The sequence below is a fragment of the Procambarus clarkii genome, chromosome 66, assembly GCF_040958095.1.
Source record: "Procambarus clarkii isolate CNS0578487 chromosome 66, FALCON_Pclarkii_2.0, whole genome shotgun sequence".
Taxonomy (NCBI): Eukaryota; Metazoa; Arthropoda; class Malacostraca; order Decapoda; family Cambaridae; genus Procambarus; species Procambarus clarkii.
Genome location: NC_091215.1, coordinates 24,186,923 through 24,244,606, shown reverse-complemented (window position 1 = coordinate 24,244,606; position 57,684 = coordinate 24,186,923). Strand labels below are relative to the sequence as shown.

The 57,684-nt window shown below is 40.6% G+C and overlaps 3 protein-coding genes and 1 long non-coding RNA gene across 8 annotated transcripts; 3 read left to right on the top strand and 1 right to left on the bottom strand.

Annotated features, from left to right (window-relative positions):
• Positions 1-4,014: 4,014 nt before the first annotated feature.
• LOC123769279 (uncharacterized) lies at positions 4,015-12,935 on the top strand. 2 transcript variants are annotated; one of them, XM_069309864.1, is made up of 12 exons: positions 4,015-4,140; positions 4,524-4,736; positions 5,669-5,770; positions 6,182-6,319; positions 6,726-6,877; positions 7,412-7,523; positions 7,674-7,837; positions 9,063-9,197; positions 9,643-9,745; positions 10,263-10,434; positions 11,881-12,603; positions 12,796-12,935. In XM_069309864.1, the coding sequence occupies exons 2-11, from the start codon at positions 4,538-4,540 to the stop codon at positions 12,050-12,052; spliced, it is 1,449 nt and encodes a 482-aa protein (XP_069165965.1). In that variant the 5' UTR covers positions 4,015-4,140; positions 4,524-4,537; the 3' UTR covers positions 12,053-12,603; positions 12,796-12,935. The 2 variants fall into 2 exon arrangements, with proteins under 2 accessions (XP_069165965.1, XP_069165966.1); XM_069309865.1 differs by lacking the exon at positions 6,182-6,319.
• Positions 12,936-14,882: 1,947 nt separating this feature from the next.
• On the top strand, positions 14,883-19,911 carry LOC138355144 (uncharacterized). The gene is made up of 3 exons (XR_011223862.1): positions 14,883-15,168; positions 18,238-18,306; positions 18,453-19,911. It is a non-coding gene; the product is annotated as an uncharacterized lncRNA (long non-coding RNA).
• A 450-nt stretch (positions 19,912-20,361) lies between these two features.
• Positions 20,362-29,587, top strand: LOC123769280 (uncharacterized). The gene is made up of 5 exons (XM_045760375.2): positions 20,362-21,268; positions 23,919-25,101; positions 25,666-25,853; positions 27,177-27,355; positions 29,271-29,587. The coding sequence occupies exons 2-5, from the start codon at positions 24,131-24,133 to the stop codon at positions 29,439-29,441; spliced, it is 1,509 nt and encodes a 502-aa protein (XP_045616331.2). The 5' UTR covers positions 20,362-21,268; positions 23,919-24,130; the 3' UTR covers positions 29,442-29,587.
• A 10,129-nt stretch (positions 29,588-39,716) lies between these two features.
• NANS (N-acetylneuraminic acid synthase) lies at positions 39,717-56,529 on the bottom strand. 4 transcript variants are annotated; one of them, XM_045760379.2, is made up of 7 exons: positions 56,469-56,529; positions 48,491-48,630; positions 47,710-47,925; positions 45,778-45,901; positions 44,983-45,218; positions 43,348-43,518; positions 39,717-41,308 (listed from the first exon to the last, which is right to left on the bottom strand). In XM_045760379.2, exons 2-7 carry the CDS (start codon positions 48,617-48,619, stop codon positions 41,123-41,125), a joined length of 1,062 nt encoding a protein of 353 aa, XP_045616335.1. In that variant the 5' UTR covers positions 48,620-48,630; positions 56,469-56,529; the 3' UTR covers positions 39,717-41,122. The 4 variants fall into 4 exon arrangements, with proteins under 4 accessions (XP_045616335.1, XP_045616336.1, XP_045616334.1 ...); XM_045760380.2 differs by lacking the exon at positions 56,469-56,529 and adding an exon at positions 56,199-56,447; XM_045760378.2 differs by lacking the exon at positions 56,469-56,529 and adding an exon at positions 54,152-54,393.
• Between the last annotated feature and the right edge of the window lie 1,155 nt (positions 56,530-57,684).

Here is a 57,684-nt window from a genome sequence, read left to right as displayed (position 1 = left end):
CCTCGGAGAAGAAAAAGCTGTATACTGTATATATAAATTTAAGTAATTTGAAACTGAAAATAAGTGCAGAGAGTCAGAATTCGGCTCAAAAATCACTTTCAGGAGTCAAATTTCCGACATTTCAGATATTTTAAAAAATTGCGGTGTGGTTTGGTAAAAATATGACCCATCGCTGTTTCAGTAATTAGCACATTTTCGGTAGAAAAATTAGGAATTTCGAACTGCGAATACGTGCAGAGAGCCAGAATTTGGTTCCAAAATATGACTCAGGTATCGAATTTGGGTTGTTTGGGATGTTTTTAAAACTGCAGGGGGGTTTGGGCAAAATGTGACCAACCTCTGCTATCAGTAATTGGCATATTTTCGGTATAAAAAGTCGGAATTTCAAACTGCGAATAGGTGCAGAGAGCCAAAGTTTGGGTCCAAAATATGGCTCAGGTATCGAATTTGGGATGTTTGTGATATTTTGAAAACTGCAGGGGGGTTTGGGCAAAATGTGACCCACCACCGCTCTCCGTAAAACTCATATTTTTGGTATAAAAAGTAGGAATTTCAAAATGCGAATAGGTGCAGAGAGCCAAAATTTGACTCCAAAATATGGCTCAGGTATGCAGGCGATGAGTCACAATAACGTGGCTGAAGTATGTTGACCAGACCACACACTAGAAGTTGAAGGGACGACGACGTTTCGGTCCGTCCTGGACCATTCTCAAGTCGATTGAGAATCGACTTGAGCCAAATCAATATGGCTCAGGTATCGAATTTGGGATGTTTGGGATATTTTGAAAACTGCAGGGGGGTTTGGGCAGAATGTGACCCACCGCCGCTTTCAGTAATTGGCATATTTTTGGTATAAAATGTCGGAATTTCAAAATGTGAATAGGTGCAGAGAACCAAAATATGGGTCAGGTATCGAATTTGGGATGTTAAGGATATTTTGAAAACTGCAGGGGGTTTGGGCAAAATGTGACCCACCGCCGCTTTCAGTAATTGGCAGATTTTTGGTATAAAAAGTCAGAATTTCAAACTGCGAATAGGTGCCGAGAGCCAGAATTTGGGCCTAAAATATGGCTCGGGTATCGAATTTGGGATGTTTGGGATGTTTTGAAAACTGCAGGGGGGTTTGGGCAAAATGTGACCCTCTGCCGCTTTCAGTAATTGGCATATTTTTGGTATAAAAAGTCGGAATTTCAAACTGCGAATAGGTGCAGAGATCCAGAATTTGGGTCCAAAATATGGCTCAGGTATCGAATTTGGGATTTTTGGGACATTTTGAAAACTGCAGGAGGGTTTGGGCAAAATGTGACCCATCGCCGCTTCAAGTAATTGGCATATTTTCGGTATAAAAAGTCGGAATTTCAAACTGCAAATAGGTGCAGAGAGCCAGAATTTGGGTCCAAAATATGACTCAGGTATCGAATTTGGGTTGTTTGGGATGTTTTTAAAACTGCAGGGGGGTTTGGGCAAAATGTGACCCACCTCTGCTATCAGTAATTGGCATATTTTCGGTATAAAAAGTCGTAATTTCAAACTGCGAATAGGTGCAGAGAGCCAAAGTTTGGGTCCAAAATATGGCTCAGGTATCGAGTTTGGGGTTGATGCTCCAAAATATGGCTCAGGAATCGAGTTTGGGATGTTTGGGATATTTTGAAAACTGCAGGGGGGTTTGGGCAAAATGTGACCCACCGCCGTTTTCAGTAATTGGCATATTTTCGGTATAAAAAGTCGAAATTCCAAACTGCGAATACGTACAGAGAGCCAGAATTTGGCTCCAAAATATGGCTCAGGAATCGAGTTTGGGATGTTTGGGATATTTTGAAAACTGCAGGGGGGTTTGGGCAAAATGTGACCCACCACCGCTCTCAGTAATTGGCATATTTTCGGTATAAAAAGCCGTAATTTAAAACTGAAAATAGGTGCAGAGAGTCAGAATTCGGCTCAAAAATCATGCTCAGGAGTCAAATTTCCGACATTTCAGATATTTTGAAAACTGCAGGAGGGTTTGGGCAAAATATGACCCATCGCTGTTTTCAGTAATTGGCATATTTTCGTTATAAAAAGTTGTAATTTGAAACTGAAAATAGGCGCAAAGAGTCAGAATTCGGCTCAAAAATCACGCTCAGGGGTCAAATTTCCGACATTTCAGATAATTTGAAAACTGCAGTGGGGGTTTGGGCAAAATATGACCCATCGCCGTTTTCAGTAATTTGCCTATTTTCGGTATAAAAAGTCGTAATTTGAAACTGAAAATAGGTGCAGTCAGAATTCGGCTCAAAAATCACGCTCAGGAGTCATATTTCTGTCTTCGTGTTCTGAACAACAATTACTTATATTTCTCGTTTAAACATATTCCTTGTTCACCAGAAGAGTATTGAAAATAAATTAGAACCCAGGAACACAAAACTAATGGAGAAATGTTGGGGTCAACAAAATTCTGCCCTCAGGTCCTGGCGTGTTTAAAGCAGTTTCGCTTTCAGAACTTTCACAGTTCAGTATCTGATAAGTGCGTCGTTTTCTCTGAAAGACTTCAACTGCATCCAAATATTACTAACATACTTAACATACTTGGTAACCATGACTTATTAATATTATAATTTTAGGTGAAAAATCTTCACTAATATATGCAAATTATTAAAAATATATATTTATTATGTTTGATATTATTATGCTCGTTTTCTAACTACAAAATTTAATGCAAAAACTTATTTTTTTAACAAAATTAGGTCCACAGCAGTGTGCTGTTGCTCTATCCAATATAAGGGATTGTAGAGCACCTATACAATCAGGACCGATCAGGTCGATCAGTCGATCAAGAGCTAGTTATGAATTCATCTAATATCCCTATCTCACAGGAAGGTTAGTCAAATATAGCGTCAGGAGGAAACACGAGATGCAAGCCTAGTCTACCAGCGTGCAGGAGCAAACTCTGGGTTGACAACAAGGATATTTCAATATTCGTGTGTGCATAAAGAAGTTACAAAGCTCAAGGTACCTAATTGCCAAAAACATTAGTTACAAAACGAGAAACCTAAATCTTTAAATGTGAAAATTGAAGCGGAGAAAACACGATTAAATAAACCAAACTTAGCCTAATCTTTTTCCTAAATTAGCAAATTTGTCCACTAAATTGTTGATTTATAAAACATTTGATATAGGATATAGGTGTAGCGCAAATTTAAGGATGGGGTTGCATACATACAGAAGAGATATACATATATTGAATGTAATTCAGATAATATACTAACCCTTGCATATTTTATCTTAGGTCTGGATTATAAACATCGAGAGATGTACCCAGCTTCAAAGGATGTATTTAATGAGTTTACTTTTGTCCTAGCTGATCAAGACAAAAGTGTAGGTGCTGGCTGGTTAGTAAGCTAGTGTCACGGCCTTAATAACCCCTCAAGCAGTTAATAAGTTTAAGCCCAACACCTAACCAAATTTATCACGTGCCAGAAACTGCGATATTACCCCAAGATGACTCATAAATAAAGGACAAGATAGCACCTAACCCCTCACAGCATCGATTATAGATAATCTATATAATTTCTCAGGCGCAAGTAATTATCCGCAGGCTTCATGATACACTGAGAGTTTGCTTTAGTCTGGAATTATATTCAGGACTAAATTATACATGCTGGATTGTCAGCGAGCTCTCGAGGTGGTCCTGACTCTTTGGCAGTTGTTAGGTCTTCCCTGGGGGCCGGGCCTTACCTAACCCCAGTAGTTGGTTACTCCATTACCTTAAACATTGACCCTACAGAGCAAGCACTCCGTTTTATAACAACTCGTAATTCGTATGGACACATAGTCATCACAACCTGGCTGATCTGATAACTCCATCGTGACGTGAAGCTTCCACTTGAAAGCCTCAGGTGGAGGTTTAGTTTTAAGGGCTTCACTGATTCTATATAGGTAGCGGTAAGGAAATGCGAGCAGTGAGGAAAGGAAGCAAGAAGAGTGTGAGGAGGGTGGGGGGGGGGGAGAGGGAGAGAAAGAGTGTGTGTGTGTGTGTGTGTGTGTCGGCAGGGGGCGGCATGGTAGATAAGGATAAGTCAAGTGTTGTTGAGGTAACCTGGTGTGAGGTGTCACAGTCGTGTGTCAGCACCTGCCCATCAACCCCTCTAACTCCACCTTCAGGTTTGTTAAGTTTATGATCAAATCTATCATTTAATATATTTGCCAGCTGCTGGTGTAGATTAGTTATAATAGGCCCGGTTTCATCTACAACTAACTTTATCTACTAGTTGCTAGTGGTTGTAAACAGTAGAGGGGCATCGTACTACCTACTTATCTACCTGTTGAAGGTTCCTGGGATCAATGTCACAGTGAAATCACAATAACGTGATATATCTCGGCATCTCCAAACGCATAATAAGTTCGGGCAGACTCCAGGTTGTGCAACTTTTAACTCATTGTAATTTATGGGTTTAGGCACGCGTCTGGGGCGAGCCATGATGCTGGTTCGATTCTGCCGTCCTGCTTCAAAGATGTTCCCAGCCATTAACTGTTTCCATTTTCAGAGGGTGACTGAAGGATGACTGTTGGGAAGGCACTGAGACTATCGTCACTGGCTGCCATATTGCCCATTCTGGTGGCTGTGGCAGCCCTGGCAGGGGAGGAGGGCGTGCGGGTGCTTGTGGCAAGCCTGTCAGCAGGAGCAGGGGTGGCAGACGAAGCAGGGCAGGGTGGCAGAGATGGAGACACACAGTACTGCGACCCACTACCAGATCACCGTAAGTAACTCCTCATTCCCTTCGTACTAACGTCGATGCATCTTGGTTATATGAGACTCTGCCTAACTGGTGATGTGTGAAGCTGTCACAGCCCGTCCTGTGTCTTTGGGGCACAGCCCGACCCAGCGGCGGCTGACCCCAAAGACGCATTTTGTGTAGTTAGACGTAGGTTACGTGTTTAGGTTTTGTTGGCGATTATTTGTATTTGTTGTTGTTGATTTAGGGGCGACGACGATCAAGGGATCGGATGCGCCCCGGCTGCCCGATACCGGGAAATAGCAGAGGGATGGGGTCCCTACAGTCTCCTCAGGCCACATACTTTACAGTCTCTTCTTCACATATTGTTTGTTGTTACCACTCAAATGTTCAGTAACGCAATCTACGTTATCTCTGATAGTGTCCCACTACAGGGGGGTCCCAACGTTTTCTATGACAAGCACCCGTCAAAAATGCTTGATTGATGTTCGAACCCTTATAAAAGTGATCTGACGTTTGAAGATGAAGTCAAATTTGTCTCCTGTAGTTATAAGGGAGATAATTTTTGGCGAATTACGACATAGCTTCCCTCTTTGTCGCAATGTCATCTCGTACCTGCGGGTGAGAACACCTGTCCCGGTGCAAGTGACTGTGTTGGATGGATGCTCTCGGACGCAGGTTCGAATCCTCGTCATGGCCCTTGTGGGTTTGTTCATTTGATGCATCACGCAATTGTGATTTGTGTGTGTACAGTGCAGTAATTAGATTACTTCCATTGTAACTTTATCACAAACTTGAGGTAATTAAAACTATGACTAATTCACTACAAACTTAAATTACGTTTGTCTGTAGATTATTGGGCTCAGTTCGTGTACTCATTATGTGTAGTCTTTCAACATTCGCCCACAGGATTGATTTGAGTTCTAATTAAACTGAAATAACTTAATATGTTTCAGCGGATCCTCCGCCCCAGCCCACGGTGGCCAGCCGGTACACTGCCAAGGTGGAGCTCACCAGAGCAGTACTGGGGCAACCTTACACCAGCATGCATCATCTTGGTGAGTCACTCAGCGCCCTCCTACGCCTCCTGCTGCTCTCCCACGCTTCCCGCTGCTCTGTCACCTTTCCTGCTGCTCTCCCACGCTTCCTGTTGCTCTCCAACGCTTCCTATTGCTCTCCCACGCTTCCCTTGTTGTTGTTGTTGTCTTAGATTTAGCTACTCAGAACGAAATGTCCATGTAGCACGGGCTATGGTGAGCCGTGACGCTTCCCTTTGTTCTCCTACTTTTCATACTGCTTTACCACGTCTCGCATTGCTCTCCCACCCTTCATGTGACTCTCCCATGCCTTCCGCTGCTCTCACACTCCATTGACTACACCTCACATACGAATACCTCCCCCCTCAACTCGCACCTCCAACAAACACCACCACACCTCACTTGGTAACACCATCTCCTTGGCGTCGGCAGTGGTGTATATGGAATATGTGTACGACGGGCCGGGCAACAGGATCTCCATAGTGCTACCGGCAAAGCACCTCACCACCAGGTACATCCTCAGATGGGACACCAAGCAGATGGTCGAGGTCCACAAACCCAAAGCTGGAGGCAAGTCGGTCTTTATTTGTTGCCGGAGTGAAAGGATCGAGAGAATGTATGTGGAGGTTTTCTCCTTTATTTTAGTACAGTATCTTCAAAAATCGTATGATTTGCAACTCATTTATTAAACATACGAATCTCGGCTAATCTAGCTATCGTATCGAGGGTGATAGGTTGAGGTGCCTTAAGTGTGAGGACAGGTTGTAAAGAGGAAGACCTCGTTGTGTAGTGTAGAGGTTTAGTGTAATGTAGTGTAGTGTAGTGTAGTGTAGAGGTTTAGTGTAGTGTAGTGTAGAGGTTTGAGACCTGTAGAGGTGTACAGGTTACCGAGTGTATCGTGCTGTCCTGAGTGCGTCGTGTTACTGTCATTTTGCCCTGAGAGTGTCATGTTTTACTAAGTGTGATGTACTCACAGGGACCAACAACGAGTGCATCCTGCGGCCGCTGGAGGAGGCGACTTATCTCTTTCCAGTCCTCATGGGGTCCGGCTTGAACCTCTCCACCGACCACATCATGGACCCAGCGGTGCCCCTGGGTATCCTCTCCTGGCCCGACGCTCACTACAAGGTCAGTACCTCACCTCTCGCCACGCCTCTCCCCCCCCCCCCCTCCCTAACAGTTCCCGTCCTCCCACCCACTTAGCACATAGCTTGCCTCACCTGTCAACCTCTGACATCACCGCTCACAACACACACTCATCATCTTCACCACTACAACACTCCATTCCACTTTTACGGGCTATTCATGCCCGTGCCACCTCTAGGGTGGCTTAATCTTCATCGATTAATCAATCCATTCCACTGATGCTCCCTTCCCCTCTCCCACACGTCCACCCTCATCACACTCTGGGGTTGTTCAACTATGGAACAAGTAACTAGGTAACATAACAGAAATGGGATCACTCAATTATTTCATGAATAGGTAAGACATATTTATGAAGGAGTTTGGGTGGAAATAAATAGGAGTTGGCTAGTATGGGTAAACAGGTCTTCTTCAGTTTCCTTTGTTTTTCTATATCCAAGTTAACGTGTTCTCTTAACACTGCTCCCCCGCGGTACCTGGTGCTGGTGGCGCCACTGTTCGGCCGGCGGGGCTCAACAGGGCACCGATCGCTTCCGGGAGATGGATGCCTTCCGGTGGGACTGGTGCGGCCTGAAGCAGTTCGAGGCCGATGCTGGCACCCCGAATGTCTCCATGGCCACCTACTGGAGCGGTCAGTCTTCAGTAATTAGTACACCAGATTTTGAGGTTCCTTTTTTGGTTGTTCTGTTATAATCTCTGTTGGAAATTCTATACTAGAGAAGGACATTGTGGCTATGTGCACATGCTATTCACTGACCTGTACCTCATTGGCGGGACGCAGCTTCCAACTGGCATGTAGGAGGCTCTGGGGGAGTGGCCGTGCCTCTGGGGTGGGAGGTGGAGGTGCTGCAGGCGCAGGCTGACGGAGGCACCACCTCCACTAAGCAGCTGGTGCACAACATCATGTACTTCAGGTCTGGAGACCTCGACTACTCCACCTTCACCGTGGGTAACAATATTGCCTTCTTCAACCTGTGTGTTTTTTTGGTAGGAATTCTGCAGGTGTTTATAAACCAAACATGCACAGTGTTTTGTTATTTACGGTGTGCTTTTGAGACAAATGTTTCATACAGTGTTTCACTCTACCATACATTACTAAAGTATACAGTTTCACTACATTATCTCGTAGTGTATAGTGTATACCATATATATACTAGCCTGAAAGGAAAGGAAATTACGAGAAAGCACAAATATATAAGCTATATAAGACTATATAGCACATGGAAGGGATAAGAGAACAGGATAGGGGAACGGAGTGAATGAACGTCGATGCTCAACCTTTTGGACCATCGGGGATCGAACGTCGACCTGCAGACGCAAGGCTGTCGCCGTATTGCTCAGTCAAGGGGCTGGACAACACTTGTTTGAGCCACATTCAAAACGTATTAAGTTTACACGATAAGATATAAGACAACTTCAATACTTCGCGGCAGTTATACCTTGCTAACTATATTGTAGTAGTTTAGTGCGTGCATAGTGGCGCTTGTACTAAATTAATGTTGTAAAAATAGTCACATCTAACTCCATGAAATTACTCATTGTATTTAATGTTTTAATTTAGTTTGTTTTATATTTAGGTAATGTGATTAAGTTCTTTGTGCGGTAAGGTCCTCTTTGTTCAACTACGAGTAGCTCATATGGTCTTCTTCAACTCCATTGTGACGGCGTGGTGCCGTGGCCGTGACGGTGTGTTGCCGTGGCTGTGACGGTGTGTTGCCGTGGCTGTGACGGTGTGTTGCCGTGGCTGTGACGGTGTGTTGCCGTGGCTGTGACGGGTGTGGTGCCGTGGCTGTGACGGGTGTGGTGCCGTGGCTGTGACGGGTGTGGTGCCGTGGCTGTGACGGGTGTGGTGCCGTGGCTGTGACGGGTGTGGTGCCGTGGCTGTGACGGGTGTGGTGCCGTGGCTGTGACGGTGTGTTGCCGTGGCTGTGACGGGTGTGGTGCCGTGGCTGTGACGGGTGTGGTGCCGTGGCTGTGACGGTGTGTTGCCGTGGCTGTGACGGGTGTGGTGCCGTGGCTGTGACGGTGTGGTGCCGTGGCTGTGACGGTGTGGTGCCGTGGCTGTGACGGGTGTGGTGCCGTGGCTGTGACGGGTGTGGTGCCGTGGCTGTGACGGGTGTGGTGCCGTGGCTGTGACGGGTGTGGTGCTGTGGCCGTGACGGTGAGACAGATCCCACAAGACGTGTACTGTTCAACACTCATCCCTGAGCCGGGTCACCCCTTCCCAGATTTCTCCGAGGATATCCTTTTTACCTTCAGTTTAGAGATGCATCAGACTACTGTCCATGACTTCTCCTGGGCAGATGTAAGTAGGCTCTTGGGTCTTCCTATTTTCGTAGGTCCTTAGGCCCTAATGCTTACATAGCAAAGGTAGTGATGACCACAGTGAAGCTGGTGTTATTGACCCCTCACACCGTTCATTTGCTTTCGAGATTATTTACCCGTTTTCTTAATAATACTTCTGCCTAAACCATTTTTAGCTTCGTGATTATTTTTAAATGTTTAATGTTCAGTATTGGCAATGTTATTACACTAGACTAACAGTGTTTCCTAATTTATTTATACGATTATATAATATTTTTGTTTTTAATGTGGACTGTTCCACTCCTCTGACCTGCTCTATCCTTCTGGGGCCTGATGCGTCCCTTTGTGGACTGTTCCTCCGTCATGTGAACTGTTCCACTGACCTCCTACACCTGTGAATTCACAACCACTCGCCATGACGGCTGTGGACATGCTCCGGGAGGCAGGCCTGGTATGACTTCCAGAAGCAGCTATACAGAATTGACCACGACGTTGTCACCAGAGCCAAGGAGATCGTTCCCACCACAGAGGTCTTCGACTTCAATGACGGTACTGTCCACTCGGGAATACTGTCATTGTAAATACTATGACCCAGAAGTAACCCAGCACGTTGATTTTAATAACTAATATGTATCATCTCGGGTATTAATATAATGAACGAATAACCAACAACACGACAGGGTTACATTAAAGGTCTTTTAGGTTATGTAGATGTGTGCATTATCATTTTTGTTTTAATCATCATGATTTTTTATAATTCCCCCTTTACGTAAGACGTGTCTCCCTACTCCTGTCTACTCTCTCTGACACCACCCTCCCTCCTTCCCAGTGAAAACAACCTCGCACACTCCCTCCCTCTGACACCATCCTCCCTCTGCCATCCCTCTCCCTCCATCCCATTGCCACTAGTCTCGCACCCTCCCTCCATCCTTGTCACTAACCTCGCACCCTCCCTCCATCCTTGTCACTAACCTCGCACCCTCCCTCCATCCTTGTCACTAACCTCGCACCCTCCCTCCATCCTTGTCACTAACCACCCTCCCTCTTTCTGCCACTAACCTCCCAGGAATTGAGTTCTCGTTCGCGACGGGGAGCATGTCGAGCGGGTGTGTGGTGAGTATCATTAACGACTCCCGCACCGACTGGTCCGACATCACCGGCATCTCGCTCCTCTGGGCTGACAACCCCAATGCCTTCTTCGGCAGTGACATCACCCACTACACCTACTACGGTCCTGGGTAGGTGGTATACACACTGTCGTTATCACACACCAGTGTACTAAAGTATCAAGCAACACTAGCTTGACCGCCTTGGCTGTACCTGGCATCTTAACTGTTCCTTCATCGAGTGCTGCAGCGTCACCCTAATAACAACACCAGCACCCTTCCAGCACTGTCTCACCAGGATATTCCAGAACTCATTTAAGTTAATAATGCTAGACAAACCCTCCTAATCTTTTATAAACTTTAGTGATCCTTTAAATAGTTACAGCAAACTATATTTCTCTTCCTAAATTTCTCAAAATTTATCGTTCACGCGAATGTTAAGGGGAATGCTTGAGGTTGCAACCTGTCCTCTCACCTAATGTTGCATTTTATACCAAATCAACCTGTTAAAAATGCAACGTATTACCCTGGAAGCATGGTAATGTTGACGTTTTCTAGGGATGGGCCTCAATAGGCTCAACGTTTAGAAGTAGAACGAAGAAGTAGAAACGTTTAGTTAGAACGTTTCTGGTTAGGAAAAACAGTTACATTTTTTACGGAGTGGCAAATGGGGAGGGCGGGCCTGTCATCCAGACTGACTTAGCGGACTGCCACACGGGAATCCCCACATGCTCACAATACTAATATGGGTCCGTGCAGGGCAGTGGTCTACGTTCTCAGCTTACAACAGAGGATCCCGGGTTTGAAGCCAGGGCGAGACAGATGATTGGGTATGATACCTATCACCTTCTATCTCTTTTTTCACCTAATGGTAAATAGGTACTTTGAGCTTGGCCGCTGTTGTGGGTTGCTCTTTGGGAAGGGTCATGAGGAGTTGACCTAGTGGGACCTGCACAGCCGTAGGCGGCGTCCTCTCCCAGACTATAGGAAACCTTAAGATAAACTACATTCTAAAACACATGCTTCATGTGAACAAGTTACAGCACCGCTCCTGCGCCAGGTAAGTCCACTACGGGCTCACCATAGCCCGTGTTACTTGGAACTTTGTGTTCCCAGGAGCTGAATCTAAAACAACAACATCGTGTTGTTGCACTGTAAGTATATATTTGCTCTCATACATCTCCACAACAACTCCCGACACGATACAACACCTTCCACTTGATGAACACGACAGATGATGAGTGAGGCGGGATGCTGTTGAGAGAGGCTCCGGAAAACAAAACTCTGTCTTAAGATTACTTCTTAATGTTAAATTGAATATTTGTTCAAAGTCAATAGTGTTTACTCGTGCCAGCAGAGCACGCGACAATCTTTGACTCCCCGGACAAGAGGTATACCTGGCGTTTTGTTTGTAAATTAGTCAGGACATGTTACAGGTGCATGTCCAGGACAGCAGGTGGAGAGGAACGGATTGAGGGGGACGAAGATAATGTGGGAGAATACAGAGAATGGTGGAGGGTAGGGTAAGTTACCCAGGAGACAGTAAGGGTGCAGCACTAACATGTGGTGTTGGCTCAGGGCGACGAGGTATGTGGAGGGGCAGGAGTGGCGCGCCCTACGGACCGACTGGCCTGTAGACGCTACAGGAGGAGACACCACCACCCTCTGGCAGTGGACCTTCGCTAACGTCAGTAACCTTTGTGTTTTGTCGTGTGTCCCGTGGAGTCGTGGACAACCTCGCTCCCGTTAACCTCCCTGCTTTATCTTGTTCTCTGCTATATACACATTTTTACCTTGTCTCGTGTAAATTTCAATTATTAATAAACTTTTAATATTTACACTCGGGTCAGTTTATTATAACGGAAATTATATTTATCGCATGCAAAGTCCCAATAATTATCACATGCAAAGTACCACATAATCATTTGAAATTATATGAACTTTATGAGAGCACATCTAGATTCAAGAGGACAGATTCAACATCTGTAACAGGTCATGGGATATATAAATGTTCTTATAATACACAAATTGTCAGATACACGGTGAAACCAAATGAAATAGGTTCTCAGGGATCCCGTTCGCAGCCCTGATGGTCCTTCAGGGCTGCGAAATGTTCAGATGTTCAGCTCTAGGGACCTTATGCAGCCCTGGGGAGGAGTGTTGGGGCATCATATTCAGCAAGGGGGGTGAAGTAGTGTTTTGTGGTTTTACAGAAGAACGTGACCTACGGTGACAGACATGGGAGACCACCTCCTCGAGGAGCGTCAGGTGCCCATCGGTCTTCGTGTGACGGCCATACATGTAAGTCCTCCTCGTGTCACAGCCGTGTACTCGAGTTCTACCCTCCTAACATCTCACTTTGCATGGAGCTTGCACACTGCTACTACCACCTCCAGTATTCATTAACGTTTACTATTACCAGCATCTACCACCACTATTATTGTCATCATCTACAACTACAACTCACTGTAACAACCACTACTAATTCTGCAGGACATAGAGACAGTAGATGGCGTGATCCCAGCGGGGTCAGCCTTCGTCTACCAACTGTACAACTTCGACCTAGAGTCTGGCGCGCGCTCCGACGACGCTGAGACCGACGGAGGAGACTTCGACACCTATGACTGCTACTCCGCCAACTGGAGGGACCACCTCATGTTCAAGCTTGACGGTAAGGGGTCGACAGAACGCGGGCCGAGAGGTCGACGCTCAAGGGGGAAATGATCGAGTGTAGGTCACTGTTTTTATTTCCAATATATGTTTTAATCTTGGTTCTCAATGTAACATGTTCTAAGCTTATCATTTAGTGGGAAACTTGTTTACTCAGAAATTATTTTGATGTTCAAATGAACATGATTTAATCTTGCGATTTAATTCGTTAAATATTTCAAAAGTTTTATTGCGGATTTTCCTGGATCCCAAGATCCAGGGAAAATGAAGTATGTCAAGTATGTGTGTATGTTGGGGAAGAAAGACCACATGCACACACCCCGTCCTCTTGAGTTGTCACGACACAAAAATGGTATACTAAATTGGCAGAACCTAACCTAAGACCCACGAATGGGAAACGTGACAGCCTATCAATTTTGCGAGCCGCTATGATTTATTGTACATCATATTTTGACGTTAAGGATTTTTACATCAAAATGAGATGTACTATTCGAGAGGACGGGTTGTTAAGAGCACAAGTGTGACTTGAGGTATGACCCGAGGTGTGACCACCTCACCTCCGCCACCAACAGTTTCATCGTGGCCGGAGGTGGTATGGACGCCGCTGCTGACGTCCTCCCTGACTAACGAGCACTGGCAGACGCAGCTAGCTCACTACGGCCGCGTCTCCGTCATCAGGATCACCAGAGTCAAGGTAATCACATCCTCAACAATTTAAATGTGGAGGCTCAAGGTACCTATAAGTCTCGGGAAGTGTATCAAGTCTTCAGAAAGATCTTACTGACCAACCAGCTAGTAGACAAGTCTTCAACATACTTCAGGACTAAAGAATACTGTGAATATACACTGAACAGGACGGGTAGGACAGGGGGAAGGGGACCAATCTGCGTATGCGCTTCTCTCGCTTCACGCCTTGTTCATATTTTTGTCTTTGGAATAGTACAACAAATATTTATGTACAATGGGGGTAAAGTGTCAGCCGTGCCTGGCAAACTCTCGCTCTCCAGCAGACACCTGGATGGTATTACTGAACTAGAATACAAGGGCAGGTTACTTATGCTTCCATTCTACAACCCTAAGTGTATGCTTAAGCATGCCATGTAGTATCCAGGAGAGATAAAGGACAATATAATTGGTTCTCCTGGTTGAACCCATTACGTGAAATAAATGAATAGTTAATTATATTACACATAAGTTGAACAAGATAATAATAGTATACTGTATGACTATAGTTATTAGATATCATTGTAGTATTAAGAAAATACAATTGTTTATTTAATAGTTTATAAATTTGTATTAAATATATTCCTATTTCTTAGATATCTGTAAATGTTATTTAAAACCTTAATATGTAATTGGCAGAGTAGGCAACACATTTGGCTCACAACCGATTGGACTATTAGTTTAGATTCTCGGTCAGGGCGAAACGTTTGGCCAAGCCTCCTTAAATTTCACACCTCTATTCATCTAGCAGTAACTAAATATTCTTGAGTTAGGCAACTGATGTGGGTTGCATCCTGGGAAATGTCAGTTGATAGATTAGATCTAAGTCATCAACTGATCTGTCCCAGGATGCAACTGTTGCCTAGCAAGCTCCCGTCCCCTGAAAAAATGGAAAAACCAAAACACAACACCATTACTGACATGAGGTTCCTTCTCCTCCATTAATCTTCCTGTTCTCATTGCCTGAGTGGTATTGATCTCGCTGGGGCCCTCAGACCATCAGTGAGGCGAGCGGGGAAGTGTGGGTGGAGTTCGTCCTGCTCTACCGCCACCCGAAGATCAGCGAGCTCGACCCTCAGCTCTACACCCACATGACTCCAGGAAGGGAGGCCAAAACCTACATCAGCGCCGCCGTCAACAACGGCAGCATCAACCTCGAGGGACACAAGCCCGACGGTCAGGTCGGTGCAGCCAGCACGTGATAAGGAGTGAGAAATATTGAGACAAATATAGAACTAAATACAAATGAAAAAAGACTATGCGAAACAGCTTCTTAAACTCTGCTCCTCAGACCTTCCTCCTGGTGGCAGTACATTGGTTCACTCGCCCCGGTAATTGAACCGGACTGCACCTCAACTACCACACCATCAACCACCACCATCACGAATCCTGGTCACTCAACTACCACCATCGCGACTCCTGGTCACTCAACCACCACTACATCAGGCCATAGCACTACAACGGCTACTACTTGTAAGTACATCTTAAACAAATAGCTTAAATCAAATCAAATGACAATGAATAATAAAAATTTTAACCGTAGCAGTTTTTTCAGATATAATTATTAACTAGAGAAAAGTGGTTCGCATCTCACAATTTTCCTTTTTTATCGGGTTGATGTACAGTATTAGGCTACGTTATTGCAGGATGTTGACATTCGACAAAGAAGGTTTGCAAGGCTTCTGTTCAAGGGTCAGGGATGAGTTTTCCTTAATATTTTAATAACTGAAATATTAATTTCAGTAACCTGACCAATGACGCTTGGGATATTAAGTTCATTGGCAATGTTAATTACCTTTGTAGTACACAAACACCCGAGGATGATGCCCCATAATTTCGCTAAACATTTTATAAAGTTTTCAAAGCATTCTTTCAGTCACTAGAGCAAGCATATAGTGCAAAAAACAAAGGTAATTAACTATAGTATATAAGATATTCCAGGTACAGCATGTTGGCACCACAACCGACAATGATATAACACAGCTTTGAAAACTCGAAGACCTTTTTTTATATAATAATTCTTTATATAATATTACTAAATACTTAACATTGACGCCAGAGTTTGCTTACATAGCCATACAGTAATAAGACTTGGAGACCCAGGTATATGAATCTGTTTACATACTCATGCTCGAATAGTTGAATTTTACAAACAACTCCCCAGTTCTGAAGGATTTAATACACAGCTAAGAATAGTGTTTAATGATATTACACTCAGGGGTATTAATCATTCCATCATCAACATAGTTAACGATGTATTCGTTTAGTTTACTATATTCACAGTCAGTGGCGGCTTGTGGAAAAATAGAACGGAGGTTCTCCCATCACTGCAACCTTCACTTAACAGCATAATAATATTAAATAAATTAAATAATTACAAGAAAAATAATTAAAGAAAGACATTAATAAACATACCTTATACGTACTGTAGGCCGTAGGAGTCGTCACTGTCAGGTTGGTGGTGTGGGTGGCTGAGGTGGTGAAGCTTGAAAATGCAATCAGTGCGTCAGCTCTGCAATGTAGCAAAATGGTTTATTACTTGTTCATTAGAATCCTTCATGTCTGTTATCATTATATCTTCAATCAATGTCAGTGCTAGAGTAGATAGTTTCTCATTCCCCAAAGGGACTGCACAAAGAAGTTTTGATTTTCCTCAAAGTTGAAAAGCACCTTTCTCCTCAAGGCACCTGTCTGAGCTGCACAGAGAATTTTCAGGGAAAAGCGTCAAGCCATTACGACTATATAAGCACTTGGAAGGGGTCAGGATAAGGATTTGGGATGGAACGGGGGTGAGGAAAGGAATGGTGCCCAACCACTTGGACGGTCGGGGATTGAACGCTGACCTGCATGAAGCGAGACCGTCACTCTACCGTCCAGCACAAGTGGTTGAGCTGCACTGAATGCAGCCCAAAGTTGCCAGATGTAGCGCCTATAAATCCAGGTTGAAAGGGTATTCTCGCACAAGACAACATGACTTACTACTTATAGTCAATATTTCGCATATGAATAAGTATATATGTGGTATATTCCAAGTTATATTTTTTTCAAAGGCACTAACACTTCCTACTAATTTGCTAGACACAAGTTTTAAATTTTAGGATTTGTTTTTAAGTTTTATTAAACAATAGAGATTTTATACAAAATTTGACAATATCCTGAGTTGCTTTACAATTTATATAAATATTTTAGTTTTATTTTAATATTTTTATAAAACTGTAATATAATATAGGTATAGGCTAAGTACTAATTGTAATTAAGAAGCAATAAAATGCTTATCTTAACATACTAAGAAGGTTACGTTAGGTCGTGGTTTTCTATTCAACTTTTCAGGTAAACTCAAATATTCACAATAAATTAGTATATTTCGCATATACAGTACTTATTAATAAGCAAAATATTGACCATAAGCAAGTGCGAGAACGGGTTGACTATCCCTTTATTCTATCGTACAAAATAAAATGTCTATTTTAGTCTCTTTAATAAAAATTATCAATATTCAGTTATAAATATTGAAAATAGCATATAAAGTCTTTTTGTTATGATACATTTGTTATTGGCTTATTATTCTAGTGTGAGGTTGATGAAGTCATACACCTGGCAGCGAGTGTCTGAGGGGGGACTGCAGCTCACAGCTGCTATGGGCGAGGCGTCACAGGCGCAGTTAAACAGTGTATTGATTAATCCATTAAATAAACAGTCCAACCTCCTGTTTAGATATTACTTATAGTAATGATGTGGACCATCGTACATATATTGACGTTATGTACAAATAGAAAGTAGAATTTGTTACTATTGAATTTAGGTAAATTGGAAGATTTTGTACTTATGTTGCTAATAAAACTAAACCTATCTTAGCCTAACAATCCTGGGCCTAATACACGCTTTCTGAGGCCTAATATTGTACATATATGTGCTATAATAGGCCTAGGAATATTTAAGTTTGGCTTATAGCTTAATTTTTTCCGGGTTCTAAAATAATACCAAATTCTACAATTTAATTGTCCATTACGTCAATGTATGTACGATTGTCCATATAGTTACAAAAACACACTAAATAGGAGGATGGGTTTGTCAATTAAATCTGGCTGGGGACACCTTCATGCGGGGTTTTTAGGTTAGTCTATTCTAATTGCACTCGTATGATCTTGAAACAGTACAGATTACTTTGTCTTGGATAAGTGACCTCTAATGCAGCCCACACTACAATAACACTTCTGGCGAGCTCACTCAGAATATCATGTCAAAAATGTAGGATGGTGTTAAATGACTTTTCAGTGTGCCGGGCGTGGAAGATGGTAAGGGAAAAGATGATAAGGTGGAAGATGGTAAGAGGGAAGATGGTAAGGGGGAAGATGGTAAGGGAAAAGATGATAAGGTGGAAGATGGTAAGAGGGAAGATGGTAAGGTGGAAGATGGTAAGGGGGAAAATGGTAAGGTGGAAGATGGTAAGGGGAAAGATGGTAAGGGGGAAGATGGTAAGGGGAAAGATGGTAAGGCAGTGAAGCACACTATTGTGAGTGTTAAATAAAGTGTTACTTGCAGACACTGACCGCGTCTCCACCTCCACAGCCACCATGAACCCGGTTAACACAGGCGACCTGTACACGTCCGGTGAGTACTGTACCGCCTCTAGAAGGATCACTAAAATAATAATCATTTGTGCCCTTGTATGCATTAAATTAATCTCTTAGAGTGCTTATTATATATTGTTGACACTTGGATTTAAGTAATAGATAAGTGTATTGTCATTGACTCAGGTGATCTTGCGGGGATTGGCGTGGGGCTGCTGGTTTCTGGACTGGCGCTGGGTGCTGGCGGGACCTTCCTGGTGGTGGTGAAGAAGGTACACCACACAGTCTTAGGCTGGTGCACCAAGATCTAGCCTCGCCACTTAGCATAACAAGACCACTTTCTAAGACCTTGCAGAAACTCACTAACCTAACCTCTGTATATATGTTAGTTGTGATAAAGCCCGTATCACCGGTAGAAACATCGTCTTTAGTGTAGTTTACTCTCAACCTGACCTTAATTATCACGTTGTCACATGAGGCTGCGTAACCTGGACAAACAACACACTGACGCGGGTGTGGCTGCGTATCCTGGACAAACAGAATGGACGCGTTTTCTTTTGCAGCCTAATGTTAGCGGTGACCGCCAAAGACTGCACATTATACGGGGTTACTGTTCTCAGTTCAGCGACAATCTTGCTGTCAATGTTAAGTTAAATAACGATGCTAATGTCATAGATGTTGACCGGCAAACAGTATTCCTTGTGATCAATAACGGTTCAATATCCAACCTAATATCAATGTTAACGATTATTATTATTTTTTTAAATTATTACTGTATTATTAAGTTAACTATTACGCAAGTGCCTTTACTAAGTTAAATAGTGCTCACTAAAAATTACGTCATTAGCTGAGTGTTACTGTTAACAGTTAATATTCAACCTGAGTATCTTTGTTAATATTGTACTTAACAAAATTCTTCGTTGTACTAGTTGCAATTGACTGACTGGAGCGTAATGGATGCTGGTAAGAGTGGGATGGCTGTGCTCTATATTGATAAGAATGAATATACCATGATCTGCCCAACTGTATATTGATAAGAATGAATATACCATGATCTGCCCAACTGTATATTGATAAGAATGAATATATCATGATCTGCCCAACTGTATATTGATAAGTTTGAATATATCATGATCTGACCAACTGTATATTGATAAGAATGAATATACCATGATCTGCCCAACTGTATATTGACAAGAATGAATATATCATAATCTGACCAACTGTATATTGATAAGAATGAATATATCATGATCTGCCCAACTGTATATTGATAAGATTGAATATATCATGATCTGCCCAACTGTATATTGATAAGATTGAATATATCATGATCTGACCAACTGTATATTGATAAGAATGAATATACATGGTCTGACCAACTGTATATTGATAAGATTGAACATATCATGATCTGCCCAACTGTATATTGATAAGATTGAATATATCATGATCTGACCAACTGCATAATGATAAGAATGAATATATCATGATCTGACCAACTGTCTATTGATAAGAATGAATATATCATCATCTGCCCAACTGTATATTGATAAGATTGAATATAACATGATCTAACCAACTTTATATTGATAAGAATGAATATACTATGTATATTGATGCCTGAATATACCGTCTAAAATCATGCCTAGTTTACTATTATTCCACGGGGTAACTATCAGAAGCGCTACTACGCTTGACATGCATAATTTAGAACTGAACTCCAGCGGCAGGTACCACTAACGGGGTTACTGTTGCAGATCATACTAACGGGGTCAGGGCGACAGTAACCGCGGCACAAGTTCAGACCAATTAGTTATTATTTGATAATTGTAATACAATATTGATATAGGGTTTACTTGCATACTGTATTAGTAACTGTTATCACTATTGTTGAGAGCCAGATGTCTCCCCCTTCAATGTATCTGGAAGGAGACAGGCGTTATAGACTCACAATTCCTCTAATAAATTATCATGTAAATTTAAACATCAGAACTGAAGCTGGTTTAAACTCAAGCATGTTTATCTTCTATAAGGAAGGGGGGGGGGAAGCAGTGTGGTGTGAGATTTTACACTGATGTGAAGAGACATTGTGATGTGAGGAGGATACTGTGATGTGAGGAGGCTCTTGTGATGTGAGGAGACACTGTGATGTGAGGAGACAGTGAGATGTGAGGGGATACTATGATGTGAGGGGAGATACTGTGATGTGAGGGGAGATACTGTGATGTTAGGAGACATTGACGTGAGGGGACACTGACTGGGACTCGCGCCGCACACAACGAGGGGTCGACACCATCAACTCCCTGCCAGTTCGTTCATGACCGCGCGACTGTGAGTGTCTTGCGCCGTTACAACAACAAACACCCAAACACTCTCATATCATTGCCTCATACGTAGCCGAGCTGAGGAAGGATGATATATGTGAGGTGAAAGAAGATGACGAAGGTGTAGACAGTGGCAATGGTGAGAGTGTCCTGACACTGTCATGAACTGGTTACCTAGGCTACAAGCCAATACACTAGTGGCCGAGGTATTCGTCTCTGCTGCGTAACTAAGCGTCCTGTTTCAATGAATTGTAAATCCACATTCTGGAACTAGAAAACGAGAGTAATATAATCTTTAAACGGCAAGTAGAACTGTGCAACGTGAATCAGAAAATACAAATTGTGTAAATGGAATAATCTGAAATTTACTTTAAGGTTTGATTAACTCCAATACGAATAGCCCATGAGGGAGGAGTGACGTCTTGGGGGGATATACATGTGATAGAAGCTATCCTGGACTCTTCCTTCCAGACCAATACTGGAAGCTGGAAAACACTTTGAACTGAGTGAACTGCTGCTCTCCAATATAATTTACAGGTTCCCCTAGGCCAATGTCTGACCTTCCTTAGGATGTAACCTACAACAGTTGACAAACTCCCAAAGGCATCCTGCTGGTGGATCAAACCCGGGACCATACGATTGTAAGCCGACTGTGCTGACCACAAGTGTGACACTGTAAGTCTCTTAATTGTTGTCGCCTTAAGTAAGGATTTTAGATACATTCCTATGACATTTCCTTAAGTAAATATTCACAATTAGAAATATATCGATTTTGAATTGTCACTTAGATTGTGATTATTTATGACAGATTTATCACAAGTTGACTTTTTTGGGGTATTTACATTTCAGAGATTAGCTTTGCACTTTAACTTTAGCTGTTACTTAAAGAATCATTATGAAAACAGAACATTAGAAACTGTATTTATGCCAACCCAATGTGTTCAGATTTGTATTATATCAGCTGAAATGAACTACCACACTTACGTTAGATGCATCTGATTAATAATATCAGGTAAAGCAACAACCGGGTAAAGCAACAACCGGGTAAAGCAACAACCGGGTAAAGCAACAACCGGGTAAAGCAACAACCGGGTAAAGCAACAACCAGGTAAAACAACAACCAGGTAAAACAACAACCGGGTAAAGCAACAACCGGGTAAAACAACAACCGGGTAAAACAACAACCAGGTAAAGCAACAACCAGGTAAAGCAACAACCGGGTAAAACAACAACCGGGTAAAACAACAACCAGGTAAAGCAACAACCAGGTAAAACAACAACCGGGTAAAGCAACAACCAGGTAAAACAACAACTGGGTAAAGCAACAACCAAGTAAAACAACAACCGGGTAAAACAACAACCAGATAAAACAACAACTGGGTAAAGCAACAACCGGGTAAAACAACAACCGGGTAAAACAACAACCAGATAAAACAACAACTGGGTAAAGCAACAACCGGGTAAAGCAACAACCAGGTAAAACAACAACCGGGTAAAACAACAACCAGATAAAACAACAACTGGGTAAAGCAACAACCGGGTAAAGCAACAACCAGGTAAAACAACAACCGGGTAAAGCAACAACCAGGTAAAACAACAACTGGGTAAAACAACAACCGGGTAAAGCAACAACCAAGTAAAACAACAACCGGGTAAAGCAACAACCGGGTAAAACAACAACCAGGTAAAACAACAACCAGGTAAAACAACAACCGGGTAAAGCAACAACCAGGTAAAACAACAACTGGGTAAAGCAACAACCAGGTAAAACAACAACCGGGTAAAACAACAACCAGATAAAACAACAACTGGGTAAAGCAACAACCGGGTAAAACAACAACCGGGTAAAACAACAACCAGATAAAACAACAACTGGGTAAAGCAACAACCGGGTAAAACAACAACTGGGTAAAGCAACAACCGGGTAAAACAACAACCAGGTAAAACAACAACCGGGTAAAACAACAACCAGGTAAAACAACAACCGGGTAAAACAACAACCAGATAAAACAACAACTGGGTAAAGCAACAACCAGGTAAAACAACAACTGGGTAAAGCAACAACCAGGTAAAACAACAACCAAGTAAATCGACTACCAGATAAAACAACAACCACTTAAACCAACAACCAAGTAAAGGTCTGTTGCGTGCAGCAGCGATTTTCTAATCATGCCTGCAGCATGATTTCCTTCTTAAAGTAACGACCAGGAAAGGCAGCCGTATGTATCACTCCTAGAAGATATATGCACACATATGTATCACTCCTAGAACACTGTATTATTATTGGGAAATCCAGACTGTGGTCATACTTGAATAATGTGGCGGGTGTGTTGTCCCGTAATATATGTTCCTCGATTTTCCTTCCCTCTTTGCCTTAGGCTATTTCTCTAATTTATTTGCAGCATGACCTTTCCCTATTCCCGCCCACATTCCAGCAGAATGCCATCTGCTGCTGCCAAGATCTACGTCGTCCTGTTCCAGGAAAAATCGGAATTGTCTGGTTTTGTTGCGAGATCGTTGAAAGGTTAAATGGTCACGGAATATAGCACAGATTTGTATTCCACTTACCATACGTCAAGATTATATCTATTAGTATCTCTCTATTCAAGCACATACATGTACTTACAAATGCACGTGAGTCTAAACTATCAGAGAGAATTGTGGCTAGGCTTGGCCCAAATGCTGAGCGGATTCACCATCAATGAAAGGCTAACCAAACTCAAACTCACCCTAGTGGAAAGACGAATCAGAGGTGATATATGGTAGCAACGTATAGATTATTAAGTAAGAACTCTTGTATATATATAAATAAATACTCAAAAATGAGTGTCACAAAAGCGTCAGTTTTTACTGATGTCTTTCTTTTTGACTCATCTCTAAGCCTTCTCTGGGCTGCCACAGGAACACAAGAGAATTAGGTGATCCACGCCCGATTTATATAAATTTTCAACCCATTGTTGACAATTTATGACAATTTATTTGCTCCCTAATGTATAATATTAGGGAGCAATGAAGCAACTATATTGTTTAAGGATTTTTTTCTGATGAAAAACTCTTCCGGCATCTCAACCAATATTTCACACTTGACTAGAACTGAATTCGTGAGATCGACTGGGGGGGGGGGGGGGAAGAGTGAATAATTACTAATATTTCTTAAATAATTTAACTCAGTCCCACCTCGACCAGCCTATGTCCGTTCTGTACCTCAGACCATTTCCCCTTACAAATCTGGGTAGGCTAGCCATAAGCGTCTGACCTTCAACTTTTGAAGACAAACACGCATTCTCTCTTGTAGTATAGATAATCTTTAATAAAAATTCTTCAGTTTCATGTTGCAGAGAGGCGATATGTACTCAGCGGATTGTCGAGCGTGAATGATGCAAGGGTTATCGAGCTGGGGCGAATGCAGGTTACGGCCCCCGAGAGTGAGCGAGACAGGCCAGCATTTGAACCAGGCTTTGCCAGCACTAACACGCGCCTCCAGCGGCCATCAGCACAGATCACAACACCACCACTATTACCTCGCAGATTTATGAGATGGAAGTGCGACGCACTGCAGCTCCTGCCAAGAGCAACAGTATAGTTGGGGCTATGAAAGAAGGTGCTCGGGTTGAACCTAGCGCCACAAGAGGAGTTCCTGTTGGAGCGAGTCCAAACGGTGTAGTAACGAGTAATGGGGGTATAACTAGCAATGGAGGTATTGCGAGTAACGGAGGAATTATTAATAGCGGAGGGATAAACAATAACGGAGGGGCTATTAATAACGGGGTAATCAATAAGAGTGTTGGTGAACTGTCGAAGCGCCGTTTTGCGAACGACCCTGACATGATGCGAGAGCTCAAGAGGTACCAGAACCTCATGCTTCTCACCCTCTTACCCTCTATCACAAGTGAGGCAGATTATGGCCAGACTCGTCAAAATTCAGTCGCTCACTCCCAGGATGCAGACAATGACCTAGTCCAGCAAGTTCGCGGCCAGCCAGAAGGTGCTGAGGACACTCCGAGTAAAAACATCCGCAAGGAACACTTGCCGCGGCCAGGGCCTACGAACGGGATCGCAGGGGTGACCCAACAGGTACCCTTGAGAAACAATTTCCATCAAGCCAAATCAGCTGGTAGTCATGGGAGCCACGAGGGCAAAACCCCTCCTTGTGGCCCTGCTAGTGCTGGCACCCGATTGCCTCTTACTGTCTTCAATCCCTTAGACACATCTCCGAGACCCAAACATCGACGAAAAAGTAACGAAGAAAGCTCGCCCCGACGAAGGAGTCGACGGAAGAGCTACGACAATGGGAACGATAGGAGAAGGAGCTATGGAGACGATGGTCTGCAAATATGGGAAGAGGACTTGGACCTCTCTGGGGAGTCGAGTGGTGGCAGTGGCATGGCAGGTGGCGGCGCTGGTGGGGACCTGGATCTGCTGACACTTGCAGCGCTGTATCTGGAGAGTCGTCACAAGGTGTTCGGGCAGGAGTGGCATCACCGCCCCGACACCCTCGCCAACACCAGGTCAGCTTCATAGAATTCTTGCTCACAGGTTATTGCTAACGTGTCTTGTCATTATAGTTCAAATACGACTCATAATTCCCTGCAGATTACCAAGTAATATGTCTAGTAGTTATGTATGATTTTGACCATATTTAACCTGGTTAACACAATGTTTAACAAATATGATTCAGACACAGACATCTATGCCCATAAAATAATTATTAATTACTTCCTAGATACGAACAATAGTTAAACACAAAATTGTAGTTCTAGATTTAACCTTTGAAGACATCAACCATACACTAATTTAGGCCTATGGAAGTTATTGGAACCCTTGCAAATGATGGTAGCAGTGTTGGGCTGATTGATGATTGATGAAGATTAAGCCACCTAAGAGGTGGCACGGGCATGAAAAGCCCGTAAGTGGAGGAGTTGTGCTGCTGTTGTTGTTGTTTAATATTCAGCTACTGGGAACAAAACGTTCCAAGTAGCACGGGCTATGGTGAGCCCGTAGTGGACTTACCTGGCACAGGAGCGGGGCTGTAACTAGAGTTGTGCTGCTTAGAGTGTGCCTCATATATCCAGGCCAGCGCCACACCAACTAGGAGGAACAGGGGTAACGCGCCCTCGCCGCCTCACCCCTCTATCGCCCCAGGACCCGCCTGCCTCCGGCCTAGGCGACTCCAGCAAGGAACCCAAGATATTCTCTGCTGTGCTTCCCACCCCAGCTGGTCTTCACCTCTCAGTCAACTACACCCACAACCTCGACCTGGGTGAGTACTTCCGTAGCTTGTCAGAAACACTGACAAAATACTGTACACTATAAATATCAGATGTAAACATTTTAAACTGACGTAGCATTATGCTGTATTGCCGAGTTTGACAATTTGTGATTTCCCTATAAGCTAGCAACCACTGCACGCATTATATCGTGTTCCGGAACATGATGGAGCTAAAGAAGAGGTTTAGGTCATTAAACAGGTTAAGCAAGGCAAGAGATTACAGACATGGGAACTGCATGAGGGTGTGAGCCTATCTGTTTACTTGTGGGCCTCTATCTCTCTAGTGGCCTCGACGGGAACAGAAAGCCGGGGGCTTGTCAAAAGTGGGAGAGAGAATTAGAAGGTAATATGACGACTGAGAGGTAGAATAACAGGTGAGATAGGCTAGCAGGATAACAGCTGAGGTAGGCTACTAGGATAACAGCTGAGGTAGGCTACTAGGATAACAGCTGATGTAGGCTACTAGGATAACAACTGACGTAGGCTACTAGGATAACAGCTGACGTAGGCTACTAGGATAACAGCTGACGTAGGCTACTAGGATAACAGCTGACGTAGGCTACTAGGATAACAACTGACGTAGGCTACTAGGATAACAGCTGACGTAGGCTACTAGGATAACAGCTGACGTAGGCTACTAAGATAACAGCTGAGGTAAGCTACTAGGATAACAGTTGAGGTAGCAGGTAGTATTGCATCATCCGATGAAGTATAACAGCTGAGGTTGCGACTATAGTAGGATAACTTCCTATTTTGGATACAATACTGAGGTTATCTTGAGGTTATCTTGAGATGATTTCGGGGCTTTAGTGTCCCCGCGGCCCGGTCCTCGACCAGGCCTCCACCCCCAGGAAGCAGCCCGTGACAGCTGACTAACACCCAGGTACCTATTTACTGCTAGGTAACAGGGGCATAGGGTGAAAGAAACTCTGCCCATTGTTTCTCGCCGGCGCCTGGGATCGAACCCAGGACCACAGGATCACAAGTCCCGCGTGCTGTCCACTCGGCCGACCGGCTCCCTCCACTCGGCCGACCGGAGGTAGGATAATAGCTGACGTAGGCTAGTAGAATAATAGCTGAGAAAGGATAAAAACTGAGGCAGGAAGGCTTCCCGTTATTGGGCACAGGAAGTTCGTTAGGAATATTGGGTTCCCCTGAACAGCTGCATCAAATGTAAGGAAACGTCTTGTCCTGCTCGGGAATCGAACCCCGGTCCAATCGGTTATGAGTCGACTGCTAATCCTAGGTATTAGTTTAAATGATGGCATGAAACAAACAGGAAAGACAACAACAAAGGCCTTTCACTGCCTGCAGACATGTCAGTGTTCATAGCTGAGCGCGCCCGAGCTCTACGACCGCGCCTGCGCCGTCTGAACTCTATGGATGACCTGCCGGGTATTCCGGGCTCTCCCTCCAGAGACCTGCAGAAGGCCACCTCAGCTCCCGATCTCTCCCAGAGTGGTCATGGCAGGAGAGCAGGTCACTTAGATAAGGTAACTACCATGGGTAACTTTAGTCGCAGATCCAGTATAGACTTCTACTATTACACTATCATTGTGCACTCACTGTTTAATCTGGCACTTCCTTATAGATACGTACAGTTTCTGATACTTATTTATTTTATTAAAATACCTTTAACATTCAGTCGGTGCTGTTCCTCTTTCCTCCCCATGTTAATAATTTTACTGTCAGTATCACATTCCGAAGAGAATGGTTGTACAGGGTTAATAAACCCATGGAACTACCTACCCGCCGAAGCCGTAAATGCCAAAACTGTTAAATTTTAAAATCTAGCTGGAAAAAAATCATCACGGCAAATCGGGAGACTTTTGACGATCCGCCGGCTTCCTGTCCTCGTCGAGACCACTAGAGTGTTAGTGGCCCTCAGGTAAATTCAGGTAGAATACAAGACAATAATATATATTGTTGGATCAGAGGCTATAGTATGGAACAAAGCATGTATGGGGCAGATTTAAAAAGGTTTAATTTTGTTACTCATATATTTGTATACTATTGTCGGGGACAGTAAGCCCGTTAGGTTCAACCCATCCAGGAAGTAGCCAGACTAAGCGGTGCTTAGCCTGACTGATCGAGTGACACCCCACGACTAATGTTATTGCTTACTCTTTTACGGATCGTCACAAAATGCTGAAACATAATCGATAATGGTCTTAATTGCCTGGCTCAAGAAATTCAAAACTCCCTCTTGATCAGTGTTCATATTGGAGATAGTTGCAATATGACATTTACCGACGTGTAGTTCATTCTGAACTTTGGTGAAGCGTGACACAAAATAATTAGGGGACTTGAATGTGTCTCAGTCCTGCCTGTATCTTACCTGCTGGAGCAGTGTTCTTGCTAGGGTACAGAGATTATTATTTATTTCATGGCGTACATTAACAGCCTCCTAAAATCGGCTCTGGCAGGTGCATGTACATCAACCAAGTATATAGATGTGTTGATGTAAAAAAGACAAAAGTTGAGTGCCGTGTCCATATCTGGTCCACACCAAGCTAGCTGAAGCTTGGCAGGGTATATAGAAACTCCGAAGTGACCTTAGGCTTTACGGGTTATTCATGTCCGTGCCATCTCTTGGGTGGCTTAATCTTCATCGGTCACTCAATCAATCCCCTCAAGCTGAACCTCTTGAGGGCATATGTTGACAATGCCTGAACCGCCGCCTGGTATAACTACCATCGCTTAAATCTGAAACTTCCAAGCGTTATTCCTTTCGCAAATATATTTTTAGCCTACATGCACTGAATAAATTATTACTAAAAACTGAATTAAACATTTATTGGAAGCTGGTGTAAATAGGTGTTTGTGCGTGTGTGTTTATGTGTACACGTGCGTGCTTGAAGGGCACAGAGGCCAGTGACTCAGTTTCATCATCATCGATCAGCAAGGAGCCAATCCCCGGATGCTCCCGTTCATGTGTTGACCAACCAGCCAGTGGCACGAACTGTGGTTAAACACAACAAAATAATGCTTGTTTATTCAACTACATGCTGTGGGCTAGTAGCCTTAATTTCAGAATAAGAAAACCTTTTTGGATTGATAAGATATATCGCGGAATCTATAGTTATTGATTATACAAGCTTAGGTATACACAGCAGTGTGGTGCTACCCTATTCTATATGAAAGATTTCAATGTAAATCAAAAACTAAATAAAAAACTAGTTCATCTAATAATCAGGGGGGAAAATACCAGCCTCAATACAAAAAAAAATCAACTCTGACTTTTGTTATATTAAGTTAAATCTTTTGTTATATCAAAGTATCAGCACTCATCACTGAAATTCACCTCCCATCTGCATAATAAGTATTTTGAGCTGTTTGAATATAAACAATGTTGGTGTCTCTAAGGTTTAAGTAGTGTGAGTCTAAGAGAGTATAACTTACTTGCAGCATATGTCCCGTATGTCCTCCGTGGAGAGCTTGTCCCCGCCGCTTCGTCACACCGGCCAGAGCCAACACACCCACCGAGGCCAAACACTCAGCCGCCATTGCCCGCCCTCAAATAGTGGGCGGCTCCCTCGCTACGTATTCCGCTGTCGACACCGCCAAAACCATAAATAACTCCTATAGCCTGCAGGAGTGAGGGGCCGGTGGGTCAGCGCCACGGGCGGCTCCGGCAGCTGCCTGAGGCGTCTCGTCCTGCCCTGCCGCCCCCGAAGCTGCCTTTCCGTCCAGCTAGGGCACCTGAGGTCTCCATAGGTGACCTGCCGCCCACCCCACCGCCCACGGCTGTCAGTGACGGCATTAGGAGAGGAAGTCGAGTACATCTGCAGCCATTAACCATAAGAAAGGCATCTTATTAAGCAAGGGTAATAGAAGTATATGAGTAAAGCTGCAGTTCTATATGTATTTTTACCTGAATAAACATTTGAATTTGATTTTATGTGCTGAGGGGAAGGAGGACACGTAACTGTGATGTCAACAAAAGTACATAGATGTCTTTATTGGACCACATTCACAAACATGTGAAGAGAACACTTACTGGTTTGGGTTTAATGTAAGGTTGAGTGTCAGCTTGTCATAATATACTGCCGGGGGATGACTCAAACCAGACAAAATGATCAGTCTGATTTAGGTTATGGCTCGAGCAACACAGCTATCAACTTTTATCACAAGACCGAAAACCATGCAAGATTCTCAGCTGTTTGTCATTGACCATTGAGGGATATAATTCTCACGATAGCTTCCCAGTGACGACTAATTTGGAAAAGTAAGAACTAATAATAAATTAACCAGCGGAAGGCCTATTGACTAAAGCCAGCCATGAACATATGACAGCTCAGCACTTTGTAACACCATCTTTATTAAATTAAAAAATCTTAAGAATTGAGGAGAATAGATGTTATTGTTTACACAAAATAAACCGGAACCCATATCATACTGTCGGTTATTTCAGTTTTGAAATACACAAATAAAAATCAGAAAAATAAAACGAAAAATTTGGACAGCAAGCAGTTGATGTATACGGCCAAGAGCAATTGTATCAAGGCACTTTAACGTTGTCTCATACAAGGTAATCAACAGAATTTTACATCTGAATACATATGTTGTACATAATAGACAGAACTGCCTACTTGGCCTAGTAAGCAAGGCCCGATTTACCAAACAGGCAGAACGATTTTCGTTATTTTCAAATATTTTGTTCCAAATTGGTTGTTTCTTAGCAATAAAAATGTATTATATCTAGAGCATGAATTCTTTAGGTTAGGTTAGGTTTGATAAAAATTGTTTAAGTTTTGACAAAGTAAAAAAAAATAAAATCATATATAATGTTATGGAAAGCTCTTATCATTTCATAAGGAAAAACATTGAAAAATATATCAGGAAAATTTGGCTTGTTAGGCAACTTGGCCTATTAGCTTCCCTCCCCTTTCCCATCTGGCCTCTAAGTATATGTGAACATACACATATACTGCAGTATGTATTTTTTTTTTTATTATTAACACATTAGGTACATCTGCATTAGTGCAGCTACCCTAAACTATATGAAGTGGAAGTACAGTGTGTCAAAAAAGCTAACTAGGTGATGCTAAAAAATCCCCATCACACAGGATGGTTAGTCATACAGAGGCATGTGATAAGCGGTCTGCACTGGCAGACTATTTTCATTTATGTAAAAACTAAGAAATCTAGGGACTCGTCCAGCCACCTTTCACATATTATGTGGGGGAGGGGTCATAATTATGCTCAACCTCCTCTTAATAGGACCAATAGAACCGACTCTGACTAGCCTATGTCCGTCCAGTACCCCAGACCATTCACCATGCAAAGTTGGGTTAGGCTAACCTCCAAGCGTCTGGCCTCCAACTTCATACAGATAAACAAACATAATCTTATAGACATAAAAATATAAACAGTTATGTCGTACCTAATAGCTAGAGTTGCCTAAAACGCTGAATTTTCCTGAAATACTTAAGTTTTAAAACATTTACTCATATGGAACGATATAACTTTTCTTTGTATTACAAATGATTGGGATTTTGTTATTTGAGTTTTAAAATATACAGTATAACAATATTTATGATTTTTTTTGTTAACATGAAAATTTTACCTAAACTGAAGTCAATCCTAATCAGTTATTTGTGTTCTTAATATATCTCAATATTGTTAGAAATAAACCAATTCATAAAGAAATATTTAAAAATAATAAAAATGGCTCTGCATGTTAAGCAAATTGGGCTCTGCTTACTAAGCCAATAGTATGGTTCTGGCCATTAGGTTTATCACATACTGGTTGTCATTATATACAATTTAAACTACAGAGATAAAACGAGTTAGATATTGCTGTAAGTTACAAACAATAGGATGTGTAATTTTGTATTCATAGCTATGTGATATGCTTTTATATAGAGAATGTGCAGGTGTACTAAATGATAGGACTGTGATATTTTTGCCATCTTGTTTATATTAAAATGTTTCACTTTATTGTGATTTCATCCTTGTTGTCCACTGCCGTCCTGAATGTATACACCATTAAGCCTTTGAATGCTAATTACTTTTGTCACTTTATGTGTGCAGTACTGTAAAGCCTATTCAGAAGTACAGTACAGTAATATAATAAGATGAAACCTTCCCAAACATTGTAGCAAACATATGAGTGCTGTGTGTGAAGCAGCCAATGCTCTCTGATAATTCCGCTGTTATTTAGGCAGTATCTTTTTTTTTTAACATAATTTGGTACACAGCATTGTGCTGCTATACTGTTCTATATGAGGGATTACAGCGTATTATAGATCAAGAACTGGCTATAAATTTATTTAATATCCCTATCTCGTAGTATGACTAGTCATATATGGAATCAGAGATATTCATTAGATGTGTCTAGCCTACCAGCCTGCACCTTCAAAGTTTGAGTAGAGTATGAGAATATCTTCCAATATTGGTGAGTGTATGAAATAGTGTAATTACGAAGCTCAAAGTGCCATATGGTTTAAAATATTTGATAACAGGGCATTCACCAATAGTGTTAAAGAGTGTCCTAGCTCTTCTTCACAGAGTTTACAATTGGAGTGTTCACTGTTGCAAGACCATCACCTGCAGTAATTACCATAAGTAGCAATATCACAGCCCAATTCTGGCAATTAATAATGTTACGCTCTCTGGTGGATGTTTTATGGTACTCGTACATTTACTGCTCAGTTCTAAATAGTGTATATCATAATTCTTTATAATATTGTTTTTTGTCCTGAGTGCCAGTGATAGCTCTTCAGTTCACCTTAGTTTCTTGAAATATTGTGGCTTAAACAATAGCGATTAAAATACCTATGTCTACTTCAGTTTCAGCTTTAGTTGCCTTGTCTGTATCATAATGTTGGATAATTTAGCAAGTAAAGCTGCAGTTCCCCTTTATGTGTTCAAGTCTTTAACAGACTGCTTTAGTTAAGGTTGGGTTAGGAATGTCGCTTCCACAACTAGACCTGCCAGCACCATAACCACTTGTAGGTTGGAAATATGATATCTGTACTATATATTTTTGTGTCGTATTGCTCTGAAAAGTGCTGAAAGGATAATTACTTAACCATTTTAATAAAACTTATATGAAAGATTATCCATACAAAATATAATTAAAATCATTACATTGTTTAAGAAGTTTCATTAATCATCACCTTGAATTTGTCTCTACTTCATCCAGACACATTGCTACAAAACAGTGGTAAGATATAGGATACATCATACACAGGGCAGACCACACCTAGATATTTCTACCATTTTGCACAGTTTGTATGTTAAACACCATAAGATAATACGGTAAACAGTTAAAATCTTCTCCATAGCACATACTGTATATTGATGTTGATTGAAGTGCAGGATTATGGCATACATAATTTGGGTTAGCTAAAAATTACACACATCAGTGAAAACACAACATATTGTAATAATGTCCACACACACTTGATTGAACACTCAAAGCAGCTATACTGTGGTTGGTTTTTGGCAAACTGATTACCGTGTATTTGTTATATAAAAGTTATACATGTGCATAACAACATGTATTAGAAAAAATCACAAAAATATATAAAATTAATTAACAAAAAGATGTCAGAAGCTACATGCTAAAACTACTCAACTCCTCTTAGAATTACTTACTGTAAATATAAATATAATTCTTGTTGTCAGAGACAGAAAGCCTGTATATGTACTGAGGCTTATCGAGGTCTTCCTAGGGTAACTACCGACCCTCCCTATGCAGGATGCAACCCCAGAAGAATTCCTTAATTACTAAATACCTATTTAACTGTTAGATGAACTGAAAAAAACATGTCTAACCATTTCTGTCTTGCCCAGCGATTGAACCACAGGTATAAGCTGTGAACATAGACCACTGTGTTACAGGACCCATAAACACAGATTCTAATACATTTCTGAGTATAATGTTGGTGCTGAATATGCAAAAACTATTTTGTTAGGAAAGGGAAGGGAATTTTTAGGGGAAAGTGCCAAGCCATTAGTACTACTGTATATAGCACTTGAAAGGGGTCAAGATAAGGATTTGGGATGGGAAGGAATATTGCTCAAACACTTGGACGGTCGGGGATTGAATGCCGACCTGCATGAAGCGAGACCGTCGCTCTACCGTCCAGCCCAAGTAGGTTGGATATTTTGCTAAGAAAAACTATTTTGGCAGGTGATACCCAAGGAAGGCAATGTTCTAAGCACTCATATTGTGGAGTGACATATCCCTGATATTGCTGCCTACCACCAATATATCACACTTTTCTGCCCAGTTGTCACATTTAATAGTTGATTCTAATTACAGTAGTAGAATGTATATTTACAACAATATGTAGTGAAAATAATCACCCTAAACATTTCATTTGATGAAAACCTTCAGAAAGTTAAATAAACCCCATTTAGTCAATTATGGTATGTACAGTATTGTAATAAAATAATAATAATACTCTATTCATAAAAATATGCATAAGACATAGGTATAGTTGAAGATATAGAGGTTGCACTTTAAATGAAGCTATTACAGTATTATGTAAAGTACTTCTGGCAAAAGTTAGAATGATCATTGTTTGTTGGTTTGCATTTGGTACTAAGAGTGACCTGTATAAATTAAATTTCTTCTTTTTGTTATTGTACTGCTGGTAACACAGCCCCATTGTATACTTTTGCCAAATAATGCAGTTCTCTATATGTCTGTGTCATAAAAAAAACACATAACCAGCCATAAATAATGGCCATAATCCTTAGATTAATGGTTTAATATTCAGATGATTCTCAAATTATTGCTGAGACAACACTGGGTTTACTTTGATATGATCTGCTCTCCATACATGCAAGGTACAGTATCATGAGTACTCACCTCACTTCTAACTAGCCATGCTTTTCTGGGTGAGGTAGTTAGGTTATGTTAAAAGGAAGGTGAGGTTAGGTGTAAATGTTATAATAGGCTATGAGCAACCTGGGAATGGGGCAAATAGTTGTTGAACTATTCTATGTTATATTTCATTAAAAGTCATCTTCATGCCCTAGTTACAGAAATTTCAATATTGGGTATTGAAAAAGAACATGGTATGATCATGTATATGATTTCATTGTTAAAACAGTAATACTGTAATAATTTGACACCTTTCAATGAATTATATCCATCAGAGTACTGTTCTCTGTGTATTTAAGTATTCAGTCATAATATTGGTAAATAATAATCTCAGGAGATGTGTAGATTTATTTACAATCTAGTCACTTAAAAAGGTGAACATTAATATAAGAAAAACAATACAAAAAACAAACCCTGAGAGACCATCGTTTATAAGATTGGTGCCAAGTTCAAGCAATACTGCAAAGAATCTAAGTCTTCTTCAAACTGTTTTTTTTTTTTATATTTTTTTTAATTTCTCTGACTGCAAAAGGGGATGAATGAAATATATTAATCTATATAAGAATTATTACAAAACTAGTGTACTGTACTTAATAAGTTGTGTTCTCTGATGTAGCGTCACGTCTCTCAAAAGTGTGCAACAACTTTGCATAAGCTCCACATATATTCCTCTTGCACATTATAAAAGATCTTATAAACAGCTTTATCAACAACAATGTTTAGAAATTCAGAAGCAATTTCTGAATCATTAACAAGATAAGAACATGGCACTGCAACAGGTTTTTGCGTCTTTCTTGCATCATCTTCTGGTTAGCCTATTATTTAAATGATCTTTTTAAGAATCTTCTGTGCAGAATAAATTTAAAATCTTACCCTCATAACTTTGCAGGAAAGCACCGCTGTAGTTTGTTTTTAAATGCTAAAACACCAAGATACTACAAAAAGGACACTGAATTTAAAAAAAAAGTCATAAATAGTTGACACTATAATATATATATACTGAACAGTAGTTCATATTACAGTATTACAGATATCAGCTACAACCTTGCTACTGAACATAATTGGATACATAAAATCTACACCGTGTTACATATTCATTTCATTAATGCACAAGTGAACAAGAAGATTAAGAAACAAGTAAATGCATATGATCTACTTAATTGTAAACATCTATAGATCTAGGCTGCAGGAAGCTTAATAAGTCTGCATGATAATCTTGAGCATAACTAATCAACATGTGGGAACTGAAATTGTATTATTTTGTCAATATAATACACAAAATATGTATTATAAATTATCAGCAAACAACATTATATTACTAAAATGTTAGTGATAATTCAGTGTGAGAAAAATTGGATCTAGAGTTTCTTGATAATGTTATGATGCATGTGGATTCCTTGAATGTACATTTACTGATGAATCAATGAATGAGTTTTTACATCATGCATGTGTATACTGTATGTGTGTGTGTGTGTGTGTGTGTGTGTGTGTGTGTGTGTGTGTGTGTGTGTGTGTGTGTGTATATATTATATATATATATATATATATATATATATATATATATATATATATATATATATATATATATGCGAACAAGCCTGAATGGTCCCCAGGACAATATGCAACTGAAAACTCACACCCCAGAAGTGACTCGAACCCATACTCCCAGAAGCAACGCAACTGGTATGTACAAGACGCCTTAATCCACTTGACCATCACGACCGGACATAATGAGGTGATAGCCTAAGCTATTTGAACCACCCCACCGCCGGCACTCGGATAGTAATCTTGGGCATAGCATTTTACCAAATCACCTCATTCTTTGGGGCACACGTGAGGAACACAAATGCGAACAATTTTTATATATATATATATATATATATATATATATATATATATATATATATATATATATATATATATATATATATATATATATATATATATATATATATATTTATGTCGTACCTAGTAGCCAGAATGCACTTCTCAGCCTACTATGCAAGGCCCGATTTGCCTAATAAGCCAATTTTTCATGAATTAATGTTTTTACGACTACCTAACCTACCTAACCTAACCTAACCTAACTTTTTCGGCTACCTAACCTAACCTAACCTATAAAGATAGGTTAGGTTAGGTTAGGTAGGGTTGGTTTGGTTCGGTCATATATCTACGTTAATTTTAACTCCAATAAAAAAAAATTGACCTCATACATAATGAAATGGGTAGCTTTATGATTTCATAAGAAAAAAATTAGAGAAAATATAATAATTCCGGAAAACTTGGCTTATTAGGCAAATCGGGCCTTGCATAGTAGGCTGAGAAGTGCGTTCTGGCTACTAGGTACGACATTTATATATATAATATATATATATATATATATATATATATATATATATATATATATTTATATATATAATATATATATATATATATATATATATATATATATATATATATATATATATATATATATATATATATATATATATATATATATATATATATATATGTCGTACCTAGTAGCCAGAACGCACTTCTCAGCCTACTATGCAAGGCCCGATTTGCCTAATAAGTCAAGTTTTCCTGAATTAATATATTTTCTCTATTTTTTTTCTTATGAAATGATAAAGCTACCCATTTCCTTATGTATGAGGTCAATTTTATTTTATTGGAGTTAAAATTAACGTAGATATATGACCGAACCTAACCAACCCCACCTAACCTAACCTAACCTATCTCTATAGGTTAGGCTGGGTTAGGTAGCCGAAAAAGTTAGGTTAGGTTAGGTTAGGTAGGTTAGGTAGTCGAAAAATAATTAATTCTTGAAAACTTGGCTTATTAGGCAAATCAGGCCTTGCATAGTAGGCTGAGAAGTGCGTTCTGGCTACTAGGTACGACATATATATATATATATATATATATATATATATATATATATATATATATATATATATATATATATATATATATATATATATATATATATATATATATATATATATATATATATATATACATACACATACATACATACATACATACTTATACATACTGTACATACATTTACACTCTATATATGTTTATTAGAGAGTGGTGATAATTTAGTGATAATAGTCAAATTTCTAGGTTTAGAGTACAGTATTATAATAGTCTCCCAGCATGATTGTTTAATGTGTGATACTTCTTCTCCACAACATACTGTTTCTTCCTGGAGTATGGCATAATCTCCACTGTGTTAATGTGGAGACTTATTATCTCCACTGTGTTGAACTGTGGCAAAGTCTCCACCCTGTAATGTTCAACTCGGAACATAGTAAAGTCTTCATTATATAGTACAGTATTTTATCTTGGAGCATTGCAGTCTCCACTGTGTAATATTTCAAACCAGAATGGTGAAGACCACACTGTAATATATTATTCTACAGTGTGATGAAGACTCCACTGTGTAATGGTTGGAACCTGAAGTGTAGTGAAGAATATTCCTTCGTGTGATGATTCAGCCTGAATTATGATTATCATGTCACAAATGTGCCAGTTTAAACAATATAATGATGACTGTAAATTATGATGTGTTAGTCTTGGGTGGCGATTGCTGAACTTAGCAATTTACTGTTTGGAAGTGTGGTGATGCCTCATTGTGATGTGAAAACCTGGAATGTACTGATGGCTCAAAATGCCTGTGTGTGTCAAGCTGAAATGTGGTACAGTATTTCATACTTTGATTTGTCATCTTAGAGGGTGGTGATGTCTCCACATAGTGATGTACAGTATCATACTTGAATAGTGATGACTCTACATTATGATGTTATCTTGAGTCAACTGTGGTGATGATTTCACATTTTGAGAAGCAGTAGCTAGTGTAGATAAAATCAGCCCGTCCTCTCGGAGTTGCCACAACAGACCAGAAATAGAGTACTAAGATGAACGATCCTAACCTATCCCTATCAACCCACACATAGAAAATGTGGTTGTTTGTATTATTCATAGTACACCATCTTTTGTCCATTGGGAATTTTGGCATGAAAATACTGTATGATGTATTATTTGAGAGGACAGGTTGGGGAAAATTAACAAGTGCCAAATTTGTATTAATAAGTGCATAATACCTTGTCTTTGCTGAGGATACAAAGAGCAAGATGTGAATTACTTCTTGCAGTAACAGGTTACCTAAGTATTATTCTTAGTTATAAAAAACTAATACTGTACTACTGTGTATCTATTTAAATTACATTGTGTTGAACATGCTGTCATTTTTTAAGATCATAAAACCACATCCCTCATTGAACTTTTGCATTGAAATAATCTGGTTTCAGCTTTATCTTTTATGGACATGTTACTTGAGCATTTGCAGCATTTGAGGAAATCAGTAGAAGCTTGAGGAGGATTCGAACCCACTCACTTGGTACTCCCATGCTAGCGCCCTAGACCTCTACACCACGACACGGTCAAAAGCAATGCAACCTGGGATTTAGCTAAATCCACTAGGAGTCCTGAGGCTCCACACCAAAACCCAAACCAGGAATTTCACACATTGCTCCCGTGCACTATGGCTTCTGCTCAAGTAGTTCACCTCTAATGCTTCTCGTCAAATGCACAATGAAATCACATTATGATGTATCAATGAGAATTGATATCTGATTTAAGAAGAAGAGTATAGCTCCATATAGGTAATTAAATTGAGTGGATACTGTATTTGCAAACAGTAACAGCAAAATCAAATCGCTAACCAAATACATAGCTATGCAAATGCTAAATGATTATACAGTACACCTTTCAAGTGCCACAATAAGCAGCTCACATGGGTGGGTGAGTTTGAACAGAGAAATGTGCGGGACCATCAGAATGCTAAGTGGTAATATATAGAAAAATTATAAATAGATGCAGAAAAGTTATTATTACTGAGAAGTGAAGAAAGAGTTCTGGTGGCAAAAAAAAAAAAAAAGTTCAAAAGGTCAAATTTCAATGAGTTAGATGTTACAATAATAATTGTGGTCTTTAAGAAGTTAAGCTCAAAGTTATGTAGTTTTATTATTTTTGTAATAGCTTTCTAATTTATAATGCATGTGTATATAGTGCATTTGTACGTTTAAATATAAAACAGTATGTTCAATATAATTTAGACTAAACAAAAAAGTAAAACCAGGGAAAAAAATTGGGAAGAGATCCAGAACATTATACCCAATGTTGCATTGCATGTTTGCAGCAGTGTTTAAAGGTTTCAACACTAAAGCTTTCTGTAAGAAAGTTCCACATTTCACCAACACTTTAAAATCTTTGTAGGCATACTAGGCACACCAATGCTGGTTCCAGCCCCACAAGTTTCCTCAGGAAAGATTGACTGCAGATCCTGCCATCTTAAAACTACTGTGGTATTAAAATTCTTCTCACACTTGCTTCATCATCTATACTAAATAAAGAGGTCAAACACAAACCTTGAGTCAAGTTACCACTATGAATTGGAACAAATAACAGTAATGAAATTTTGTGTTTAAAAGTACTTGATAGAAAGGAGCAGGGTTGGAATTATTTTAAAATGTTGGCATATTTTGGAAATAAGAATATCAGATTAGAGAAATAAAACTAATGTATTTATATTCTGAATAATACAAATTAACAAAGATGCATGCCAACACATTGATCAATTCTAAAAATCACCGACACCCAACACTCCTAAATGGTACATATACCTTCAAGGTACATATATCATACATTAATAACATATGAAAGTGTAATAATGATCACAAAGTATCCTAATTGATTGGTGCACATTCAAGTCTACAAGCTAACGTGCAATTAGTATTAAAACCAAAGTTAACAAATATTCTAACATGCAACACGAAGCAGGGGTAAAAAAATAACATTTGTTTCCGTTACTGCCCCATTCAACATGTTTATCTTCATCACTTCAAATTGCATCATATTTGCCCCTGTTACTATCTCTTGCAACCTGTCTGTTATTGCATCATGCAATACATACAGGAACACATCAATTAATGTTGTGCTAATTTGGTGTCTCCTTCTTCTATCTTAAACACCTTATCAAAGCAATACATTGCTGCCTACTCCCATAAATTCCACTTGTATAGTTTTTTTTTAACATTTACACCACATCCATACTAATATATCACTTTTATGCTTCAGGAAATCTTCACAGATATGACACTCATAACATGGAGTCACTGCATAATGAAGTAGAAACAACATATCTTTTACTCATGCCATATAAGAAGAATGCAAAGTGTCCATGAATGAAATATGCATTAACATACTTGCAGAACATTCTAAGTTATATCAAGATTAATATCTTGAGTGAATTTATGAATCACATCACACCTGTACACACTCATAACATGTATACAATGCTATATCGGTTTCATTCACAAACAAAATTTGGTAATGACTTGCATAAATATTCTCACAAGACATCTGCTTCCATAATGCTTTCATCCTCTTCTACATCTCTGTTGAGATATCCACCAATTAGAGAATCTAGTCGTTGAGATGGAATGCCTCGTGGTTCTGCCACTTTTGCCACTAAGTCTCCTTCTTCCAACATCTGTCCTGCTCGAATTTTACGTGCAGCTACTAGTGTCTTGCCAAGCTAGGAAGAGATAATAATATGTTGAAAGTTAATACAGAACTGTATATTATTTTGTACCCTTTGATGTACAATATGTGTACATAGTATTTATTAAAATAAACTATTTATTTATATATACAGTATACAAGAAGATCGTTATGTCTGAAGGTCGCAGACATAAACAATTAGACCAATATCAAATCTACCTATATGATAAACAATATTTGAAAAAATCCTTTATAAACAGCTCTACTCCTACCTCATAAAATTTGACATACTAAGACCCTGTTAGTTTGGCTTCCGCTCCTAAGAGTTCCAACGATGCAATTATTAGTCTGCTTGATATTTATTTATTTTATTTATTTATGCATATACAAGAATGTACATAAGGAATGTGAGGATACAAATATGGTAATTACAGTCTTGTAAAGCCACTAGCACGCGCAGCGTTTCGGGCAGGTCCTTAATCTAAGAAAATTTTAAGGAGGTAAATACTTGCAAAATTATTAACAAAAAATGATAACAGATTACATGAAATGAAAAAAAGATGAGAGAAAATTGTAGGTACAGTATATTAAAGCACATAGGTAGCTAAGATTGATTGCAATGACAGCTTGAATGGTAGTTGACAAAAAAATTGGTAGGCACAATACAGCAGAAACAATATAAGATTGGTTGCAATGACAGCTTGAATGGTAGTTGACAAAAATTGGTAGTCACAATACAGCATATGGCTAGCACATAAAAGAAGACAGCAATGAACACAATGATAAGGTTGTTTGATATTACATAAAAATTAGGAGATTGGGTAACACTATCATTTACACATTCCTTGACAAAAAAAAAGTTCCCAATTGGACTCTTCATTGACCTGAGAAAGGCCTTTGATACTGTTAACCATAACTACCTCCTATTTAAACTTCACCATTATGGAATCTGAAGCCTTGCCCTGAACTATATTCAATTTTATCTTATAGTTCTTATAGATAGCTCTTATCTTATAGCGAATTTAAAGTCCCAGGAAGCAGCCCATAGCAGCTGTCTAACTCCCGGGTATATATTTACTGCTAGGTAACAGGGGTATGAGGGTGAAAGAAATTCTGCCCATTTGTTTCTGCCTCCACCGGGAATTGAACCCAGAACCTCAGGACTACGAGTCCAAAGCGCTGTCCACTCAGCTGTCAGATGTTAATGGGCTGGTGGTGTGGGTAAAGATGGGACATCTCACTGGTGATCAAACTCTCTGGCTTCATCCTTGACAGTATAAAATATTATCTCTGAGAATGAAACAAATAATAAAGCAAAAACCCTTTTACATTTATTAAATGTATGGTTACATTTATTAAACAGTTTATAAGCATGAAAACCTCCCAAACGATTGTTGTTATTGTTATAAACAACCTTCTGGTGCTCATTAACTGTTTAAAAATTGTAAACAAAGCCGCCAAAGATTGAGAAAAGATGTACAGTACAGATTCGTAAGTGCTTGCATAACTATATCATGAATCTGACCCCAGATAAATAGGTTGCCTAGTCTTATCATCCTCTGTGCTTTGCCAGCAATTTGGTGAATTAGTGGAAAACTCTCATCTTTTAATTAATGTTAAGCTGAAAGGTTATGTGTAGATATAGCGTCATCTAGTTAAAAATGTCTTTATTGCTATAGTGCAACAATATTATTTTTAACACTGTAGCATCTTGGGCACACTCAATTTCCAGATAAAGGGAAATGGAGAATTATGGGCCTCCATGCTTCATAGACACGTGGGTGGGTCTTCCACTTAACTTAGTTTTTTGTCTCCTCACCTTAGGTCAGAAGAGGAGCTTTTTTTACCATCCTCATCTGCCCTTTGGATCATCGAATCATTCTAACCCCCCTGACAATGTCAAGGCACCATGTGAGGGGGGGGTACGGCTAGAAGTGCCTCTTTTAAAAACCATTTAAAAGTAAGTGTTTCTTCTAATTAAATACAAACAAAGCAAGTATTTCCTTAAATAAATTGAAGTACATACCATAACTTCTAAGAATTGTATACCAGGTACAGTATAAAAGCACTAACCTTTGTGAAGCATGGCTCCTCACAGGGTTGAAAAGCTTTAAGGGGGCTGCCAAGTGCAGCTTCCACACATCTGATTGCCTTAACTAGTTCTCTTAAATCATGTGGTTCCAGTGAGCAGGAATGATCACTTCCTTTCCAATTCCGATTAAGGGTCATGTGACGCTCCACCACCTGTAAAAATGGCAGTAAAATAATGTTTAGGTATTAAAAGTTCAAGCAATAAATTTAGAACAAGTAGTATTCTTTTGAGAAATTTGGTGTCAAACAATAATTGATAATCAAGTAAAATACTCTGAAATTGTACTAAAATTTACTTTTTTTTTAAACTGTGAAATGATATTGCTTGAATATATAATAATTAAATATATAACTTATAATTTAGTAGAGTAACTAAAGAGGGATGGCACTGAGGATGGGTGGTGGGAGGCCTATGAACATGTGGGGTAAGTTGGTGGGGCTGAAGGATAGTGGTGGACAATGGGGGAATTACAACTAGGTGGGTAAGGCAAGGTAATTTGCCTTACTGAGGAGTTACTGAGGATACCGAGGAGTTAGTCAACTGTTGTGAGGTTGCATTCTGAGAAGAGTGTATGTGGGTACTGTGTAAAAACTTGATTTGGTATCTGCTCGATACCTCAAGACCTCTTGTGGATTCAGTTGAATCCCACGTGAGAGAGAGGATGATAGTGGAGAGCAAAGTGGTGGAAGGTGGTCTGTTAGGTAGGGTTGGTGAAAGAAGGGGATGGCAAGGAACTGTCAGGTGGTGTGGCAGGTGTTTATGGGCTGGTGGTGTGGGTGAGGATGGGAAGTCTCACTGCTGATCAAACTCTCTTGCTTTGTCCTTGACAGTATAAAATAATAATATCTCTGAGAATGAAACAAACAATAAAGCAAAAACACTAGCTGCCAGTGGGCTGTCCTGTCCATTAATGAAAGGAACCTTATGATCATACATAAATATTGCATATTTTAAGTAAGTACAATTGTGTATGCTCATACTATCACAAAGAAACGCAAAACTTTACTGTATATAGGGTTACAACATTTAAATTTAATTTAAATTTTTTCTTAATATAAAGTACTGGACAGTACTGTAATTTAAGTGAATATGATGAGGTGTTGACCAGATCACACACTAGAAAGTGAAGGGACGACGACGTTTCGGTCCATCCTGGACCATTCTCAAGTCGAGTCCATTTCTCACAATCAACTTAAGAATGTCCAGGACGGACCGAAACGTCGTCGTCCCTTCACTTTCTAGTATGTGGTATGATCAACATACTTCAGCCACGTTACTGTGACTCATCGCCTGAATATGATGAGGCATTCTCGAGTTATTGAAAGGAAAGCTGTTAGAACATAAGAACATAAGAACATAAGAACGAAGGTAACTGCAGAAGGCCTATTGGCCCATACGAGGCAGCTCCTATTTATAACCACAAAATCAAAGAAAATAGAAGAAATGAAATAATACCATAAATTACTCCTACCAGACAATGCTTAATAAACTTTCCTACTAGAAAATAATACAATATTGGTAATACGTAAAGATTTAAAACGCTGTTAAAATACTGTTATAAATCCTCAAATCGAGGATTACAAGTACAGTACTGTATTTTCAATGGAGTGACTTACCCTGGCCCCACGAGCCACAGCTGCAATCGTAACATGAATTCCCAACTCGTGTCCAGAGTACCCAATGTGTGCATGAGGAAACATCTGAGCATATGTATCTAATACTCTCAGATGGGTTTGTTCTGGGGGCGTGGGATATGCAGATGTGCACTGAAGAAAGACCAGGGGTGTTGGTGGGTCTTGCATCATAGTGAGCTCTTCATAAACCTGAGACACCCATGCTATATCCGACATACCTGTCGCAAGGCAATACACAATGCTTTAACAAGTAAGACAAGCATTATTTAAATACTGGTACAGTTAAACAATTCCTTTATTGAGATAGTAACTATATTTGACAGTAGCAAATTATACAATAAAAATAGAGATAAAAAGCCATAGACCTTTTTGTGAAGACTCATTTGATACTGCTACAGCAACTAACTTCTTTTTCCCCACCAGGACAACGTTAATCATGTTCACATTAAAATTATTAACCAAAGAATTACTGTAGTTGTATAAATGCCTTAATTATTGCAAATACAGAACTCTATTTCTAAACACAATACAGTACAGTACAGTAATTTTGTTATCTCTAATATTTACCCAAAAACTATGTGCACAAGTGACTTTGCATAAAATGTACTTACCCTAAATATTGCCTTTTTTAATTATTTAGTGGTGCATTTAAATCATTTTTAATTTCATGTATCATTTCATTTCATTTCATGTATCTTTTTCAAATAAAGTTTGATGGATGATGCCTATTACTGAACTTTTCAACTAAAAAAAATCAAATGAAAAAGTGGTACTAACCTGTTGAGACGACTAGAGGTTTGCTGCAAGCTGCAGCAGTGCGAAGTAGTGGCAGGTTATGGATGTCTCCTGAACCAACCTTAATGAAAGGAACCTGCAGCTCGTGTAACACGTACAGTGATGGCTGCAGTGAAAGAAAATATGTAATGTGATGCTTCACTAGAACAGACTATTATAGTGAGGTGAACACATACAATGATGGCTGCAGTGCATGGAAAGAATATGACCTCTTCACTTGAATATATGTACTCCATGCTATGGTGAACACATGTAGAAAGGATAGGGTAGGCTACATACAGGCTGCAGATGAAGGAAAGTATGTGATTCGGTACTTAACCCTTTGGCTGTTATACGTGGCTGTGGTTGAATGGCATAATACAACAAAAATTAGCCCATATGGTCTATATGATCTATAGACCATAACAAACTATGGAGTTGAAATGAAAGTGTCACATGTCAAAGGGTTGGATATACTGTACAGTACTGCAGTGATGCTTTTTTGAATATACAGTACTCTAATCATTGGTGAACTTATACAATACTGGAAAAGAAGAATGTGATGCTTCTCTTGACTATCCGGTATTGTACTCTGCTGTAGTCAATATATACAATGAAGGCTATAGTAAAAGGAAAAAAATTTAAGCTTCATTAATACAGTATATTATGTTCTGGCGAATATGTACAAGACAGCTGAGGATGAAGGGAAGAATGTGATGCTTTACTTGAATATACTCTATGCTGTAGTGATCACACAAGAGGAATGTTCTATATAACAATACGTTAATGTTTGCCATTGTTGCAAACTAATATTTCATACAGTATTAATTATGGTTATACATTGTACGTACAATATTATGAAACTTGGTGCAGATGAATATATGGGGATATATTTAAAGGTAATCTGCTGTATATTCTGATTAAATGTGTTTCCAAAGAGTTTGATGAGGCATTATATATAAACATACACCTATGTAAGGCTGCCTCACATGAAATGTGAGCAAAAGAATCAATGCTGATCTTGGTTTACACGATTATGCTCATAACTGCACTCCTTTTTAGTAGTACAGTAGTAAAGATTCATTCTTTACTCACATTTGAGAATCCCAGGTTCAAACCCCCAAGCTGGACAGAAACAGTTGGGCATGTTTCCTATCACCTAAAGCCTCTGTTCACCTAGCAGTAAATTGATACTGAGAAGTTAATAAACTTTTGTAAGGTTGTATTCTGAGAAGAGTGTATGTGGGTACGTACTGTGTAAAAACTTGATTTGGTATTTCCTCAATACCTCAAGACCCCTTATGGATTCAGTTGAATCCAAGGATACATTACTTATTAGTATATCATGACTCAGTGGTTTAAGGTGTATGTATGGGAGTACCCATGGTGTAGGTTCGAATCCTCTACATAACTCCAATCGACTTTCTCATTGACATATCACATTAATGTGATTTGTTTGTGACTTGATTAGGGTTAGAACCTATATTGAGGTCCCCCCCATCCCCAAGGTCGACCTACTGGTCCTTTCCAGGATGCAACCTCACAAGAGTTGCCAAACTCCTGGGCTCCTATTTAATGTTAAGTGAACAGAGGCATTAAATGAAATGAAATGTACCCGACTACTTCTATCCCCCTTAAGAATTGAACCCAGGAACCCCTACTGTGAGGTGAGAACGAACCAACTGTACTATGAAATAAATCACACAGCGACTCTCATTCAAATTAACAAATATAGGACGCAAATGTTTAAATATTGGTTTAATGTAATTTGCAGCCTGTCACAGCAAAAATGTAATATTGTACGTATACAAATTTGTAGGTTGTTTGTAAATGTTTGTTAGGGTACATTGGTATGTTTATCTGTACATGTGTATCAGATCTGTATGCTAATTACTATCATACAGAAGCTGCTAAACAAGATTACAGGAAACTTACTATATCCATGGCAGAAGCTGTAAGTGGGATGTCCAGCTGCCTGGCATATTCCTGCAGCTCTTGTAAATGGTCTCGAGAAAAATCTAGGTGCTTCTTGTGTTCACCATACGTTTCTCCCCATGCATGTTCTGACTTGTAGGGGCGGTTGAGGGCTTGCTTGTTGAACTTGTCAGGTAAGGATGACATTTGAAGCTTGACACAGTCGGCACCACATTCCTTAATGATAAGAGGAATTAATAAAATATGGTTACAATGAAATTAATATTACAAGAGAAAACAAGGCATGGACAAAAGAAGTACCGGTAGACTCCCTAGATCAAATTTTTTAAGATGCCATTTTTTCAAGATAATAAATGGATATTACATGTAAAATTACAACTGTACTGCAGAAATTAAAACACAATCATTCTGAGTAAATTTCTTTTAAGATTAATGGAGTTGATCAGAAATCATTGCACAATTTTTTTTAGAGGGTTATATTCAGTTGACTCCTTTCCTTCATTGTCACAAAATATAAAAAATTATCATGATTTTTAATCGTTCATATTTTTATATTTAGGCTTAAGACCAAAGCATTTAGGCCTTAAGTAAGTACCTGCATTTAGTAGAAAACACTGATTCATAGTAATGAACCCCAGTGAACCATAATACTTTAAGAATTTCACCTAATTACTCTAGTGCACTATCGGTACCCCCTTATCTAGAATGTACAGTACTGTATATTTAAAGTAATTATCTGCTTTTCAAAGGTATTACAGGTATTGTTTTAGCATACACTCACCTTGGCTCTGCGTATAAGTGTCTTGGCTAGCTCGATATCACCCTGGTGATTCTGGCCAATTTCAGCAATAATGAAGCAGGGCTGACCCTCCCCAATGTAGCGGCCTGGCACCAGCTCCAGGGGCTCCATCCTGCACTCCTCTGTAAAATAATTTATACATCTAAATTTACCTGAAGGCCTACCATCCCCTCCCAGACCCTTTATACGCCCTACCCAAACACTTTACACTGTCCAGTACTGTAATTGATTTCAGAAGGGCCTGAAGATGATTTGGGGATGTATTGAGGAAATCAGGTAAGACTGATTTGGGATGAGCCTGGGAATGTTAGGGGAATACTGTTTATAAGTCCTTTCCAGACCCTATACAGTTGTTATGAACTGGGCTTAGGCCTAAGCCATAACTTTATTTTAAATGCTCGAGTACAATTTGCATACCATTGTGTGTAACTTTATTTAAAGAAAAGAGTTGTTGCTTATTTTAATTTATTGCTAAGAGAAATGTGCATGCAAATTTAGCATTGAGCATATATAAATTTAAAGTAGATTAATCAGAATGATAATCAAACATGTGCTAATTTGCCAGAGAAGGCTATTGATAAGTTTGCATGTTTTCTTATTACTGGGAATGTAGAATAATTATTTGCATAATGTACAGCAGAAATTATATGTACTGTACCAGTAATATGTTGGTTGTAAGTTTAATTAATAATAATAATAATAATTTTTATTTAGATAAGGTACATACATAAAGAGATTTTACAAAGTTTGTTGGCTTTATAGATAGAGCTAGTACATACAATGCCTAAAGCCACTATTACGCAAAGTGTTTCGGGCAGGAAAAACATTAATGACTAAAGCTTAAAACTAATGGGTAAAAAGAATAAAATGTGTTGAGAACAAATAAAAATAGAGGTAAAAGAGGGGGGAACATTGTTGAAAAAGCAGCACAAATACAATTACAAATTACTGTATTACAGAAAATTACATAAATTATAAAGAGTTTGAATCTTCTAGTTAGTCTTTGGGTTTAGTCTCTCAGTGCAGCAAGTCATCGGTGGTGCAAATTATTAATGCATGACTGGGCATGGTGATGTTGACACTTTTTCAACTGTACAGTACTTTTATAGGTGTTGAAATTATCGGTAGGGAACTATTATTTCTATTTACTAGTCTTCTGGCATTTGTGTAGAAGCAATTTAAAATTTTGACATTGTTCCTAGGGGATTGAGATATTGCACCTGTATTCTGCACATTATTATTCCATATACTGTACTGTCACTTTGGTTTTGTGCCTGCTTGTGGTCCGAGATATATAGGGTTAGTTCTGCTCTTATGTATTGTTAAAATGTGTTAGTGTAAGGTTACTGATTGTGAATAATAGGAGAATAATTGTGACTAGCTAGTGGAGTTATTGGATATTGCATTTAAAGACACAATTTACCTGTCACTGACCATTAGGGGAGATGTGGCAACTATTATGAGACAGCGAGCCTGTTCTCCTAGTTCAGCCAAAGGATGTACAAATTTGATCAGAGCATGGCGAACTGCGGCTCATCTCTATGACCACCCTAACCAGACATTTCTTGCTAATGTTCTGAGTAGGTATGTTCTGAGTTCTGGTAATGTTCTGAGGCGACCTATAGTGAACATACACAATGCGTAGGAATTATTATTCGTACAGTTGTGTAACTGGTGAACCAAGTGCTGCCACCTATGATACTGATTTACCTAGATTAACTAGTTCTTATGGTGGCTACTTGCATGGTAATTAAGTTTTCTCTGCCTTACTCAGTCATTCCTGTATAGTGTAATTTGGATCTTGTTGGCATTTTCTAGAGCAAACTGTAATCACCCATTGATTTGTATATAATTGCTCTATGATAATGAAGTTTGTTAATTGTTGCCTATTATATTATTTAATTATACCTCCTACAGTCATGAACAAGACAACATTAAGCAATTATTAACTATGTTAATATTTATTCAGAAAAAGGCTGAACTGGAGGCAGGGCCAATAACAAGGTAATCAGCATTATTAGTGCACTTAATCATTACAAATCCTCTCCAAATCTTTTAAAGGCCCTCCCCCAGACCCTTTGCAGGCCCTCCCCCGGACCCTTTACAGGCCCTCCCCCAGACCCTTTACAGGCCCTCCCCAGACCTTTTAAAGGCCCTCCCCCAGACCCATTTGCAGGCTCTCCCCCGGAACCCTTTACAGGCCCTCCCCCAGACCCTTTACAGGCCCTCCCCAGATCTTTTACAGGCCCTCTCCCAGACCCTTTACAGGCCCTCCCCAGACCCTTTACAAGCTCTCCCCAGACCCTTTACAGGCCCTCCCCAGACCCTTTACAAGCTCTCCCCAGACCCTTTAAAAGCTGTCCCCAGACCCTTTAAAGGCTGTCCCCAGACCCTTTAAAGGCTGTCCCCAGACCCTTTACAGGCTGTCCCCAGACCCTTTACAGGCTGTCCCCAGACCCTTTACAGGCCTTCCTCAGACCCTTTACAGGCCCTCCCCAGACATTTCTAGGTCCTCGATAAAGCTCTCCTCAGATCCCATGCACAGGTCCTCAATACCTTTCACAGACCCTCAAGAAGCTTAAGTTATTAACTCATTGATAAAATAATAAAAATAATGCTTCCAGAAGCGCGATGTAGATAATTTATACGATCATTAACATCCGGATTGCTCTTAACCGGATCCGAAACATGGGTCCACCCGCCTTGTACGCGGTTGCGGCTGGTTTCCGTTCGCACCTCTTTATAACCACGTCAAGATTGATGAAGATTAAGCCACCCAATAGGTGGCAAGGGCACGACTAGCTCGTAACCGCGTCAAGGCGTGAACTCCATCCAAACAGCGTCCGTAGAATTACCCAAAGCCACCCAATGCTGCCCAAGTCTCCTAGCATTTCGTAAGTAATGAAGAAATTAATTACTGTACTTCAAGAAATTCAGGGGTATGTGTGAGATATAGATCAATTAATTTTATCGTGTGGATGAAAGAGAACTACGATTGGAAACTTGGGATTTAGATCAAAGAAAAATCTTAAGGTGATACTTAGATAATAATTCACAGAATTCACATTACCCTATTTCTAGCGAAATTGTGTTGGACTCTATCTATTTCGTCAACCACTGATTCGTCTGGGAACTGAATGTGCTGTACTTAGCAAATGACCTGGACCTCATCACAGCCCCTGACGCAAGTCTCACTACCTCCCCTACAACACAAGGGACTTCTACAAGGTTGATCTCAACTCAGACTTCAGCTACGCCAAAGACCCAGGCTGCACAAACAGCAGCGTCCTCCAATCCAGCCCCAAAAGCTACCACCATCACCATCTCAGCAGAGGCGCTCGCAGACGCGTGTTCTCTTCGACCACCAACACCAACCGACGTGGCCGAACCAGCTTCTACCACAATTCATCGACTCCAGAGACAAGCTCAGCCTCAGGCTGTGAGACCAAAGCCACAAAAACGGACTACTCAGGCGAGGAAATCTCAATAAGAGCTCCATTGCCGCTGGCTCTTCCCCTTCAACGTACAAGATCTCCTCATGGAGGCTACATCACCGAACTCCAATGAAGCACATCCAAGTCAACTCCCAGCAAGACTCAGACTAAGAAAAAACGGAAGACCTAGCGACCTTCACTAACTCACCAGCTCTATAGTTGGTATAGCTAGCTCTCTGAGACAGACCCCCTCCCCCCAAAAAAAAAAAATCCACCCATCCACAGATCACCAGTATCAGCTATTGGTACAGATAATGGCTCCAAAGAGCCTCCACTTACGGGCTATTCATGCCCGTGCCACCTTTTCGGGTTGCTTAATCTTTATCAATCAATCAATCATCTATTTTGTATTCCTCTCAAACACAAAACATATACACAGTTAAATCTTTAAACCTAAACATGTATATTGCTCGGTAAGAACATTTGCAGTGACAAAAATATCATAATCCCAGACAGTGGCATTATTGTTTGTTTCATTTTTTTACTTAACTTACCTTAACCGGTAATGTTTAAAAAACTACGAGGGAATCATTCATTTCTTTAGGAAGGGGGAGACGCGTTGGACAGCTGGGGGGGTTGAAATTGAAATTGAAATAAATTTATTGAGGTAAAATACACACAAAGGGATGAGGTAGCTCAAACTTTTCTCACCCCGTTCAGTACATCGTGTTAATACATACATATACACATATCACAAACAATAAATATATTACCAAACATTCTGAACGCGGGGGGGGGGGGGTAAACTTTCAATTCCTTAATAACTTACAATTATATAGGTCTGTATGAAATAGGCTAAGGCGTGACAAATATTAATATTGTTATTATTACTATTTGCATTATTTAAGTTTGGTAGATAAAATTAAAAACAAAACAAAAAATATTATGTCCTGACTTTGGCAGGGGTCGCCTAACTACATCGTTTCCCGTGCCAACACGAGTCCACCTGTTGCAACTTGACTAAAACTTCACATGTGCAACATTATGTTGTTTTTTGTTTTGCTTTAGGAAATTGGGCTCTTTGATCATGAAAGACAACTTCCAAGTCTCATTTATTTTTTTTTTAGATTTACGACAATGTCAAAAAGTTTTCAGTTGCGACAACAAAAGTTTTCAGGTACGACGACAAGACGTTTTCAGGTACGACGACAAGATGTTTTCAGGTACGACGATGACAAAATGTTTTCATTTACGACACTCGACAGTATGACGGACACAAACGCAGAGAGAGAAACGACGAGAGAGAGAGAGGGGGATTATAGAGGAAGGGATGGAGGGTTAGCCTCATGCATTAAATGTGAGTGGCGGCAGGTAGAGAGGTCTGTGTGGGACGAAGGAAGCCTCAAGGTCACCACCACATTGATCTGTGTTAACATGCCAGGCAACATGACGTTTGGGCGCTCGTTGATGACATGGGCAACAATCCATACTTATAACCTAACACCCCAACATATGAAATTAATTGATAGTAATGACGGTTTAGTCCGTTCTGGACTCTTTACCAAGGAATTTTTAAGTCCAGGACGGCCTGCAACGTCGTCCTTTTCATTTTATGTGTGGGTTGATTGATTTACTTTATGCTACATTACTGTGACTTATTTTATGTAATCAATACTTGGCCCACTTCCGTCTGATGCCCAGCATCGACTCCTTGCCATACGCATCGCCTTCCTCTTGCCACGTCTACGACTACTTACTTGCCACGACTACCACCACCTCCTTGACATGACCACTATCATTTCCTTGTTACGGCTACTACTACTCCACTGCCATGCCAGCAATCACCTAGCTATGTTCACTACCATCCCCTGTCATGTCCACTGCCATCCCGCCCTTACCATTACTACATACAGTGCCACGCCCAACGCCACCTTCTGGCAATACCCACCACCATCTGATGTGTGGTTTGGTTATCATATCTTTTGCCACTGATATTAGCTCACATCGTCTGCATAGCCACGTAACTTACACACTCTTAAGTTAGTAATCTTGAGAGAGAAACCATCGGAGAGGGAAAGATTAGGGTAATGCTTAATGCTTGATTACAGTTCTAAGTTATTAACCAACAAAATAAACAGACATGCTTACTAGCTATAAACCTACAGGCAATATACATATTAATCCTGGACAAGGGAATATGTGCACTTACATCTGGGGCCTTGGCGTTTTCCTTCTGCACACACGTATGTCAGTCACTTGGCTCTCCACTCACACCGCCGACCCCAACCCTCCTTCAGTTCCGTCCACCACTGCCTCTTCCTTCTCCTCTGTGGACCAGCTTCCCTCCCTCATTCCATATCTGGTCTCTATTTAAAATGAAATGGTGGTGCCTCTACCAGCTCTTTGCTCTCACACCATATGTCTTGCTTCGATCAAAAACGCCAACCGTCGATCGAGCCAACTGTCGGATTATTCATTGTCCACAAGTGTTCATGTGTTCACAGGTGTTCAGCACGTTACACCATGCCTACCCCCTTCCCCACACCTACTACCTCTTCCTTGCAACACCCGCCAACATTACAAACCCTTTACTATCTCACATGTTCCACTTAAGATCCTGAACTTCTCTGCCGCTCTTAACCTCTGAGCCTCCCTGACTGGCACTCCTCGAATTACCTGCACAACCCACGACCCCTCAGCCTCCCTGCACAACCCACGACCTCTCAGCCTCCCTGCACAACCCACGACCTCTCAGGCTCCCTGCACAACCCACGACCCCTCAGGCACCTTGCACAACCCACGACCCCTCAGGCACCTTGCACAACCCACGACCCCTTAGGCTCCTTGCCCAACCCACGACCCCTCAGCCTCCCTGCACAACCCACGACCTCTCAGGCTCCCTGCACAACCCACGACCCCTTAGGCTCCTTGCACAACCTACGACCCCTTAGGCTCCCTGCACAACCCACGACCTCTCAGGCTCCCTGCACAACCCACGACCTCTCAGGCTCCCTGCACAACCCACGACCCCTTAGGCTCCTTGCACAACCCACGACCTCTCAGCCTCCCTGCACAACCTACGACCCCTCAGTCTCCCTGCACAACCCACGACCCCTCAGGCTCCCTGCACAACTCACGACCTCTCAGGCTCCCTGCCAACCCACGACCCCTCAGGCTCCCTGCATAACTTACGACCTCTCAGTCCATTCAGCATGTTCCATAACCCTTCAACATCTCTGCCTCGCACACACATTTTTTTAGAATATCTATCTCACTCACAATCCCTCACCCTCCCTACCTCAATCTCAACCCCTCAACTTCCCTGCCTCACCCACAACCTCTTACTTCCTTGCCTTAATAAGACACCTATTACGACCCATCATAAATCTTGTCTCACATCCCCTGAACCTCTCTGCTTCAACTACGCCTCTTCACCTTCACTGTTCCACCCATACCTCCCTGCTCAACTCACGCCTCCTTTAACCTTTACTGTTCCACCCATACCTCCCTGCTCAACTCACGCCCCCTTTAACCTTTACTATTCATTGCTTATCCACACTCTTCAAGCTCGCTGTTTTATTCACAATTTCTAATGCTCATCGCTGTGATGAAAAACCCTCACTTCCTTGCCACATTCAAATCAAATCAGTCTCCGTGCCTCACTCATGATATCCCAATGGTCAAACTCCATTTAGACCCCTTGAAGCTTTCCTACAGAACTCATCCCATGAGCTTCAATGTCACCCTATAACGACCCCTCTTATCTCTACCTCATTCGCAACCCCCTCCCCCCCCCCGTCATCCATAACAGCCCATAAGTACCCTTTTGTTATCCTGCACGTCCCATATATGTGTGTACATAATTACATATTAATAAGTCGGATAAATAAATTATAAATAATACAGGCTTAATTATACATGAAGAATTAGTTTCCACTCCTATGGTAATGTCTGACTGTCTTCCCGCCAGTTTAACAGTCAATCCGTTTTACAGGAAGGGAATTTGATCATCTCATGCAACGCGATATATATGGGACCTGTCTTCACATGATCACAATTTAAACTGAATCTTTTCAAGAAGTTTGTATCGTCGTTTTTCCTTTGAAGCGAAACTTAGATGTGATAACGTTTGAGGTTAGCAGGTGCGACCAACAACCGGTCTGGCCTGAGCCTCCCCTCCACGGCTTCTCTCACCACCTGCCTCTCACTCCACTACCTCTCACTAGCCTTCATAATAAGGTTCTTTATGAACTCACCTCTAGTTGGTTAGTAACTATTCTTATCATCACTAGATTGTTAAATTAAAATAGTTTAGATTTTCTTGCAAGATCTAATGAGTCAGGTTTGAAAGGGTGAGTCACAATGCACTCTACAGGACCAGGGTGAGTGCATCGCCGCGTCAGTTTACCACTCTGCCCCGGGCTTACACAACGACACAACGACACACGCTCATTATGGGGGTGTTGATGAAGGTATACAGAGGGAGAGGAGACAGTCTAATGAGGAGTGAAACTCGCAACACTGACCTCTGGGCGTGACGGTTTGTTTACATCGAGGAGCAGCATCCACGCAGGTCAGCTGAGCCCATCTGCGCCGCCGGGATGCTCCACACCGCTATAACCACATCCTCTTCCTCCTTCTCATTCCACATGCTCATGCGCCCATCTCTTCATTTAATTAAACATTTATTTTGTTCGTTAATTAAAATTGTCTCCTTGGAATTTTATGCGTGTGTAGTGAATAGTGGAGGACGCATTATTAATGGAGTTGAGCGGTTGGTCATTGATCGCGGGATAGTTGTTGTGGGAGCCGCGGTGTCTGGCGGCGCGAGTGTCGCTCCTCAGTGCTGAATGGAGGTTTGCATGCGGGAATTTGCCCATTTTTGCACCTCCTGCGTTTGCCGGTAAGTTGATGAGTGCGGCCTTGTAGAGTGTAGGGTGTTTCTGTTCAGTACCGCCTACCAAGAGTGCTGTTCACTGTAAATATAGCCAGAGGCTGGGATGAAGAGATGGTTGCATGAGTAACTTAAGATTTCATCTTAAAGAGCTTTTCCAGTCAGCATTGCTGCATTATTTATATTCCTTATTATCAAAATGCATACAGGCGTCTCATAGAACGTAAATAACCTGTAAAAGAAAAATGTACAAGCGTAATATCTTCCTGGATGGTGCACATTAAAAATTTTAGGTGTAGGAATAATTCTTATAACCACACTGGTAGCGGACAATGCCAGAGCTAACAAGGCCGAGGAGAGTGACAGCAACAACAACTGGTAATAATGTTGCTGGTGAGCACCGCCCACAGGATGGTTAGATGGTGCTTAATAATCTAATAGGGGCTACTACACAATCTACATGTTAACCTGCATGCAGATATATGTAGGCCTACCTTTATTTTTACTACAGTATTAATTGAGCTGGTTTTTAGTCGCCCTGTTCACTACTAGTAATGGTGGATATGCTCGTTATTGTCTCGAATGTAGGCCTTAATTATTGAAATGTTTGGTATTATAATATTGAGGCTATGGTCAGTGCAGCTAGGCTATGTTTGGTGTTGTCATGTATCAAGTGTTAGTCGTGTGGGCCCCTGTGTCCAGTGATGGCCATGTGTCCAGTGTTAGCCATGTGTCCAGTGGTAGCCGTGCGAGCCATGTGTCCAGTAATGGTAGCCGTGTGAGCCATATGTCTAGTGTTAGCTGTGTGGGCTGTGTCCAGTGTTAGCCGCGTTTTGGCTAAGCCGTGG

Excerpts from the sequence above, each read along its gene's own strand:
- LOC123769279 (XM_069309864.1), top strand. The coding sequence starts at position 4,538 with ATGACTGTTGGGAAGGCACTGAGACTATCGTCACTGGCTGCCATATTG. Across the intron at positions 9,746-10,262 it reads GGTCTTCGACTTCAATGACG|GAATTGAGTTCTCGTTCGCG; the intron begins GTACTGTCCACT and ends CTAACCTCCCAG. Across the intron at positions 10,435-11,880 it reads TACACCTACTACGGTCCTGG|GGCGACGAGGTATGTGGAGG; the intron begins GTAGGTGGTATA and ends GTGTTGGCTCAG.
- LOC123769280 (XM_045760375.2), top strand. The coding sequence starts at position 24,131 with ATGGAAGTGCGACGCACTGCAGCTCCTGCCAAGAGCAACAGTATAGTT. Across the intron at positions 25,854-27,176 it reads CACCCACAACCTCGACCTGG|ACATGTCAGTGTTCATAGCT; the intron begins GTGAGTACTTCC and ends CACTGCCTGCAG. Across the intron at positions 27,356-29,270 it reads GAGCAGGTCACTTAGATAAG|CATATGTCCCGTATGTCCTC; the intron begins GTAACTACCATG and ends ACTTACTTGCAG.
- NANS (XM_045760379.2), bottom strand. The coding sequence starts at position 48,619 with ATGGAGCCCCTGGAGCTGGTGCCAGGCCGCTACATTGGGGAGGGTCAG. Across the intron at positions 45,902-47,709 it reads CAGCTTCTGCCATGGATATA|CCATCACTGTACGTGTTACA; the intron begins GTAAGTTTCCTG and ends CTTTCACTGCAG. Across the intron at positions 43,519-44,982 it reads CTGTGGCTCGTGGGGCCAGG|GTGGTGGAGCGTCACATGAC; the intron begins GTAAGTCACTCC and ends CCATTTTTACAG.